General features: G+C 40.5%; 2 protein-coding genes across 4 annotated transcripts in view; one reads left to right on the forward strand and one right to left on the reverse strand.

Annotated features, from left to right (window-relative positions):
* The first annotated feature begins 15,338 nt into the window (after positions 1 to 15,338).
* znrf2b (zinc and ring finger 2b) lies at positions 15,339 to 58,754 on the forward strand. Of its 2 annotated transcripts, XM_039806230.1 has the most exons (5): positions 15,351 to 16,230; positions 40,505 to 40,600; positions 54,800 to 54,905; positions 55,108 to 55,180; positions 55,520 to 58,754. In XM_039806230.1, exons 1-4 carry the CDS (start codon positions 15,828 to 15,830, stop codon positions 55,163 to 55,165), a joined length of 663 nt encoding a protein of 220 aa, XP_039662164.1. In that variant the 5' UTR covers positions 15,351 to 15,827; the 3' UTR covers positions 55,166 to 55,180; positions 55,520 to 58,754. The 2 variants fall into 2 exon arrangements, with proteins under 2 accessions (XP_039662165.1, XP_039662164.1); XM_039806231.1 differs by lacking the exons at positions 54,800 to 54,905; positions 55,108 to 55,180; positions 55,520 to 58,754 and adding an exon at positions 41,498 to 42,180 and having other exon boundaries at positions 15,339 to 16,230.
* A 6,345-nt stretch (positions 58,755 to 65,099) lies between these two features.
* nod1 (nucleotide-binding oligomerization domain containing 1) overlaps positions 65,100 to 72,089 on the reverse strand; it is a 38,010-nt gene continuing 31,020 nt past the window's right edge. Inside the window, exon 14 of one of the 2 annotated variants that reach the window (XM_039805853.1) lies at positions 65,100 to 65,345. The gene's annotated coding sequence lies outside the window, so the exon portion shown is untranslated. Of the gene's footprint in view, positions 65,346 to 69,834; positions 69,969 to 72,089 lie in introns of those variants that run through there. The other variant, XM_039805850.1, reaches the window with a different exon arrangement.

Below are 72,089 nucleotides of genomic sequence, written 5' to 3' on the forward strand. Positions count from 1 at the left end.
GACGGAGGCTGCGTTCGCACAGTCCAACAAGTCCTCCACCGCTGGAAAACTTAAAAATAAAAAATGCTGTTTTGCATGGCTGCATGTAAACAGAAATATTAGAGGACTATTCACTTTCATTAGCCACGGAAACTAGCTTAGTCGGAATATTGTGTTTATTGGAATAAGGGCAAAAAATAGGATATGTTCATGTAAACAAAGTCACTGTTTCATTCACATTTGGGAAAGCAAATAGTCAAATAATAGCTGTGCCACAGGGGGTCCAGGTTTTTATTGCCACAGGGACACAGCCCCCTCCCCCAGCCGCCACATACTTGACTGCTGAAGCTTCACGTTAGCTTTAGTTGAACTTTAGAATGGATTCAGTGCATGAATGAGTGTACATATGGCATCTGAGTACTGTAGCTTGAAAACATCTTAACCTTTCTTTTAAGCGCTACATTTTTTTTTTCAGGGACATCCAAGTTATACAGAGTCAGCTGTTCCCTGACCTGCCTAAATACCATAATACATCTTTCTGGGCAATCAACATACAATATTCATACTTATTCGCGGTTATAGAATATTGCTGAAAAGATCTACGACCAAAGAAACAAGACTTATTTATTATTTAGACATTATGAACTATTTCCATGGTTGACTTGTGGCTACTGCATGAGTATGGATGCTCATGCAGTGCAGAGAAGGTCTAGAGATATTTTTTTATCCCAGTCACACAAAGGATGTTTCCACAGCCGAATAGGAGCAGGAGCAGAGAATGTGACGGGTTGCGTGTGGGTGGGGAAGGGGGGGACTGCTCTGATATCTGGCTCATTTGAAGTGTTGATAGGCGAACAGCCACAAAAAGCTGAGTTAATAAGCAATTTAGAGCTTTAGACCCAGTCCACGATGAAAGTTTAATGATATCAACACAAATTTGCTGTCACATAATCTCCCCTTTTAATCATTTCCCACTGTCAGCACAGGGCTTACAGAAAAACAAGCCTAATCCACCTGATTGACATCTCCCACTAAATTGGCTGGGAGAAGGACTGCAAAATATGTCAGGCAATTAATTAAGTGCTTTTTTTCTCTTCTTTTCAAGTTTTTGTCTGGAATGCAGAGTGGCGTAGCCGGAGTCAGAACACACAGAGGCAGTGTCGCTCTATTACTGAGGTCAGTCAGTGGTCACTCATGTAATCAGATAATATGTGCCTGTAAACTGCAGCTACACATCGGAATCAGGATTCACATCAACCCCTATGAGATGTACACACACACACACACACACACACACACACACACACACACACACACACACACACACACACACTCGTAACACTTAAGAGTATCTTGCCAGTCCATGGGGAGAACCTCACCAACCATGCACCACCATCACTCTAGCCTGAGCACATTCACTGGAGACATGGAACTGTTTAACAGTGATCAAAGTGTGGAAACATTGGCACAAAATTCCCCAAATATACCTGAAACACACAGGAACATAAAATGAGATTGTGGGTACGTCCCAAGTTCTTAAATTGCATCCACGTTTCCTCTACCAACACATTCTCACTGTCATCGCGTCAAAAAGCGACGATTGGTCAGGTGCGTTGGCGTTTGTTATTGACACAAAAAGTCTCCTTTAGAGTCATATTTAGAAGCGTTTGGTCGGGACTATTGGCGTCACTTTTTGACGCTCTGGGTCGGGACATATGTTTAACTGACATGCAGCACAAGAACGGGACATAGTTAGGTTTAGGAAACGATGGTGGGTGGGGTTACAAAATGTACGTTTCAGTGACACGCGGGACAAGAACGGCACATGAATCCCACCCACATGAAGTCCTGTGTTGTTGATATCTGCTTCATCCATCCATCTTCGTCCGCTTATCCGGTGTCGGGTCGCGGGGGGAGCAGCTCCAGCAGGGGACCCCAAACTTCCCTTTCCCGAGCCACATCAACCAGCTCCTACTGGGGGATCCCGAGGCGTTCCCAGGCCAGGTTGGAGATATAATCCCTCCACCTAGTCCTGGGTCTTCCCCGAGGCCTCCTCCCAGCTGGACGTGCCTGGAACACCTCCCTAGGGAGGCGCCCTGGGGGCATTCTTACCAGATGCCCGAACCACCTCAACTGTTGATATCTGCTTGTTAGCCTGAATTAGTTTAGCCACGGTACATCTGAAGAGCAGTTCACCACTCTAAGCTTCTCCGTGGTTTCATATTTCTCATTAAGCAAGCTGCCTCTGACCTGAACTGAACTCGTCAACATAAACACAAAGATTTCATATCTAGTGTCTATAGTATATTCAGTCTATATCCTCGACGTTCCACCTCCGGGATTGCTCTGGTGCCGCAGGAAATTCCGCCAGATGCATGTCGTTTCACTGATGTCCGTTTCTTTGTGTTGCCGTTCTAAACTCCGGTGGATTTCTGAGGACAATGGTTAACTGCTCCTCAGATCTCTGCAGGGTAAATCCAGACAGCTAGCTAGACTATCTGTCCAATCTGAGTTTTCTGTTGCACGACTAAAACAACTTTTGAACGTACACACGTTCCACCAAAACAAGTTCCTTCCCGAGGCTATTTTGCAGAGGCACCGTGGCTCTGTCCGGTGCTTAGCACCGCCCAAGACGAAATGCGAATAAACCAGAGCACATTTTTTTCTCCTATACTGGAATGCTGTGTGGACTAACCAGACCTTCCTCCGAAGCGGGTGGAGAATGGTCTGGCAAAGCGAGACTAATAAAAGAATAATCACATGGATTAATTGTGTGAAATAAATGAAACAATTTGCTAAATAATTTTTCTAAAGACATTTTTATGGGATATAATTTCTTTTTCAAAAATGTCCCCTTTTAAACGTTTTTATTTCCTAATGCCACTTCTCACGACAGTGGTGTTTTAAACCCATAATGTATGCTGTGCTGTGCTTAAGATAGCAAGTGCAACAACTGCTACCAAATGTAGCCAGTTAGCTGCAACAGAGCCAAAGTCATTCTGAATCAACCACCTGAGGCTGCTGCTGTAAATAAACCCAGAGACGGTAGCTATTGTTAAACCTCTTTAGTTTTTAAGCCTTCGCTTAACAAGGCTGCTAATGATACCTACCTTGCCGCTAGCTAGCTAGCTAGACCAAAGGGCTAGGCTGGCTTATGAGTTTAGATAATTAGCCTACGTAGCATCAAAGTGAAGAGCCAGTGTTAGTGGTGTTAGCTAGCTCCTGTCACAGAGTTGTGTGTGTTTCTCTGAGGAACATCTTTGGATTGAAAACACAGCAGCAGTAACTCTGAATTAAGGTAAACAACAAAGCTAACAACCTGGCAGCTAGGTAGGTAACTCCTATAAGACTCTCTAATGCATTATCAGGGCTCTCAAGCCTCACACATTCACCGTGAGACACGCATTTCAACCAGTTCACGCGCTCACACACCACACAACATATTTCTCACGCTGATGAAGTATTCACAAACGCACTGAAAGCGGTAATTGACGCGCCTGCATCAATCCCTCCTTTTTCACATCATTTTTTTAACGCCATCCCAATTATTATTGGGCTTTTTGAAGAAACTTCAGACACTCAGCTGCCATTACAGTTTGCAATACAGTATGTGCAAACCGCCACTGCGCAATTCACACAATTTGCGCGATTCACACAATTCACATGATTCGTAAAAAAACTAAAAATAAATAGAAGACGTTCACGCACCACTATGACGCTGCCCTCACGCCTGGTGTAGTCAGTAAACCTTGCAGACAGAAGAAAGCAGCAGCCACGGTGTACTTGTTAAAGGTAGTGGTCATTCATGGCTGTGCAAAGACTTATTCTATGTATCAATTGTCTGCCTATTTTGTGATAAATTTATGAATGAACTTAATCTTTCTCAGGCTTTTGAGACTGTTGACCAATGCATTTTACTCAACAAACTAGACTGGTTTTGATTATTTTATTAGTGACTGAACTTAGTATGTCAAAATAATAAGTATGTCAAAATAATGATTTGAAAGATAGTATCTCATTGAATTAGTATATTTTAAGAAATGTTCTCGTTTTGACATACTAACTTGTTATTTTGAGATACTAACTGTGTTTTCCCTTGTCTCACACACACACACACACACACACACAAATAGCTATTTATAAGTTGTGTGGGCACACAAGAAGCCTAATTCTCACAATAATTCACAACATTTACAATCAGGGAGGCAAACTCATTAGAATAATTAAGATCGGTGCATATGATGGAATAGTGGCATTAAAATGTGCCAGAGGCCACCAAATTTGGGCTTTTATGGCCAAAAGAAAATTCTCTGGGGGAGGCTGCAATCGAACTCCAGTGGCAAAATACTCAGAGATGAGTTCAGCTCCAGAGGTAGGCAGAGTGTTCACGTGGCCCCTCCGAGACAGGACATCTTGGCCAGTGGCCCTCAGGTAATCTAAGTTCATTGTCACAATCTGACACAACAACAAGATTCCCAAGAAGCACTATTGTCAAGGAGGGTGCAGATCATGCAAAACGTTTGTTGTGCTACATTATTAAAATAACATTTTAAAAGTATGAGATTAAAAGATGTATCGTCCATTCCGTATTCCATTTTTTGCCATTAATGTGTAGTTTGTGTATGTTGTAATTATGCATAAGCAGTGTTGGGGAGTAACGGAATACATGTAACGGCGTTACGTATTCAGAATACAAATTATGAGTAACTGTATTCCGTTACAGTTACAATTTAAATCGTTGGTATTTAGAATACAGTTACATTGTTGAAATCAATGGATTACATGACGATACTTCTCTGTTTCACGAGTTTATTCACTCTGACTAAATTAAGGCAACTCTATGCATTTTCCAGAAGCCCCGATATGAAATCGAAAAAAATAACTATTTGCGTGATCAGTCACAATGGAGTCGGAACCGGCACGACAGAGCCAGGGCAGGAATAAGTTTCTATCTTGGAAATTCAAACAGCATTTCACATTAAAGAACGAACAGGGAGAATGAAATATAACTGTGCAGTGCAGCCTCTGCTTGCCAGCAACCAACCTCCTTTCAGCGTCCAAATTACTCCACCTCCAACCTGAAGAAGCATCTTAAAGTAAGCTATTTTTTTAATTAGCCAGGTGTAGTCGTCTGCTGTAGTTTTACTGGTCACCTTGCTATTTTAACATTGACGTGCGACTTTACATTCTCCTACGTGCTGATTTACTAGCTCCAGAGCCGTTTAAAGACTGACTAGCCCCGTTTGACATGTTAGCTAACGTTAGCTAAAATTAGCTCGTGGTAGCAAGACTGCGGTTAGATTTTTGTAGTATGCAGTTCGGGACTACCAATACAATAATCTATCTGCTTGTTCAGGTACACATTCAGCTAGTTGGAATAAAAAGAACACACCATTAGGCCTGTTTAGTAAGCTGGATGTGATAGCCGCATTCCTACACTTATAAAACGCAATTCAATGTGGAAGTAATCCTGAAGTAATCCAAGTATTCAGAATACGTTACTCAGATTGAGTAACGTAACGGAATACGTTACAAATTACATTTGTGGGCATGTATTCTGTATTCTGTAACGAAATACGTTTTGAAAGTATCCTTCCCAACACTGTGCATAAGTCACATTGCTGAAAGTAGAATACTGTGCAGCTACTGTATTTGTATTGTATATGACTCACACTAAAGTACTCTTGATATCTATTCAGATTAATTTATTTGTCATAGTTCATTCACAGCAACACTATCAGCCAAATATCAATGCAACACAAAGGTTCATTCTTTGTTGGGTGTATTGAGTAACTGATAGAAGTTCTTTCTACGTCAGTGTTTAACACCTGACCACATGCTCTACTCACCTGCTGCTGCATTAAAAGGTAAATACAGACTCCCTACTCAGAAATGCTTGTAACCAGGCGTAGAAAAATGTGTTGCAACATTTTTATGACATGGACATAGCTGCTAATGTCTGGTATTGTTGGCAGTCTCTTTTTTTCCTGTAGGCCCTGAATTGGGTTTTTTTAGGCAACACTGCCACCAAGTGGTGTGTAGGAGTGAAACAGGCAGATTTGCTTTCAATGGGCTCATGAGATACTACAAGTACGTAGCCTTGGGGTCACTGGATGTCAATGTGATTATTGATGGCCACAGCTTCAAGAATGTTTGTCTCAGCTGTTTGCTTCATGTCTGAGACTTCATTCTCAGGCTGGATCTGTCTCTGAAAGAGAGACAGAGTAGGGACCCCCTACTACATATACTGTATACAATTGAGTTGCATATTAAACTGGGCCGAATGGATGAAAATAAATGGATATTATTTATACATATTTTACACATACATGTGGAAAGCACAGTAAATCCTTAAGCTTAACTGTATGGCTACCATAGTGGCTACCTTCCCCTAAGGCCTAATTTCCACTGGGAACAGGGGGGCCATTTACCCCCCACTTTTCAAAATCCCCCGTTTACATTACTTTGATCTTATTTTATTTATATGTCTATCTATCTTATTTTAATTGGATAATGATACACTGACACTTTCCTCTGAAGTTTAGAAGGGTTGGCAGTAAGAAGTACAGGATGTTTTCCTTCTTTTTTGTGTAGCCTGTGTAAAAGGCTTGTAGTGGTGTTCGAATTCTCCGCGGTTAATTTCATTCACTATATACCGGTAGTCTTCTATAAAATACCCACAATTTACAGCTGATCAGAGAATTTCTAATAAGGGGAGAAGTTCCACTCTCCTGATAGTTCCACTCTGTTTCCATATGAGGGCACTCACAGGTGAGTGCAGAATGAATGGAGGTCTATGGAGCTATATTATGGAAAAAAAACTTTTTCTGGGATTTGGGGTGTTATTTTGTGTCTCTGTTGCTTCCACACGCATACAAACTTGGGGAAAAAAACCCATCCATGCTGTTTTGAGTGAGATACGGTTTCTGAATGTATCCTGCCTTCAGTCTCCGGGTGAGCTGGTCAAAATCGGCAGGGCCGTCTACGTCATCGGCCAAAACATTTGGTGTGTGCTAACCACTTTAGCTAATACCACATCAACTAGCTGTTTCTCCAACTTCGGTCAGTTACAAGGCAGGATTAGCCAGGAGACTTCTTCTAAACGAGGGCGCACTTCCAACTTTGTGTTGAATAGCCTACCTGCAGACGAGGGACATGTAAGTAGTTCTTTACAATTTCTTTTGTAGATTAGGGTGAACTCGTGTGTGTTGTAGCAGTGTTTTGCCATTGAGAACGAGGTGGCTAACTGCTAGCAGCATTAGCTTCTAGCTAGTAGCTCAGTACCTAGCTACTGCACAGTACCTAGCTACTGCGCATGTGCTATTCCCAACAAAGATGGGATAGAAGTGTGATGTCTCACTCTGTAGCTAAAACAGAGAGCTCAACACAACCTGAAAAGAGGAGCTGCAGCAATGTGCAGTACAACAAAAATATGGTGTTTTTTGAAAATTAAACCATGTAAACCTATTCTGGTACAATCTCAAAATACGTAATCAGTCCTTCACTGACCAATCAGCATTCATTAGCAGAATGCTAGCGTGTTATGGGCAACAACGACTCAACCTGTAAGAAATCGAAATTCAACTTTCAACCTATAATCCATGTTGAACTTGCAAAAACTACAATCAAATCTGAGATTTCTCAACGACTATCGTGCGAAAGAGACACATTTAGCCGTCTAGCTCCATAGACTCCCATTCATTTTGCACTCGCCTGCGATCACCCCCAGTGGAACTCTGGTGGAACTGCAACCAAATTCGGTATGATGGGGCTAAATAGGGAGTGAAAAGGTTCTCCGTAGACCAGCTCTGATATGATGTAACCTACATTTTACTCCTGTCTCCCAGAATGCAATGCGGTCGTGTTTTCCTGGAGGAGGAGAAGAAGAAGCACCCGCGGAAACTGAAAAGGAAAAATTGAGCGGGCTTTAGTTTCTAAACTGTGGAAATGTAACATGCAACATATAAACAAACTTTTACTATCCTCCTGAGTGCTCGCTTTGTTTCAGGGACATATTAGAAGTATTGTAGTTTTGGTTTGTTTACATGATGCTGGGCGCTCCATCTACTGACGCAACCATGTTTTCAGTGTGTCCTTCCCTATATAGTTTACTAGGTGAAAAACACTATATAGGGACTAGTGAGTGAGAGAACAGTATCGAACACAGCTCATCTCAAGGGTAAGGCTGCTTGGATACCATTCCAATCAGTGTGAATCAGTGAACCCATGCACACCTGGGCCTTTTATGCCCGAGCATGGGCCACGTAGTGGTGTGTCTTCAAGTGATATCCGCCTGAACTGCCCTCAGTGGGTCAGTCCCCCAGTTCATACGGAATACATATCTCTCGATACGATACTCAAATGTAACTTTTAACCAAAACCAACCCTGTACTGGCTGTGAGGATCGAGAGAGAGAGGACCAGAACTGAATCTCCAGCCCTCTTTAAAGAACAAAGAGTCAATCAGGCAAATGTGAACCAGGTGTACCACACCTCTACTTACCTCTTACCCAGCTAACATGAGCCACCCACAGAGTGGGAGGGGTCATCATAGTTCTGTTATGATGCCTTTGGTTTATGCAAAGTGACAATTTGTTATAAAGGTGTTAACATTTAGTTTTGTTTGGTGATAGTCAGTTGCTAGAATAATTTCACTGTAGTCAGCATCGAAATACTTTTGTAATACTTAATGTAGCTTTCAACACAGACCACTCCTATTCCCTTCAAATAAACACATACATTATAACCTGTAATCTGCACCATGTAGTATACTGTACATTTATATTGTTAAGCACATTTCCTGGGGGAAAAAATCTATTTTACTTCAACCACAGGATCATTAGGGTTGGATAGATTGATACCCACTGTGATTAATACTTAATCCTTACTTAAAGTAATACCTAAAGTAGTATTAATTGTTTGTTTTTTTTGGACAGAGGAACAAGCTGTAAGCTGTGTGTGAGGCACTTGTTCTTTACTTGAGTCTTTTCTTTTCATGCCACTTTCTACTTCTACTCCGCTACATTTCAAATATTGCACTTTTTACTCCACTACATTCATCTGTTACAGCTTTAGTTACTTTAGGTAATTCAAGAACCACATTTTTAAAATGTGTGCAGATTAATTAGTTTGGTTTCCCAAATGTGTAAAGACACATTAAGATTTCTGCACACAAAACACATGTAGTTTATACAATCCAGCTGAGATGATTAGACCATTAAACACACAACTGTTTGGATCCTTTTCACTTTCTACAATGGGAGGAGAGTTCTGCTTTGTACTACATTGTATTTTTAATACTAATACATACTAACATTTTCCTGATGATACTTACTTTTACTTAAACAAACGTTTTCAATTCAAGACTTTTACTTGTAACGGAGTATTTTTACAGTGTGGTATTAAAAATGAGCTAATAATTATCCACTAAAGGATATGAATACTTTTTCCACCACTGGCACTCATTATAGCAGATATCTAGCATTTGGAAAAGTTGAAAGCATTTCATTTCATCCTTAATTCTGTGTTCTCTTCTTTCTTTTGTTGAAAGTTGGTTGGAGTTGGTTCAAGACACAACTAAAAACATATCAAATGCTTTGGATGTTATATGTCCAGTCGAGAATCAAAATATTATTCAAAGTGATTTCGTCATTTGTTTAGGAATTATTTAAATGTCATTACCTACTTCTGATCTCTGGGGGGTGCAACTACACACCCTAAAATCACCAAGAGGTAACAGGTCAGAGTTATTAGACGGATAATATCCGTGTGTCCTCTGATTATCTGTTATCCACCTGCAACATAATACAAAAATATGCTGTTTTATTGGTTAGGCCTGTAACAATTATTACATAATTGTCTAATTGTCAATTCTTTTACATACTCGCCATTTCTTTGTTTAACCACAATTAATTGCTAACATTAGCTAAGGTCTTAAGGGGTATGACTGTTGATGGTAATTGTTGATTTTGTTTAGATATGCCAAACTGTAATTATATAAGTGATTATTGGTCCAACTATATATTTTTATTATTATTTCAATTGTTAGTTGTTGGCACTTGACCCTATACAGGTTTTATGATAATAAAGAGGCGTGGTTTACTTCATAGGCTGTGTATTTGTGTTATTATATTATCTGGGTCACATGACAGTGATATAATCAAAAGATGTATCCTTTTAAAAAGTCATACATTAATACATATTTTTATATTTGACTAAAAGAGTTATAATATAAATTATTTCTGAGACAATTAATTGTCCAGCAAAACTTGGAATTGTTACAGCTCTTGGTACAACCAATTGTAATTAATCAGCATTTCTCAGGCGTTCAGCACACTTCAGTGAACAGTAACAGAGAAAACACCACGCCACCTGCTAACGCAACTTGCAGAAACGTGTGTGTGTGTGTGTTTGTGTGTGTGTGTGCGTGCGTGCGTGTGTGTGTGCGTGTGCATTTATATAGTGCTTTTGTAGTCTTAACGACTACTCAAAGCACTACACACTCACTACATGCACCATTTACACACATTCACACACATTTATACACACACATACACACACACATTAATTAATTCATTTATTTCATAAGCTGTGTACCTGTGTTATTACATTATCTGGGTCACATGACAGTGATGTAACCAAGAGATGTACCCTAGGATTCACTCAAAACTTTAATTTGTAAAAAAAAATATATATATATATATTTTTAAATTTGACTGACACTTAATTGTACAGCAACATGTAGAATTGTTACAGCTCTATTATTACTTCTGATGATTGATTGGATTTGTTTTATTACACATTTATTGCAGGTTGAGTTTGCTCTGAATACCATTTTGGGAATCCTGTGTTTTAGTAGAGACTTTTGGTTTGTGTAAATGCTGTTCCAGAAGCTTGAATACACCCCTGATACCCAGAACAGACCAAGTCTACACTGATTCCAGCCCTCCAATACCACCAACACATAAATAATGCTACCACGGCGTGGTCAGTCGAACAAACACAAGCCATTAACGTTAATGTGATTGTGGTTTTGCATCTGAGCTGCTCCGTCCTTCCTGTCGCTATGCAGGTGGGGATGGTTGTTGTGGCCATCCATTGACAGATAACCCGGGCTATTTCCAGACAGAGGAGATTAGAGGGATTAACGCAGTGGGGGAGTTAAATAAAACACTCACCTTCATACTGGCTCTGTGAACTCTGCTGTCCAAATAATGGCCCTGCTGGTGTTGACAGAAAGTCAGTCAAAGCTATTGGAAACCCTCAGGGAGTCATCACTGAACCTTTCTGCAGACTTAGGCCACATTTACATTGTTACCTTTTGGTTTTAGTTTTCAGTCAAAAGTGTTTTTATCTCCAGTAGAAGACCTAATCTCCGTTTAAACTAACACACCCAAACCTCATATCGCATCAATACTGGGCATAAACAGGAGGCAGCGTGGCGACTCCTCCTGCTGCTGGTAGTTGCCATGGTGACGTTAGAAGCTTTAGTCTCAGAGAGCGAGACGTCGTGACCAGTGAGACCCAATCAGGAGGAGAAACGTTGGCGTCAGTGTCGCCGTTGCCAAAGGTCTCCGTTTGCGGCCGTTGAGACTGCAACACAACCCAGCAGAGTCCAAACCAAAAACGGGTCAGAAGAGTTTCAAATGTCTCCGGTTTAGGGGCTCGGAAACGCCAGAGCAGGGGGAATGAGAGGGGGAAACACCAGAGCAGGGGGAATGATTATGAGAGGGGAAACACCAGAGCAGGGGGAATGAGAGGGGGAATACACCAGAGCAGGGGGAATGAGGGGGGAAACACCAGAGCAGGGGGAATGAGAGGGAAAACACCAGAGCAGGGGGAATGAGAGGGAGAAACGCCATAGCGGGGAATGAGAGGGAAAGCGCCGGAGCAGGGGAATGAGGGGGGGAACGCCATAGCAGGGGGAATGAGAGGGGAAATGCCAGAGCGAGGGGGGGAACGCCAGAGCGGGGGGAATGAGAGGGAAAAGCCACTGCAGCAGGGGAATGAGAGGGGAAATGCCAGAGCAGGGGAAATGAGGGGGGGACGCCAGAGCAGGGGGAATGAGAGGGGGAACGCCAGAGCCGGGGGAATGGGAGAGGGGGAAACACCAGAGCAGGGGGAATGAGGGGGAGAAACACCAGAGCAGGGGGAATGAGAGGGGAAAACACCAGAGCAGGGGGAATGAGAGGGGGGGAACGCCAGAGCCGGGGGAATGAGAGGGGGAAACACCAGAGCAGGGGGAAAGAGAGGGGGAAACGTAGCAGAAGATAGTTCTTTTTAAACCAAAATGTAGCAATGTAAATGTACTTACCACAATGAAGTTACACAGGTTTTACAAGTATGTAAGCCTATTCATGATTGTAAAATTATAAATACATCATTTTACAATCATGTGTTCGGTTGCTTACGAGAAATATTTACAGCATTTCTTTGCTTCCATAGCGACATCTAATCTGGAGTCTTCAGATATACCATAACATCTGGAGCCACTTAATCAGTTCCCTACAGCAGGGGTCTTTAACGTGTTTGAGGCCAAGGACGCCTCAGCTGAAAGAGGACCACCTACTACTATGGTATGTAATATGGAGTTGCATATTAAACTGGGTCTACAATAACATGTGGGCGGGACTAAAGCCTTTACACAGAAGCTATTAAAATAATAATGGTTGACATATTTATATATATTTAAACATGTTAATCATGTTTTAATGTTAAACGTACACGTGAATCCTTAAGCTGAACTGTATCTGTGGATGGCTACCTTGGTGACTACCTTACTTCAGGAGTGATTCTAGGATCAAACCTTTAGGGGGGCTCAGCCCCTAATGAGAATACCCCCCCTAATTGAGCCCCCCTAAAAAGGGTCTAAAATTGCCAATGCCTTGCTTAAAGGCCAGTAAGCCTATCAATGTTTTTTTTTAAAAAAAAGAAATCACAGATTTATCTTTGCTATTAATATGTTGGAATCATGTTAACGTATATTTTAATTTTGAAAAAAAAAACAAATCTATAATTTGGTGGTCCCCCTGCAGTAATTCTGAGGGACCCCCTTTTATAGATCTGTGCCGTACAGTATAGCATTCATTTCAATTCAAATTCTACTTGATTCCAACTAAAGGGAGCAAAATTAAAAGGACCAAAAAAGGTCCTGGAGTGAAGGCAATAACTGGTGACATTATGTATTTGTAATTTCACAAACAAGATGGTAGCAAAACAATTGTATAATTGCACTACACAATGCCAGTAAAACACAACTTGCATGCTGCATGTTGTTTGTTACTTAATTAACCCATTAGAATGAGGAGTTGAGGAGGAAGACCATGCATGTATTTTTTTTTTTTGTTATTATTATTATTTGTTTTGGAAGACCATGCATGTAGCGGGAGACCCTTTGGTGTTATTGACGCTGCTGCGCTGCTGCGCTGCTGCGCTGCTGCTGACGTCAAGGTCCAAGCTATCTAAATTTCCATATATACACACCAGACAGAAAATAATCCCTTTCCATTTCACAATAAGAGCATGACTTGCGTTCCTTAAATTGGGATGCATGGAATAACCATCAAGTGGCCTATTCAGTGGAATTGTTACATAAAATATGACTTGTGATGAAAATTGCAAAATGTTCTTCCACAACACAGACCTTATCCAGATGTACAATAGGGAAGATGTCCCGCTCCTTGACAAGTGGTTAAAACATAAATGAGTGTCCAGTCTTCAGAAAAGTGTGCCATGAAGTTGTTATGCAATGCAAGATGCAGTGGAAATGAATTCATCTTGTACACGGTTACATGTCTAACACTGTGAATAAAACAAACAAAGCAGCAGATTCAGAAAATAAAATGTGGCATTAAAAAAAGTTCTACTGAAAAACTAACAAAGGCATTAATAATGATAAAAATGATTTCATTTTATATATATATATTTTGATATATTCTGATGTTTTTCAATTACAATCTTCTGATTTTCTTCTGTTTTAATGCTGACAGACGGAGATACACTGGTAAGAGCCAATGAGCAAAAGCCAATTTAACCATGTATCAGCTAATTTAAATAGATCACGTTACTGTATTATGTCAACAGTTAACTTCATTTAATATTGTATGTGGCAGGGTTCTACCAAAACGAGTTCCTTCCTGAGACTATTTAGCAGAGCCACCATTGCTGCATCTGGAGCTTAGCACCGCCCAAGACCATTGTGATTGGTTTACAGAAATGCAAACAACACAGAGTGTTTTTTTTCTCCTATCCCAGAATGCATCCGTGGTGTAGCCAGACTTACTCCACAGCGCTGTGGAGATAGAGCTGGCAAAGCGAGAGGAAAGTTAATTTAACTTAATTGACTAAAGTTAACTTAATTATGTCAGCTATCGTAGCTAACATAAGGCTCTAGAGTTTATGTGAAAAACAATGGCTGAGGGAAACAGACTTAGGCCTACTTGTGGTTTGGGAGTTAAACTTGTGTAAGCTGTTGCCATAGATGGACAGTAAAGCCAGAGCAGTCTGTGCAGGTACGGTAACAGTGCCTGGAGCAGCCAAAAAGGACAAAGAAAGACTCAGTAATCACTTCTCACATGTTATATACCAAATAAAAACAACATTATATTACACATCATGTAATAATAATATATAAATAAGGTTCATCAGTCATTACCAAAGAAGTCCCAATATGATAAAACCATTTGCAGAGAAGCGCAAAGGATTTCTGCTCAAAATGTTCCTTTGACCATATAAAGTAGTTTACTGTGCATTACTGTTAGGCCTACTTGAAAGTCACATGAAATGATATTTGGATAATTTCTCTATATTTCATATTTGAACATTAATAAAAATGTCATGACTCTACATATCTTCAGTGGATTAAAATAGAGCCAGGAATCGTACGCTAAGCTGTTTCTGGCTCGGAGTGGGCTGTGTGTGGGACTAGAAGATTGACATTCTCTCCTCCATGCCAAAACGATGACAGAAAGTTGAAACTGAAAAAAAGTGTAAAAACAATTGACAATGAAAAAAGAGTGACATATGAAGAACAAATATGGAGATGGTCATTGAAAAAAACCATCAGATTGCCCATGCAAATGTCTATGACTGGAGTAGGCTACTGGGTTGTTTGAGGGAGTACAGCGTCCAAAATGACATCAATTATCAACACTTCTGTCAAATTGAAAACTACAAAAAGGTCAGTTTTATTGGAGCAGGGCTGTCTTTAATTAGGTGCACCTAAGAAAGTACTCGGAAACTGAATGCTCGCTGTAAAACACCGCAACGACTTTTACTTTGAAACGTCTTAGCGGAAATACTTATGAGCTCAGCTAGCTTGACAGATAGCCTGCGCACCTGAGTCTCCTCGCTGCCGCTGATTAAACGGTTTTGTGCGGGGCTTTTTCCTCCCATCGCTTCCTTCCTTTGAGCAATGCGTTGTCAGGCAGGGAGGTGTGAGGAGCCCGGCTCTTCACTCCTTCGTGCTGCACAGGAGCCATGGCGGAGCGGGCACTGAGGAGGAGCCAACGGCCGGAGCTCAGCGGGGTCCACAGCGGCGGATCAAACCAGGAAGGATTCACGTTAACGTTAACGTTACCTGCCGGATACAATGGTGGCGGCTTCTAAAGTTTTACAATCATCTTCAGCTTTTGTCACAGCTGACCGGTTCAACTTTTCAATAACTGGCATTCCCCTAATGTCGACGGGAACATAGCGACACCGAGTTTGTTTTGCTTTTCTTTTCTTCCAGTAACGTTACGTGTTTGCCCTGTAAAGCCATCTGCCTCGGGCGTAAATCTGGCGCACTGTTCCGCAGTGGCTCATAGAGCGCCTCTTTAATATTGCAAAGCCGAGTCACTGGAGGTTACCATGGGGGCAAAGCAGAGCAGCCCCGCTGCTAATCCAGCTGCTAACGGACGGACCAGAGCCTACTCCGGCTCGGACCTGCCCTCCAGCACGTCCAGCAGCAACGGCAGCAATGTTAGCAGGACTACCGCCGGAGGTGTGAGGTACCACGCGTACAGTAGTGCGTCTGGAGCCTCGTCTAGCACCAGCCAGCACCTTGGAGCCAGGGCCAGGTCTGTGGGGGGCTCCGGGACCAGACCTCAGTCCGGTATCACCATTCCGAACAGCAGCGGAGCCTACAGCTCCCAGGAGTCAGGCGGCAGTAGCCCGGAGGAAGCGGACAGGGAGCGCTCGGGCGGAGGGCACGAAGGTCCCCGGCTGTTGATAGGGTCACTACCAGCACAACTCTCGCCTCATCTGTTCGGAGGTAAGAGGGCAAAATCCGCCGGCTTGTGTTGACACAGCTCGGTTGTTCACTGAACTGTAGTGACACTGACTCATGATGTTTACAGCTGGGCTTGGCAGATGGTTTAGGATGCAGTCAATGAATACCAAAATGTTAAGTGCACATATTGAAATGTATTGAACATTTTCTCGTTCAGGATTTAAAATCCTCTATTCCAGACTCAGACACTGTGTACAACAAAAAATGATATAAACGAATTTGAAAGCACACTTATTCATTTCATAAATCACATTAATTTCATTAATAAAAAAAATACTTACATTTCATAAATACAATTACATAAATTAGAAACCAGCTTTATAATTGTGCATGACTTCTTTTGACAAACAAAATCCAACTTATTCTTTAAATAATTAACTGAAGGGTTTAACAACTTCAATAGTGTTTCTTTTGCAAAACCCCTGTACTAAACACTTTATGCAGTCGTTTCATATAGTTCATACTGTATATGATATACACCTGATTTCACAGCAGCAGATTGATCACTGGGTTAAGAAACAGCCCTGGAACAGAACAAGGTCTGTTTTTCACAACTGAATGAAGTGTTACTCAAATGAATGTACAGACTAATAAAATGATCAGAAGATGGGTCATTGTAACAGGCCACATCTGAAAACACATGTGAGCAGTGAATGGGCAAAAAAATTCTTACAAGAGCAAAGCAGGGCCATACAGTAGCTGAGGTCCTGACCCCCCAGCCCAACTAAGAACATTTTCATCAGACAAAACTAAAACCTAGATCATTTATAAAATGTTTAACTTATTGTATATTTGAATTTCTGTATTTATCCTTTTTAGTAAACGGTCTAATTATATTTTACAAAAGTTTGTTTTCAAATCTATCTACGTATTGGTCAAAAGTCGAGTTCTGGCCTGGGAAAACGGAAGTCTTACGTTATTTATTGTCCTAAAAATAGTCAAATCAAAATGTATTCAGCCTAAAAATAGTGGAATCGGGCCAATAACCCTGAAATGTTCAGGAACATTTCCTGCGCTGGGGTCATGTGTGAATGGAAGCAGGGATATTCAGGGAATTTGTACACCTAACTCAAGATCTAGGCTGTGTTCGGAATAGCACACTAACGTACTGCCTAGTAGGGCTGGGAGGATATGCTTTTGTCCCGATTCCATTCTTTCGCGATACATGGTGATTGTAGAAGTATTGTGATTTGATAGTATTGAGATTTAAAAATGAAAAATATTGATTCTAGGGGGGGAAAAAAATCTAATTTTAAAAACGATTTTTTAAATAGATTTTTTTCCCCCCATCCCTACTACATACTCAATCAGTAGTACTGCATGCTGCCTACTTCATGCATAATTAAGTATGCCATTACCAGCAGACTGTTCACACTGAAGTATACTCGGACACAGTTCAGAAATGTTACCGAGCTTTTGGTATGCCCAAGCAAGACAGTCATGTGACTGCATCACATGACTGTAACCAGTGTGTGTGATCTCTGCGTTGTGATCTGGTGTGTGTGTGTGTGTGTGTGTGTGTGTGTGTGTGTGTGTGTGTGTGTGTGTGTGTGTGTGTGTGTGTGTGTGTGTGTGTGTGTGTGTGTGTGTGTGTGTGTGTGTGTGCGCGCTATATTCATATGTTTTAAGCACTTAAAGTAATGCAATAAAGAACTTATTTGACATAGTAAAACTGAATATACTGGTCCTTTTAAACAGGTCAGTTCAACCCTTCAAAAGTCAATATGAAATGTATATAAAATCCATATATTATTTCATAAAAAAATGGTCTCTAAAATGGTTAGCTGGCCCACTGTAACCTTAAAACTAAGGTATTACGTTTTCTTCTAGTCTTTTACAACACTATACATAGTTTTATAACGGTTGGTTGGACAAAACGAGCAACTTAAAGACATCACTTTTAGGGCTGCACAATATATCGTGTTTTTAATGTCATCGTGATATCAACTGGCGCAATAAATACGTCGCGAAAAGCTGCAACATATCGTGAAAGACACTCAGTGATTATTTGAGTTAGTTGAAAGAAAATATCAGCCGAAAACTGCACTTTTAAAATGTAACTGTCATTCGCTTTTGGCGCTGCCTTTTATGTTCAATTCGATATTCGATTAGTTCAGTGAAAGAAAGTTGGAAATGATTTTCCTTTCAGTTGTTTTTAAATTCAACAAGCACTTTGTTATATTTTAGCAGAATGTTGAAAGCAGCAGAAATGCAGTACACTAAAAGAACTGTTAAATTATCGCAAGAAATATCGTTATGGCGATATTCAACAACGTTATCCCAAATCGCAAATTTTCCTCATGTCTTGCAGAGGAATCACTTTGGAACTTGTGTGGTGGATTGTTTAAACTTTGTGTGTGTGTGTGTGTGTGTGTGTGTGTGTGTGTGTGTGTGTGTGTGTGTGTGTGTGTGTGTGTGTGTGTGTGTGTGTGTGTGTGTGTGTGTGTGTGTGTGTGTGTGTGTGTGTGTGTGTCGTACATAGTCGAGCGAGAGAGAGACAGTCCAGTATTCCAGTGGTAGTACATGTTCAGTGTGACTGCGAAGTGAGCCTCAGCCCTGGAGGCAAAACAGAGTCTCCCCTGTTCCTCCAGACCACAAAGTCTCCAAACCGGTTAATATTACACTAACAACACAGGCTGTAATGTTTCCCTGTTGCATATTTATTTCTGAAAACGCAATCAAGCTTCCTTCTACATTTTATTAACTGCCTCGAACCATGTTTTGGTGACATTAGGTCAGGCGGTTTTTCGAACAAGCTATTTCAAAGAAGTCCATGCACCTGCTGGTTTAATGGCATCCATGTGTGAGGATGATGACTCGCATGTGCAAGTTGAGCCAAACGTTGTGAAAATAAACAGCGTGAGCCTCCTTGCGAGTGTCTTCCTGTTGAGTTTATTGCCCAACCATGACCAACAAAACAACCGTAAGCTGTGTAGGGAATTCAAGGATTTTGCGTCAAGTACTCCCAGGGCTGGGTAAAGTAAAAAAAGAAAAGAAAAAAGTCCAGACAGGTACCGATACCAATACTGTGACTTTCATACCGGTTCCTAAATGCTACTTTTTTAATATACCAATTTTATAAAACAAACATTCCAGCACAAATCTTTTTCTATATTTGTCAGCTCCGACTACGTGTAACGTAGAGTTCTTCCTGCGTGTCTCTACGACGTGTAACGCTAGACAACCAATCGCAGACATCATTAGATCTTGGTAGAATAAATGCTGCATGCTGATTGGCTCACTGATGCTGATGAGATTTACTCCTTAGGGATTGAAATTGGGTATTGAATGACGAGGCATTTTTCGATACTCGATACTTTCAGAGGCAATTTGGTCGATGCCTAAAATGTATCGAATTTGGTGCCCAGATTTAGTTTTGGTTGGCACTAAAAAAAAAAAGTTCCACTGAAAAATAAAACGCAGGCATTAAATAATTATTGATTTCTTTTGTCATGTCAGGTTTTTTTTTTTTTTTTTTTTTTTTTCCATGTTCTTTTTCAATAACACATTTTCCTGTGGTGTGACAGACTCAGAACATTGATTTTTGCTTTACCAGGACTGCGGTCAGTGTACAAGTGAGTCTAAAAAAACCCACAGCACACGCATATAAAGCAAGTCGTGTACACAGATTGTTAATCCAAGCGTGAGTCAGCAGACGGGAGCCTAATAATTCACTCATCGCATTAGGGTTCCTTCCTCTAAAATGGCATAAGTGGATCAGTAGTGAACACACACACACACACACCGAGCTGTGGCTCAGGTGGTAGAGGGGTTGTCTCGGTCGGTAGTTCGATCCCTGGCCCCTGCAGTCTAAGGCATGGATACCCGACCCGAGTCGGCCGGGCCCTGTTCGGACAGATATTTAGAAATTATGGTCTGGTTCGGGTCGGGCATTTGTTGTAAAATGGTGCTGCGGCTCCTTTTAGTGTGTGTGTGTGTGTGTGTGTGTGTGTGTGTGTGTGTGTGTGTGTGTGTGTGTGTGTGTGTGTGTGTGTGTGTGTGTGTGTGTGTGTGTGTGTGTGTGTGTGTGTGTGTGTGTGTGTGTGTGTGTGTGTGTGTGTGTGTGTGTGTGTGTGTGTGGAAAGTGGTCAGAAGAGAGAAAGAGGAAGCAGACGTGTTGTATGCAAACGGAGCAGAGTTGGTGCAATAAGTTGAAGTTTTGTAGCTACACAGTGTGTGCGGTGTCCGAAATAATTGACTGTAAGCCAAGTTCAGTCATTGTCTCACCAGAAACGGGATATTAACCCAGACGATATTCATGTTATAACGTCGGCCCTGGAGGTAACAGGTCTCCCCTGGTTTTCTGACCACAGTCGGAAAAGAAGCAAGCAGGAAAGGTGAACGTGTTACATTGAACATTTTAACAGCTTATTAACGTGCGCTTGTTGCCCCGTGTGAGCTGATGACCTCATCTGTTGACATTTCCGAATGCCTTCCTACAGTTGCTTAATAAAAGCTTTCCACACAAAAATGTAGCCTACATGTGTCATTAGTAGCCTATGAGAAAAAAATTTGATTTTAACTGTGTCTAACTGTGACAGAAAAATTCGGCCCGATCCGGACTCTACTGCAGTCGACATGGAAGTGTCCTTTGGCAAGACGCTGAACTTTGGAACTTGTGTGGTGGATTGTTTTAACTTTGTGTGTGTGTGTGTGTGTGTGTGTGTGTGTGTGTGTGTGTGTGTGTGTAGTGCTTTGAGTAGTCATTAAGACTACAAAAGCACAATATAAATGCAGTCCATTACACACACCTACACACTTGTGTGTCTGCAACATAGACTGTATATTAACAGTCTATCGTCTGCAAGTTGCGTTAGCAGTTGGCGTGGTGTTTTCTCGGTTACTGTTCAATGAAGTGTGCTGAACCCCTGAGAAATGCAGATTAAGGTTAAACTGTACCTAGAGCTGTAACAATTCCAAGTTTTGCTGGACAATTAATTGTCTCAGAAATAATTTATATTCTAACTCTTTTAGTCACATAGCCTATAAAAAGATGTAGTAATGTATTACTTTTTTAGGCAGCACGGTGGCTCAGTGGTTAGCACTTCTGCCTCACAGCAAGAAGGTTCCAGCCCTTTGTGTGTGGAGTTTGCATGTTCTCCCCGTGCTTGCGTGGGTTTCCTCCGGGTGCTCCGGTTTCTTCCCACCATAAAGACATGCATGCGACTAGGACTACAGATGAAAATTAGCCGACTGGCTAACACTAGCGCATTTACAGAAATGTTGATTAATGTGCATTGTCCTAATCAAAATAAATAAATAAATTCAGCAACTGCACGGCCTATTTCTCACTTAAAATCTTTTCAGAAACACGTTTCAGTGAACTGTTTTAGTACAATATGAGATCATATTCTGAACGGCCGCCATGACAGTCTGGCTTTGAATTTCCGGAGAAAACAAACCCATGTGACGCGTTCGTCCAATCAGCTGCCGGTTTTCATTTCTTGGGCAACAATACAGATTAGAGCCGCCTGCTGTTATAGAGATGTATTACGTCTCGTCTCGTCTTTTTGGTGTGTTCTGTGGCACTTTTTGGACCAACACGGGGAGGCTTGTTCAGAATACGATCTCATATTGTACTAAAATAGTTCACCGAAACATGTTTCTGAAAACATTTTAAGCGAGAAATAGGCCGTGCAGTTGCTGAATCTGTATTCATTTCAGCTCGACAAAGGTCAGTTTAAACTATTTTTGTCAGATTTTGAGAGACTCTAGTCACGCTTATTCCGCTCGCCATTTCCGGGTGAGTCCCGACTGCCCTGCCCTGCCCTCTGACTGAACATGTCAGGTCGGCCAAAATAAAGGCCGACGGCCCCTCTGACGGACGACGGCACGGAACACGCTGAAACGGACTCGAGTCACCGACCTCGCCAGACTGTCCAACAGCCGATTATCGGGTTAGTGTGTCAGCGCCCTTAGACTCTTCGGCTCTGTTTTCCTGAACACTAGGAGCACCAGGGAGAGGCGCAGGAATGCGATTATTTCACAGATGATCTGATTCATGTACTACTGTCAGGAGCAGTAACACATATGACATACAGCTATTTTTCTATGAAAGGTACCGACTGTAGCTTTAACAGGAACATTCTAGTACTCTGGGTATGCCAAAGACCGTGTTGTCAACAGTTTCCATTGGAACTACTTACTACAGATGAGAGAGTCCCTGTGTAAAGCCCAGTTCAGACCAAAGATTTGCAACAAGAGAAAACCATTTTAGAACGTCGCAGAGAAAAGTTTCAGCGGTCTGAACCGGCCCGTCTCAGCTCGACTTCAACAGCTGACTGTGTGGCTGCGGCTCAGCTGGAGACTGACGCGTTGCAAGTTTCAACTTGTCTCATCACATATCTTTGGTATGAACTGGGCTTAAACTGTTGACATTGTGTTCTGTGAATTAACAGGGACAATAAAAAATAACATATACAGTAAAGAAAATACAGCAGTTTATATATCACCTGTTGCTGAGCTGAGTTAAACAAATATGCTAATTTACATGAATTTGACCGCTGGGTTATTTTTGCATTCTGTTTATTTACCCCACTTGCACAAATATACAGATGTTAGCAAAAGCTAGCTAACCAGCAAGTTATGCATACAAAACATCCGCGTTTTGACAGCTCAGCCTCGCACACTGAATAATCCAGAGGTCTTAAAGGTGCTCTAAGTGATGTGATGCATTTTTTAGGCTACATTTTTTGTCACATACATACAGTATAGCTGCCTGCCCCCTGAACACACTGTAAAAAAAACGCGGTCTCTGTAGACAGCCCAGGCTCCACAAACAACAACAAAAACAAACTGCGCCAACCTGCACCACGAACCATAACAAACAGTGTTTCAGCCAATAACCGACAAGAAGGAGTTGGCTGAGTCATGAATACACATTGTGGAAGTAGCCTACGTGCTAACGCTGCTGCAGTGATGGCTCAACCAGCTCCTTCTTGTCGGTTATTGGCTGGAACACTGTTTGTTATGTTTGGTGGTGCAGGTTGGCGCAGTTTGTTTTTGTTACCATTTGTGGATCCTGGGCTGTCTTCAGCGACCACGTTTTTTTACAGTGTGTTCAGGGGACAGGCAGCTAGGGGATGGTGAGGAGGTGTTTGCTGTATGTGACTAAAAAATGTTTTGCCTAAAAAACGCGTCACATCACATAGAGCACCTTTTAAGGAAGTCAAGCTCTTTTTTTGTTGTCTTCCTCTGGACCGCAACCACGAGTTAAACCTAAGATTGGAGAACTACTGGAGCCTTTCTTTATTCAGTTTAAAAGTAGTCAGATTCAAGTATATAGAGACTAAAAATTATACAATCAGCCTATGAAATACCCAAATTGTAGAATGTAAACTCCCCACAGGTTGGCAAAAGTCCCAAACTCTCTGGGAGAAACACAGAGGACTTGAGCTCAGGCAAGAAGTAGGTCTAAAGAAAAACTATTCTGGATCGGGATTCCAGAAGCCACATATGCGTCAGTGTTTGATACGCTTTGCCACCGCACACATTCATGCTTTGATTTTATGCATCACTCGTAGTGAATGACAGTATGCAGATCTCAAAGGTTTCAGGTCTTTCAACTCATTGTTTTGGTTGTCTTGCACGCAACTTGAAGACTGTTTTGGTTGAGTCTTTCCGCTCTCATCAACCTCGTTTCCAGATTCAGATTAAGTTTTCATTTAAAAACTTGTTAGCAACAATGGTTAGCTGACTAGCATTTAGTAGCTAAGGCTACATTTTGGTTTTAGTTTTGAGCCAAAAGTGATCTCTCAACATTCTGGTATACTGGGCATAAACAGGAGGCAGTGTGGAGACTCTGCCCGCTGCTGGTAGTTGCCATGGTAATGTTAGTAGCTAGTCTCAGAGACTGAGACGTCATGACCCAAAAGGAAGTCAAAAGAAAGAGCAGGGGGAATGAGAGGGGGGAAACGCCAGAGCAGGGGGAATGAGAGGGGGGAAACGCCAGAGCAGGGGGAATGCTGGATGTAAACGTAGCAAAAGATAGATTCTGTTACAGAACAGGGTTTCCCGCAGCACTTTCCAGTTTAGGCGGCCCGCCTTAACAACACGCGCCTGCCGCCTTAATTAAGTCTTCAAACATTTTTTTAAATATCCGCCGTGTTACTCTGTCCTGTTTGAGTGGCTGTAATGTACAAGTCACATCAACACAGTCACAGGAAAACAAGGTAACGGCGAGTTGTCAAGATACCACCAATCGCAACGGAAAGAGCATTTGCTGCGAGTGAGTGTAACTGTCGTTCATTCACATTTAAAGGCCATTTCACCGTCGCGTGCACGTTGGAGTTTGTCAACAAATGTGCGGGCAGCCGGGGCATGCCCGGGCAGAGATGGGGTGATGGACTTACGGAGCGTTGGCATATGGCAGGCAGAGAGCATTTCTATATGTATCTCTGTCCTGTTCTTCACATCAGTGAGTCTTCTCTTGTTTCAACGAAGTGAATACGTGACGAAGTGACTGGAACTATCCATCACCTCTCGCTCGTGGATTCTCAACGTCCTGGCTGTTGCCCGGTCTTTGAGACACAGCTGTTGTCTGTTATTATTTTTTTTTTAATCACTTCACACGGTTCACAGCACACGGTTAGTTAGCGTAGTTAACACTACACACAGTGAAATTACGTGTCCTGTTTTTATTTCACGCATACTATCTGCTTTGAGTGAGTGAATCTATGGGCTGAGTTATTATCACAGAGCGGTTTGTTTTTTGAAAAGCTGGTTATTTATTAATTATAAATTATTATTGAAATGTTATACTTAGTATATTAGTGTAGTGTGTAGTTTTTTGATAAACAAACTAATGTTGTTTATTCAATATTTCTGTTTTTTAGCAGACACTGTCGGTACACGATCCGTTCTGCCTGCACGATCCGTTCTGCACATGCGCAAGATAATGACGTTAAGTCAAACTTAAAGTGATGGTTCGGAGTAATTCACCCTAGGGTCCTTTGCACCATGACCTCGAGCCAAACACCCCCCCAGAAGCTTTTTTCACCTGGGTCTAACATTGGGCAAGTTAGCGTAGAGTAGCGTTAGCCGCTGAATAGCTTAGCACGGGGCTAATGGACCCACGTTTGTATCTCTTAAATGACCCCACTAATAATGCCCGAAATGATACCAAACGTCTACAGTAGTACATATAGGTTATGCACTCATAAAACGATGGATTGGAAAGTTTGTAAGTACACCAGAAGTTTATGTAAATAACACTTGCCTGCTGGCTTCTGCTCTCTGCTGTTGTTGCTGCTGTGAGACGAGTGCTTAGGGACATCTACAAATTACAACACTGAAAAGAGATGCAACAAAAATATTTTTTAATTTAACTTATTTTTTAAAGTAAGTGCTGTAATATAACTAGCAGGAGACAAGTAATAATTGAGGTAAGTTTGGAGACATTACCTTATTTAATCATTAAATTAATACATATTTTTGTTGTATCTCTTTTCGGTGTAGTAATTTATAGACGGCCCTAAGCACTCATCTAACTGCAGGTAGCAGCAGCAACAGCAACAGAGAGCAGAAGAGAGCAGGCAAGTGTTCGTAAACTTCTGGTGTACTTACAAACTTTCCAATCCATCGTTTTATGAGAGCATAACCTATATATACTAGTGTAGACCTTTTGTATCATTTCGGGCATTATTAGTGGGGTCATTTAAGAGTACAAACGGTAGATTACCAGCCCCGCCGCTTACTTAGCGGCTAACGCTACTCGCTAACCCGCCCAGTGTTAGCTAACCAGTAAAAGGTGTTGGTGGTTCGAAGTCATGGTCTAAAGGACCAGCGTAAATTACTCCGAACCATCACTTTAATGGGAGAAGCAGGCTACAGCTACATTAAGACTTTACAGTAATAACAATAAAGGCAAATATTGAGTGATTGTATTTTAAATGAGCGCAAGTAGAACTGACGTAACAGCTGTTATATATGTTAACGTTTATTTTCAAGTTTTATTTTGAGGGTCTTTTAAAGTTATTACATGCTGTCTCAGCTAGCGGTTAGCCGAATTAGCTGTTAGCTAAACTAACGTTAGCTTGGCTGTCGACCGGAAGCGTGGAACAGATCGTGCAGTGTCATAAATGCTCCTACAACAGCGCATGCGCGAACATTGCGCATGTGCAGAACGGATCGTGCAGGCAGAACGGATCGTGTACCGACAGACACCATTGTCCAGGTTTTTATCTTTTATAAAAATATTCTTTGTAAATCTTTAAAATCATTTTCTGAGAGAACCTAGCAGGCCTTAGCCTGGGTAAACCCTGACGAACTTCCGGCAAAATATGAGATTTGCTCTGCAAGTCCGTCTGGCCAAGAGCCCATTCAAGCCCATTTCCAATTTTTCCAAATCGAGGCACCAATCACAACCGTTGAGGCGTGCTTTACACGATGACTGTAGCGCAGCAACAGCAAGCGCCGTTTTGTTTACATTCAACATGACGGCCACCGAAGCGCAGCAACCCATTGATGCTGCTGTCGCTGCTACGTCACCCAGATCTTTGGTCTGATTGGTTGAAGGACTATCCAATCCAGAGGCATCTGAGCGGCGTCCGTTGGTGACACCTCTTTGGAAATGGGCTGTGAATAAAACTTGCCCAGAGCCACTCTCTGTTACAACTGAGAAGGGTCTGGTGTCAACCAGGCTAAGCAGGCCTGCCTTATTGTATGTTTAAAATGGTCTTTAAAACATGCCATTTTCAGCATGTATATTGATAGCAGAGGTTGTTGTTTCCTGTAAGGATGATTTTTAGAACGTAACACACACCGAGCACAAGGGGAGGGGAAAAGACTGACTTTGGGGTTAGGTGGTGCTAAGGGGTGCTATAACAAACTTAGAATGCGTTATTAAACATTCAAAACATGCAGATATTCCACAAGTTGGTAATAAATGTTCAGAAATACAGCATTCAAATTCATTTTTACAGAGAAAATTGAAAGATTGAAACCTTCCATCTGCCCACAGGCCCACATCTCCGGTGTAATACACTCCCATCATTGATACTACTACACACTGAAATGGAAGACACTCTATAAATTCATCAGTCTGTTGTGTAGCAAAAGTTTGGCACTCTAGTTCAGTAAAGACATGGCAGTAAGACAACTGAAAAGACAGACATTGCAAGCCCTATATAGAAGAGCTGTGCCTTCCAGATAATGGCTGCAACTATGCACAAAAGAAATATCTCTGGGAAGCACACTGTGCCCTCAGGCTGCCATAAACGTGTCTGGGTTGAACTCTGGATGTCTTCAAATCCTTGAATCAAACCCAATCATAGAATTTTAAAATCCTGGGAAAGGTTATGCACCGGCTATGAACCTTATTTCCTGCAGCAGACCGTGTGTACAGGGAGAGGATGTAATAGTCCAAAGTGAGTCTAGCTTCCTATCAGCAATCTGGTTTTACCAAATGGATCCAGATCTAAATTGTAGCCAACTTTTGATTTCATGGATGTTGTCATAGTGCTCGGCCCAGACTGAGAAAATAGATTTAATGACCTTTTGAGATACATTCTACTTGGGCATCTGTAACTCATCTATTCAGTTGCTGTTTCCTGTAAAACGTAATGATAGTTGGGTCAAAGTTTTGATAAATCAGTGTTTAAATTAGGTATAGAGATTCTCTAGAGCGTTTTCTGAACATGTCTCTCCATAACATTAGCAACTCCGGCTTTAATAGGTGTCTCTAATATGCATTGTATTTGCTTGTTACCCATTCCACACAGTACCGCCTATACATTTGTATGACCGCCAAGAGCCATGGAGGAAGCACAATGCGACAGTTACACCTCTGCAGTGTTGCTATCCTGCTCTGATTATTCAGTTTTTCTGAAGGTGTGAAGGCGACAACACAACATTTTAGTCCGCTTTCCAAACCTAACGCTCCCATTATCCCCATTGTCTATTTTTTGATGAGCATATTCATGTTCGCGTGGGGATAGACCGATACACCCTTTTCAATTTTAAGACCTGAAGCTACGTGATGCCCCACTACCCTTACCCTAATTTTGCACCAGGCGTGTCTGCACTGCATTCCGGGGGCGCCGCGGGCCCCTTGAGCAGTCGCGGCCTTTCAAGTCAATGCTTGATATTGCACCAGCTGCGCCACAGAAGCGTGCATGAAGCGGCTCCCGGCTCCGCTCCGCTAAAGATATGCGCCAGGTCTATTTTGACACGAGCCACGGGGCGTTTCGGAAACAGCGGCAGCATCCAGTCAATTTCACAAAAGACGTAGCTCGAAACCTCGATGAAACCATGGACAACGAGAGATTCATCTTGGAGGTAGAAAAACATAAAATGACATCACAGATTATTTTTTTATCAGGACAACGCCAAAAAAGAAAAGGCATGGAGTTTAATTACAGGAGTGGTTGGAGTGGAAGGTATATACTAGCTGAATAAACCCGTGACTGTTCTGTTAAGTACTTGTAGAGAAAATAAAATCTGCGAGTCGGGCAGCAATACGCTCCGCTTCTGAGACGCTCCCGGTGTGGTATGGTGCGTGACGGAGGACGGAACAAAACTGGAACACAGCACAGAAGTGCCCAGTGGAAAATAGGGTTATGTGTTAGTGTTTCCCCTATATTTCTACAGGAACCCCTGCCAGGCCAGAAAAAGCTTTTTTTTAATGCCAAAAATAACGCCAAATATTCAAATATGCCGTGGCGAACCCATAAACGAGTGAACTGTCCGTGGCTAGTTCACATCTGTAACAGCAGGACAATCGAGTGTGTTATCTGAACTGCTGAAGTCCGTTGAACAGGTGAAGCGAAGATAACCTTGTAACAAGCTTGCTAATGACGAATTCGACGAAACATGTTTTTAGCTGAGCTGGACAGGAGAATTTTTGGTTAAACCGTTATATGATGCTGTTTTACCCTCATTGTTCTCCGTGAAGTTTGCTGAAAGTGTTCTAATGTAGCGTTTTATGTGGAGTGAGCTCTGCGTCGGACTATTAAATGCTAACGGGCAAACCAGCTTTGAAAGTGACGTATTTTCTTGTTAAATACTGTAAGTGCTGTGCAGTGGATCCAATTCCTGCCGATGTGAAGAGTGGTGGATGTGGATTAGAAACTATAAAGAGTTAAATTGAGAACGGATTTTGTTGTGGTGTTGACCACGATGCCCATGAGCTGTGACCGCTGTATGCCATACCTGGACGATGGGTGATGGGAGACTGTTCAAAGAAGCTGGCTGATGTAGAGAATGGGTTTGTTGCTCATCTGTTTCTTGCAAAGAGGCTCTGAGGAGAAGGAGCACTGTCTGACCATTTTGTTTACTGTTGCTATCATTATTCATTAACGCGGTATAGGATTGGGCATCTAGAACCGAGTCCTACTTGGAATCGTTTAAAAAAATTACGATTCCAGTGGAATCGTAACTTTATTGGAATCGTTTGGAGGATTTGGTTTCAAATCGGATCATGCGTTCCAAATGTAACACACGCAAATTTTGGTTTCCGAAGTGGCCATGTGCTTGTTGTGTTGCAGCCTTGGAGCACAGTAAGCGGCGCTCTAGTGTGGCTTAATTTTACGTTGGAAAAAGCCCAGTAAAACTGCACCCCACCATTATTCAAATGGTGGGGTGCAGTTTTACCGAAGAAAGAAGTTTTAAGAAGAAAGTTTTATTTTGATTCACAAAATAAAACTTTCTTCTTATTTGTGAAATAAGCATGTGACCCGTTTCAACTCCACCCCTCAAAGAATTGGAATCGAGAATCGATAAGAACCGGAATCGAAAGGAAGAATCGGAATTGGAATCAGAACTGTTAAAATCCAAATGATGCCCAACCCTAACGCAGTAGTAGAGAGCCTGCACGCTCTATAATAAGAAGAACATCAATGTTAACGTTACTGGAGAAATGTCCACAGGTCCGTGTGAGGTCTCAGGAGATCATGTACCACAGATCTGAGCCATGGTGGCGTTTGTGGCTGAGTCCGTCCAAGGATAGCTCAAATCTGTCTTGATGAGATAAGCCAGTGGCTACCTAACCTTGCTCTCTTAATCGCTGCTGCTGAGTCCCTTCATTTGAATACCACAGCAGATGTGTGCTTGTGTCTCACTGCGTGGACGCAGCATCCGTGACTCCCCTGTAGATTTCTAGAGAGGTTTTGAAAGTTTGCTGCTTGCTTCCTACTTTGTAAGTTGGGGCATACTTTCTCACAACCTGGCCCCATCGCTGAGTAAAGCGGGCTTGAATTTCTGATTGTCGGTTTTGGAAAGTAAAAAAATATGGTCAGACCAATATTGTCGTCGCAAAGGTATGGGGGTAGATGGTTTTAGAAACTGTTTGACAATCTGGCACTTTGTCTGAAGCATGCTGGCGTCTAGTATGGTACTCAGAGAGCACAGACCTCCGACCAAGTCATGCCCCATTTCACAATGTTAATGCAGCACAAATGACTTATCTCGCAAAGTTATAGAAAGTAAAAAATAGTTTGTGTATTCACCTTGTGATTCAGATCCACTCTCTTGGCCCATGCTATTCACCAAGCTTCCGCCAAGCTACTATGAAAATCCGGCCGGAAGGCGTTCTGTACCAATACCAGTGGAAAGTGAAAATGAGATTGCTTATCAGAGGTGGTTCTGTGAGAAAGTATGATTTATAATCCACATGACTCATACTTTTCAATTATCATAGAGTCAGCTGCTTTGAATTACGTCATTGTGTTCCAGTACAGACACTGTCAGCACAGCTGATAAGACCAGACCTATCTCACACACACAGACACACACACACACACACAGACACACACACACACACACACACACACACACACACACACACAGACACGCACACACACACACACACCCACCCACCCACACCCCGTCAAAGTGAAAACACTGAGCATAGTGTGTTTTCCAGACTAACTAGGCTAGATTTACTGTGTGTGAGTGTATTCAGTGCCTGTTGTGGCAACAATACAGCCACGCCCCATCCACATGTACAGGATACAGAGCCAGTTAGCAGTCACTTAAAGCCTGCGGTGTGTTTGCCAGCCGTCTGGGTTTTTTTAACCACCCCTTACTGTTTTACCTAAGTGTTGGCCATCTGCTCAGTCTAACATGGCAGATGATTAACGGCACACACCACCTGGTGGAACCTTAACTGTCACTTTTACTGACCACAATGGTGGATGTGGAGACAGGGGAAACCCTGTACAACAAGATTGCAGAAACAGATTGCAGATTAGAAAGTCCATGTGTTGCTTTTAGCAACTGTTTGGAAACATTTAACTGGGGATGCTGGCGTCAGACATTTTAAAATTCTACACATATGGCTTTCAAATATGTGAGTTGTAGGTTTGTGTACTTTTTCTTTTGCTTATTTGCTTTTTTTTTGTGTAACTTAGCATAAAGACTGGCATCTGGAAGCTGTCGTCTGTTTTCCCAAACAAAATCAAAAATTAGAATTTAATCTTTTAATAGATTTTTTTTTTTTTTTTTTTTTTTTTTTTTTTTTTTTTTTTTTTTTTTTTTTTTTTTTTTTTTTTTTATTTTTTTTTTTTGTTTTTCCTTTATTTTAGATATGTTTGACAGTTGATAATCTGGTAAAAGGGGGAGAGAAGGGGCCCAAAAAATTTTTTTTGGGAAAAAGCTTTTTTTTTTTTTTTTTTTTTTTTTTTTTTTTTTTTTTTTTTTTTCAAAATTTAAATTGCATGTGTTGCTGAGACGAGATGGGACCATCTTTACCGCTCTCATGTCTGTGTGTTTATGCTGCATTTACGCAATATCGGCAGGAGACAAAGACAGGAAAACCTTTTGGCATCATAACTTGGGAGCGTTGGGATGCTTAATTCAACTCTGGTTGCCCCACTGCTAATGTTGTCGTCAACCCAGATAACAATCCTAAATGAGCTACACTTGCTGTGATCCAAACAAAGAGTGTATAGCTCCTTTTTAAATGAGCTGAATTGATTCTGTTAGTGTGTAGTTTAGCATAAAGACTGGCGTCTGGAAACTGACTAACGACTGTTTACACAAACAGAAATGTAAAAACTACAATTTGAAAACCGTAAATCTAGCCATCCATCACTTCTGGGAAGCATCTCCTACTGGAGCGCGGGACATCGCCAGACATCAGTTTTAGTAAATGTCTCCGTACAGGCCAGTACCGGCAACAACACTAGATGACACCACGGGTAACTGTGCACAGTCACTGCACCTAGATGTTTTGTCTGACATAATATTAAAAGATTAAGTAAAAAGATTTGTGACGTAATGTTGTAATTTATAAAATTGGTATTGAAAAAAGTTGTTCAGGAACCGGCATCAAAACTTTTTGTATAGGTATTGGTATTGAACATTTTTTAACGCTATCCAGCCCTAATTAACAGCATTTAACCTCCTAGAAAACAAATTGTTGTTTTTTCGTATGTGTACAGGTTAGATAAATGAGATCCAGTAGGTTTATTAGTGAGCTTTAGGGAGGTGTATTTTATTTTTTTTTCACTTTGAACAGAGCCAGGCCACCTGTTAGCTGTACTCATCGCACAGAAATCGGACTTCAGGGTCAATCTTCTCTCAGTCTGAGAAAGAAATAAAAAATCATATTTACCAAAATGTTGACAGTTGCTTAAAATCCATTACTTTTATATTATTGTTGTTGTTGTTGTTGTTTTGGTCATTTTTGAGGCGACAGTGTTTTCCACTGAAAGGTGTTATTGGATCACCTTGCTCAGGCCTGAGTGGGATATTTTGGTCTTTTCAGCGCGGCCGCCTGGGGATTTGTGTTTGTGTGTGGTGCTAATATTTACTGTGGGAGAGATAGAGACACAGACTGACGTAGGTAGAAGGCAGGAGGCAGGCCTGTCGTCATTAACCCATTTTTTCAGCAACTAAAAGCACATTTATTTATACTCCTTTTATGTCGCTTGCCTCCCGGCTTTCTGTCTGGTTCTCTGACACCGACCTAAGGATGGGGATCTATACTACATGCTCCAATCTGGACCCAGTATGAAATCCACTTATTGACTCCAAATCATTTAGAATCCCTTATCAAATCTATTTCAAGACTCAGCTTTTGACATTTCTGTCAATACACTTAGGGCTGGACAATATATCGATATTATATTGACATCGATATATGAGACTAGATATCCTCTTAGATATCCATCTATCTATCTTATATATATATTATATATATAATATATATTATATATCTATCTTTTGGATATCATGATATGACACAAGTGTTGGATTTTCCTGGTTTTAAAGGCTGCATTACAGTAAAGTGGTGTCATTTTATGAACGTACCAGACTTGTTGTCAACTATGCAACGGTAGGAAAATTTAACCTCACGGTTATAGTGACCCAAATCATCACGGTTTTCCGTATTATTATTATTATTATTATTGCGGTATTTAAATTTTTTTTCAGAAAGCACTGATAGGCCTGCCCAAGCTGAAATAGTTTCAAAAAGTGTAACAGCGTTTATTATATTACAAAAATATAGGCAGTAGGCTTGTAAAAACTATTGAAAACTGGCTACTAAAACTCTGGCCCGCTGTAGGGTGTCAGGTAAGAACTTGAACCAGAGATGTCTGACTTTGAAGAAGATTTATTTACAACTCGAACATGAAGTTAACATGAATTTGAATTTGACGTAACATGTGAAGTTGGATGTAGTTCTGAAATATAAGCAATTAATAATGCACATTAATAAGCATCTGACTTACTATGAACATTATTTACCAAAACTAAATGTTATAGCCACCAGCATATAACAAGAAACAATACTAAGAATTACATTTATTTCACTGTAATAAACATAAATGTAACATATTGAAGAAATAAACAATGGACAAAGAGTCTTTAAAAGCTTCAGACGTAAAGTTATTCGCTGTCAAAGTGACGCCAAAATGAATGGGAGTCAATGAGATGCTAACGGAAGGTGATGGCTTGTTAGCCCAGAATCTCCCCATAGGAGGTACGCTTTCCGAATGCTCGCTTACCCCCTTGTCACTGAGTCAAAAAGGCTGCTCGGCTCCTGAGGGCAAGATGGCTAAAGTATGAGGGTGGAGCATGGCTGTCATCAAGATGTCTTGTATTGTAAACAAGTGACAAGTCTGTAAGTTAAGCTAAAGCTGCATTTTGTAAACGGCAACGTTATGCAACTTATGTTATTGTGGAATGTGGGTAATCATAAAGTCATAGTATTGTGTTTGCAAGTGCCTTAGCTTGCTAACACATAAATAACACTAGCTTACTAACAGCTAACTTGTCCTCTCTGGTAGACAAGGGTGCAAAAATAATCATTTGACATGCTTAAATTTCGTGTTTTTAGCTACCGGCACTTTGTGGAGTTGTTTTGCCGTCGGTGGGGGCGGGACTTAAATGTACTCTCTCTCTATGGCAGGATTGAAGTGGGCCATAGTAGATATTGGTTGGCCAGTGTTTGTATGAAAGACACACAAGTGGGCCAATCATGTGATCTTCTTTCTCTCTATGGGCCAATCCCCCCCAAAAAAAGTCTGCAGCCCATTCAGCCCACACAAATAGACCAGCCCTAACTACACTTATAAATCCATTAATGGTTTTAATCATTAATGCTAAGTATAACATTTGCTCTTGTTGATTAAATCACCAAAGTGGCAGCTGAGTGATGGTTCTGAGACATCAGACAATTTCCACCAAATTTCCAACAACTCCTTTGATTAAACCTCCCACCTGTTTGTGCCTCTCTTCCAACAAAATATCACAGACTTGCACATTTCTGCAAGTTTCAAAGTCTGGAAAGTACCAAGCGGTCGGAGCGCTGCTTGTGCTGGTCTTTGCCCTGCCAATAAAATGGGGTTCCACGTGTTAATTACCTACTGTTGATATAACCTACTGGTGATCAATGGTTTAATTTCAACCAAACAAACTGAATGCAGCGTTTCCGCTAGGGTAATACAACGTCTCCTGTAGCGGGGAATCAAAGGCAGAGGGACCGCAGGGTTCGCTGACGATAGCTTCTTGTCTCATTTGGGGTCTGATAAACAGTTCATTCATCAAATTCAGTGCCCATAACGCTGTATTACCCAATATCCTGTAGCTATCATATTTCACAGGGGTTTTCATGTTGAGCTTTCGTGGCTGTTGTCACTCTGCCTGAAGAGACTCGCGCTGTTGTTTATTTGGTGGCCATGACTTCCCAAGTGATGACGTCCTGTCACTGTTCCACTTGCTCATCTTCAAAGGGGAGAGCGGATGACTGTTCGTTTGAGTTCAGTAGAGCAGACGGCTCTGCAGAGTCGTGTAATTACAACATTGTGACATTTCATAAACCGCTGAAGCAGCAGCGGTAACAATCTTTTAGCGGCGGACCGCCGCTCAGAAATGTGTATAGCGGAAACACTGTGACTGTCAAGAATCATTCTACCTGATGTCTTGTTCATTATCGGAATCCAAGCAAAGGCTTCATTTATAGGAAACCTTAGCCACAATAAAAACCTCACAAATCAAAATCAGGATCTGAAAACCAAAAGAAAAATTCATTCAACTACCTAAAAATGTTCATGGGGTTACATTTTTTTGTCCTACCTTGTGACTCTGTTATTCCTGGACAAGAACCTCAGTTTCCTCTTTAGTGAAGAGTCTGAATGCTGCCTTCAGTGCTTTCCCAAATGGTCAGCACCCATGGCAGAGACGAGCACTGCAGAAAGAGAGAGGCTGATTTGGTGCTGATTGATGTCTGTCCTATGAACGACCTACCCTACTCCTTCTCTCAGGCAATTGTCAACTTGAGAATTTGCCTGCCTTTGTAAAAAAAAAAAACTTAGTGGAAATAAAAGTGATGCTAATGCCGGTGTTGTGTGGCAGGGTGCAGCCAGGCTTGTTGATGATCAGTGAACTGATCGATAAAATGATGATTCATAAATCTCATTTAATAGCACGGCGTCCAGGATGTGCTGATTCAGGTGGAGGAGAGCTGAGGTAAGGGCAGTCGATAATGAACGTGCAACCCTGGGATGCTCTCCAAAAAGCAGATTAGATGGGGAGCAGTCAGAACTGTGGGCAATTCTGGTGAACAGCGTGTGGCTGTTGGCTTGCTTGCAGCTCTTTCAGGAGATCAGGTCACATTGGTCTTTGTCAGCACAGAGAATACGATGCAGGACAAAAGAATTGATTTTAGGTCCACTCCAGTGACTGTCATAAAAAATATGTTATTGTTCTAGTAAGGCATGTTGTTAGGATTTCAAGCTGTGCTCGTGTCATTTCCAGGTGTTGCATCAAAATGATTAGCATCTCGTTTTCCAGATCGCAGTGATTTCTCCTTGTGTGAGGAAGCTACGTAACATCCGGCTGTTAATTCCTTTGCGAAGGATGGGGGGGGGGAAGGTAAAATAATTTAACTTAAGACGTCAATGCCGTCTACCGTCTTTTTGCCAGCATTGTTAATCAGAGTGTCAGTGGCTACAGTACATGAAAACTTGAGCTGCAGATATGACACAAATCACAACACTAACTGTCCCAGGGCCACTACATTTAGACATTTTAGTACCCAGACAATGTCCCACACTGCAGCTTAGCATGATCAGATTCCCCTCCAGGAACAATTCTGTTTTCTATGTTGGATTTGTTGGACTTCCACCAGTTTACGTCTTGTTGAAACCAGACACATCTTCCCGAATGTTTTTACTTGCTTAACTAAATCAATGAAGCAATGACTACATTATTTGTACAACCAATCACTATGGAGCACTACAAATTTGGCTATTACACTGCAGACGATGGATTTATCCCTTCAGTATGTGTGTGGTGAGGCTTGATGTGAGGTGCAAATCTTACATACTGTTTAATAGAGATAACTTGCTCACTTAGTTCTCTCCGTCCCCTGTGACAAATAAGGTCACTGTAAGCTCCTTCCATTGATCCTTATCATTGGCAAGATGTTGAGCCTCAACCCAACTTAACTTCATCTTGGCTAGCTTGTCCCGTCATTGTTCTCTGCCAGGTCATTTCTGGCCCTCCCCCAGTTTTCTTTTCGCTGAAGGAGCCTAAGGAGAGCAGGCCCATCACTCATCACTTGATATCCACAGCCAGTCCACGGACAGTCATGATCCCTAGCATACCAGGGGGGTATTTGGTCATCTCGCTGAGAACTTGTTTTGCCTCCAAAGTCTCATAAATCTGTATGCGACTCAAATATGGTTTTTGGTCCAAGTAGATTCTTATTTGCTGAGCCAGAAGGCAAAGCTCTCGATCTACCGGTCAGTTTTCGTTCCTACCCTCACCTATGGTCATGAAGGCTGGGTCATGACCGAAAGAACGAGATCCAGGGTGCAAGCGGCCGAAATGGGTTTCCTCAGGAGGGTGGCTGGCGTCTCCCTTAGAGATAGGGTGAGAAGCTCAGTCATCCGTGAGGAGCTCGGAGTAGAGACACATGCTCCTTGCGTCGAAAGGAGCCAGTTGAGGTGGTTCGGGCATCTGGTGAGGATGCCCCGGGGGCCTCCCTAGGGAGGTGTTCCAGGCACGTCCAGCTGGGAGGAGGCCTCGGGGAAGACCCAGGACTAGGTGGAGGGATTATATCTCCAACCTGGCCTGGGAACGCCTCGGGATCCCCCAGTCGGAGTTGGTTAATGTTGCTCGGGAAAGGGAAGTTTGGGGTCCCCTGCTGGAGCTGCTCCCCCCGCGACCCGACACCGGATAAGCGGACGAAGATGGATGGAGATTCTTATTTGCATCCCTGGCTTCCATCAGGCTTTCAGGCTAGGGTTGGGGATACATTTACTTGAGAGTTATCTTAAATAATTAGAATCTATTAAAGGCCCAATGTTTGGTAGGCACCTCTTTTCAGTTTCTGTAACTGAATTTTTCATGCCCAATTGCCAATGCCCAATTGCCCATTGCATGGTTCTTAGTCTATAGCCTTGATGTTCCACTTCCAGGATTGCTCCGTAGCCGCCGGAAAATTAGCCGAATTTTACTAATTTAGGCCGCATATCCGTTGCCGTGGGCTTCCTTTGTGTTGGCATTTTAAACTCCGGTGGATTTATGAGGACTATGGGCTATGCTCCTCAAATCTCTCCAGGGTAAATCCAGACAGCTAGCTAGACTATCTGTCCAATCTGAGTTTTCTGTTGCACAACTAAAACAACTTTTGAACGTACACGTTCTACCAAAACAAGTTTCTTCCGAGCATATTTTGCAGTGACACCGCGATTGATTTAAAGACATGCCAATAAACCAGAGCACGTTTTCGTCCCATCCCCGAATGCTATGTGGACTAGCCAGACTCTCATCCAGCGCGCTTTGGAGGAGGGTCTGGCAAAGCGAGACTACGTGGTTCTAGACCGGTCTTCGCAATCTTGCATGCACACCAGCATGTTTTGTGACTGACTTAAATAGGTCAGACAAGCAGTGGATCGCCTGCTTCTGGCTGCACTAATCTATTTATCCCATCATCAGTATCACAGCTTGTGGATGGATTTGACCATTGTAGAAAGCTCCACATTAGGGCTGCACAATATGAGGCAAATATGCGATAACGTTGTTGAATATCACGATAACGATATTACTTGAAATAAACAGATATCAACGTGCACTCAGTTTCCTTAGGTTCAGCATTTCTGCTGCTTTCTGCAAAAATACACCAAACTGCTTGTTGAATTTATAACAAATGTAAAGAAATCAACATTCTTTTTATTAAAGAAATTGAACATAAAGGCACCACTAAAAAAGAATGACCGTTACATTATAAAGTGCAGTTTTCAACTGATATTTTCTAACACAAATAATCTCTGTCTATCGCGTTATTTTACAACCTTCCGCGATATGTATATTACACCACATTGCTATGACAATAAAAACACGACCTATTGTGCAGCCCTACTCCACATCATCATCTGTCACCTGTCAGAGCTGTGACATTCAGCCCCCCGCTGCACAGCTGTACGCTAACCGCTGATGGATGAGGGTTGCTATGGCGCTAGTCTTTGACAACGGGCACGGTGATGTCAGTGGAAACTGCAGGGTTTGCTGTCGTGTCGGAGATTGTGCACCATAATTGTGATGGAAATTGAAACCAAAAGGATAATTACAACCAGCACTGTAACTGGAAATATTTAGGGAGCGTAATGTTTGAACTATCATTTAAATAATATCGGTGACCTTTCACATGAATACTGTACTATGCACTATCACTGATTGATGCAGTAAAATGTGAAAGAACCTAAAGCCAGAAAGCAACATCTGTTCAGCTCTGAACACTGGTGTCATTCATATTCGATGTCCATGCTCTCTCTGGTAGTTCATATGAAAAGCTTCTTTAATATGAACAAAAAAAGGGTTTTTCTGGCTTGTTATGACACTTCAGGTGGGTTTAAATTGTTTGAGCTACCTTTTTACCAATACGTCAACAAATCAAGGTAATCGCCAAGCTGGTGAAAACGGTTCCAAGGTTAGAATCCTTAAAGCACCACTATGATGTTTTTTTAAAGGTCCCATGACATGGTGCTCTTTGGATGCTTTTATATAGACCTTAGTGGTCCCCTAATACTGTATCTGAAGTCTCTTTTCTATAGACCTCAGTGGTACCCTAATACTGTATCTGAAGTCTCTTTTTATATAGGGCTTAGTGGTCCCCTAATACTGTATCTGAAGTCTCTTTTATATAGACCTTAGTGGTCCCCTAATACTGTATCTGAAGTCTCTTTTCTATAGACCTTAGTGGTACCCTAATACTGTATCTGAAGTCTCTTTTTATATAGGCCTTAGTGGTCCCCTAATACTGTATCTGAAGTCTGTTTCCCGAAATTCAACCTTGGTGTAGAATTACAGCCACTAGAGCCAGTCCCACAATGAGCTTTCCACAACAGAGCATACGCCAATCGTACTCAGAAGCGCTGCCGGGTAAGAATGAGGTATAAAAACAGGATTGAGTCGGTTCATTCTCCCGGTAAACCAACTATTAGGGCTGCGCAATATAGAGAAAATCAAATATCACAATATTTTTGACCAAATACCTCGATGTCAATATTGTATGGTTGACTATTTGGTGCTTTAACAAAATGTTATTTACACAATGAGATTTTTGATAAATTATCACCAGAAATGATTTAATGACTTAGTGGGTAAAGGTAAATAATAGAACAACTAGAACAGTCTGGTAAGTTCAGAAAATGACATCACTTAACATATTACGATATCCAAAATCTAAGACGATATCTAGTCTCATATCGCGATATCTCTATAACATTGATATATTGCCCAGCCCTACCAACTATAGGTGTGAAAACGCCCTTATTCATTGTATGTGTGTTTCCTTTCTTTCTTCCAGGCTTCAAGTGCCCTGTGTGCTCCAAGTTTGTGTCCTCCGATGAGATGGATCTTCACCTGGTCTTGTGCTTAACCAAACCCAGAGTGACCTATAATGGTAGGACTCTTTGTTTCTTTTTAACTGTACAAATATAAAGAAGGCCAGGACAGCCTGGTCAGGAAACTGACTTGAGAAAATGAAACTATATGTCAAAAAAAACAACTATAATTATATACAATATTTTACTGTTTGATGTTGGTGTGCAAAACAAACCAATAAAAAGGAGTAGAAATATATGTCAAGAAATAATACATGCAGGGTGTGTAATTATGACACCTCCCCCCCCCCTCGAACAGGCTTATAATTATCTTAGAGATGACCATCACTGTTCAAATGACTAAATAACTTCCTAATGAAAGTATAGACACAGCTTTCTGGTTATGTACCTTGATCCTCTGTTTGCAGGCTGCTTCCCTGTGAGATTCTTTATTTATCAATGATCTGTTGTACTCCTATGTATTTAATGACGTCACAACCATGGTCATTGTGCTCAGTGGGTTTCCTTTACCAAACCCCTGTACCCTTTGCTCTGCAGAGCCAACAACCTGAACATGGGCTGGTGTATCAGTTACAGGCTGCGTGATACAATCTGTGTTTTTTGCCGATAGAATGAATTCCAGTCAGACATGTGAAATGATCAAAGTATATATGGCCCCTTGGTCCGCCTCTGCTTTTGTACAGCAGCATTTACGTGACACATCTGAGCCTGTGATATTTATTTTTTTTAGTCTAAAAGCAAATCAAACATTTTTGCTACAGATCCCTTAAATATGGTTAGTGAAGTACTGTGAGTTTGTACTAAGTGGGACCTTACACAGTTGAAACATAAACCTGTCGCTGCTCTCTGGTGAACAGCAATGAAATGGTGGCTGTTTCCAAATGATCTCAAACGTATCTTGAGGCGCTAGCATTATTGCAGACCTCTGAATTTCTGCCTACGTTTCTGACTTTCAGCATTTCAAATAGTTCCCTCCCCAGTTGGACCAACAACGGAGCCAATCAAAGACAGGCGTGGATGAGATCAGTGCAGTTTTACAGGGTTACCGTAAGTTGACTTACAGAAAAAGCAACTCACCAATCGCTATATTCCTTTGATTGACAGGAAAAAACATAAAGTTAGCTGTTCCAAACAACCACTTTTACAGCTTCCCTGTCAACTGAAAATCGCGTTTGCAGGACAGAGAAGTGGCTTGCTACTAATTGTTAGGGTAAAATAAACGGGGTAACTGCAACCATGAACTTGATTTCAGACTGAATAATGTAAGTAAAACATGTTTGTCATCCCTGCACTAAAGAAAACCTTGCTAGTTATTGACCAACATTTTGATACAGATACATCATTTTTTATTCATATATCATATATCATGTACAGGTAATCTTATTGAGACACATACTCAAGAGAGACCTGTTTGGGACAATACACACCATCAGTTACAGACAAGCAAACACATTACAATAGTATATGCTAGGGCTGGGCGATAAATCAGTTTGATCGATTAACTCTAATGTGTCGTTAACGTCGATTTGTTTAAATGAAAATCAGTTTTCTCCTTAACATCCGCCGACGCTCCCCTCTGGGCTACCGTAGCTCCGAATGGGCTCAGCCCTCCCCCCGGTGTGTGTGTGTGTGTGTGTGTGTGTGTGTGTGTGTGTGTGTGTGTGTGTGTGTGTGTGTGTGTGTGTGTGTGTGTGTGTGTGTGTGTGTGTGTGTGTGTGTGTGTGTGTGTGTGTGTGTGTGTGTGTGTGTGTGTGTGTGTGTGTGTGTGTGTGTGTGTGTGTGGTGTGTGTGTGTGTGTGTGTGTGTGTGTGTGTGTGTGTGTGTGTGTGTGTGTGTGTGTGTGTGTGTGTGTGTGTGTGTGTGTGTGTGTGTGTGTGTGTGTGTGTGTGTGTGTGTGTGTCAAAATAAAGTTAAAACTTTTCATCTTGTCATTACTTTTTGAGGCCATATCACCCAGCCCTAGTAAATGCAAGATTTACCAAATAGTATACAATATTTAAATGAAAGTACCAAGTAGACTTAAAATACTAAGAACAAGATTCAATACTCTAATCTGATTCAATGTTTTGATGCTTTTTCCAGCATTTCTTTCAATGTTATTGTTGCTTTATTCTACCTTTTTTGTCACTTTTTTCCTTAAAGGCCAAGTTACTTTTCCAGGCTTTATGTTGACCAAACTAAGTGAGAAAGCTATATGAGACAGTAAAAGATGTTTGACTTTTTCAATGAAATAAAAGCATGTGAATAAACTAAACGTGTGGCCCTTGATGTGATTCTTATTTCCCAGTGTGGACCTTAGTGAAATTGAGTTTGACGCCCCTGAGCTAGATTGTGGTAAAGTCAAGTCTTTTTCACTATAAAGCGGGGGGGAATTCCACTGACGTTAGACATCAAAGTCGGCTTACAGGCGTGGAGGGGAGTACTACTGCTAATGTGCAAAAAAGCTTCACAGGGGCCATCTGAAGTCTGATAAATGTCCTCAGGTGATGTCTATTGAGTCAGCGTCGCTTCGGTGGTCTGAAGACGACAAGCTTGAAAATGAAAAGAATGTCAGGGGTGGAGTTAGAAAGAAGCCCCCCGCTTCATCTCTGCTGCAGGCTACATTAGTGGTTCTGCTCTATTGATTTAGATTTTTCAAACTGTCCATCATGAGTCTGGCAGTGCAATGCTGAGTCAGCATAATTAATTACAGCCTATGCAGAACACGTTTGTGCGCGTCCACAGAAATCGGAACTGTGCAAGATGCAATTCAGGGTTTCCCCGTCCGTTATAGGGGTTTAGGTGCAGCACCCGAGCCGTTTTGGGCAGCACCTAAAAAAAATCAATGTAACTAAAAGACTTTTCTCAGATCTAATGCATGTAGTTGGTCACAAGTGGACTTCTTTAGCAAGTTCTGTCTTTAAGCTTTTCAAGTGTTTATTTGTTTATCTGCTCTAGCTTTTCCATCGATAATATATCTATATAACAAATGATGTGAAAGACGCAAAAATTCCACAAAGGGACCCAAACCTAATACAAAGAGACGCCACAAGAGTCACAGAGACGACCACAGAGACCTGAAACAACCCCAAAGGAAACTAAAATGACTGAAAAGACAGACGCAAAAATCCACAGAGAGACAAAATCCCACAAGGTGACACAAAATAACACAAAGTAACTTTTTTTATTTTAATAAAAACACCTAAACCCCCCACCAAATATGCGCACCTAAGTCTTCCACAAAGCTAACCCTGCAATTCAGAAAATGAACAGTGGTGGCAGTGCTGCAGACTCTGAACAAATGACGGGAACAACGTAAAAGTTCTGTGGAGACACTAACTATGACTTCTACTGTCTAGTAGTCTAACACGCTTGTCAAAACTGGACTCACAGCACGTATCTCCACATAATTATGTACAATAATTACATGGTGCAATAATTCATTAGTTACATGTGCAATATCTGTTATTTACTTATTTACTGACTGCTTATATTCACACTCTACTTATTTATGTTCGTACTGTGTTGAGTGTACTACAATCTTTTTAACCTAATTTTACTTTTTAATCTAATCTGACTTTACTTTGGAATTCTTTGCACTATATTTCTACAATATGTACAAAAAGAAAATTCACACAAGTAAATGAAATAGTGCAGAAGTTAAAATATAGGTATAAATTAAAGCTGCAAGGAGAGGATGTGTCGCAAACTTTGGATCACTTCCTGTGTCCGCTATTTGACATTAGACAATTACTAAACATGCATTATATTGCTCTATATTAAATGTAGACCACACAATGTGAGTTTCATGTTAATCGGATGATGTTTGTAATATTCAATTCAATTTTATTTATAGTATCAATTCATAACAAGAGTTATCTCATGACACTTTACAGATAGTGTGGTCTAGACCTACTACTATCATTTACAAAGACCCAACAATTCCAGTAATTCCCCCAAGAGCAAGCAAGGCGGACTTCCTGTTGCCTGTAGGTGGCGCTATGACTGACTCAAATTTGGAGCCGATTGGGCAATGAACATTGTAGTTACGAACCACTTCCTTTTTCATGGCCTAACAATGAAATTCAGCACCTTCCTAAGCTGTTCGACGACCGCTCGAAAACATAACTTATATCAATATTATTTTGGATGGATGGATGGATGGATGGATGGATGGATGCATGGATGCAACTACAGTAGGTAGTAGGGGTGCACGATTCAGAAAATGTCAGGATTCGATATCGATTTTTAGGCTCAAGATTCAATTCAAAATTGATTTTTGATTAAAAAAAAAAAAGATTCTCGGTTTAAAAAAACAACAAAAAACAATTCACAGTATGTAAATGTAGTTACTTTTCCCATGTGATTGCAGTAGACCTACAATTAAAAACATTTATTTTTTTTATTAAAAAATATGAATTGGTTTTGGAATTCTATGACTTTATTTAGAATCGGTAGAGCTTGAATCGCGATACGAATGTGAATCGATTTTATTTATTTATTTATTTTTAATTTTTTTTGCACACCCCTAGTAGGTAGTGACAATGACTAAAGTAGTATCTGATACAACTTCCTGTCTAATTGTAGTATTCCTGTGTCTGAATTGACACATTTGTCTTGACTGAAACCCGTCGAGGAGAATGAGCACAGTACAGCAGACAACTAGCCTGACAAGCCAGTCCCACATCCAGATGTTGGTCTGGGAACTCACCATTGGCAGGGCTTCTGTGCCGTTCTTTTCTCAAAGAAAAGCTGAACTCCAAGTCTTCCAGAAGACAGCAGCAGCCATAAGCCCGCCCACCGACTCTATACACAATGTGATTGGCCTGACCAGAGTTTGGTTTTTCCAGCTCACAAGTCAACGGAGAGTGCATAGACCCCCCTGGCTGCAAATTTGCTGCCACTAGGGTGTGTCTAGATTTCTAGGCTAGCAGACAACTGCATCTCTGGTGTGTCCATGTCATATCTGTGTTTGAGAAAATGTGCTCTGAACATACATACACACACATGTCTAACAACATGTCACTTCCACACACTCTCCTCCATATTTCCCTTTCAGCTTCTTAGATTGTCTCATTGATTTGAAATCTTGTGTCTGTGTTCACAAACCCTGCTAGTTTTTAAGAGTTGGTGTACAGTATGTGCAGTGGTGGAATGTAACTAAGTACAACTACTGTACAAATGTTGAGGTACTTGTACTTTACTTGAGTCTTTTCTCTTCATGCCACTTTCTATTTCTACTCCGCTACATTTCAGAGAGAAATATTGTACTTTTTACTCCACTACATTCATCTGTTACAGCTTTAGTTACTAGTTACTTTACACATTAAGATTTCTGCACACAAAACACATGCAGTTTATAAAATGAATATAAAATAAAAACTTTGATTCTAAACTAGCCAACAATATAACGGCCTACAAGTCCAGCTGAAATGATCAGACCATTAAACACACAACTATTTCCACCCTTTTTTTTTTTTGACGCTTTAAACACTCTTTTTGATGCTTTTGAAGCTTTTTTTTTTTTTCTTTTTACCCTTAACGCGTTTTCTAAAATATGAGGATTTTTCTGCATTGATTAAAATCTTTTAATACTCTAACTACATTTTCCTGATGATGCTTACATACTTGTACTTAAGTAACATTTTCAATCCAGGACTATTACTTACTTTATTACTTAGTTTTACAGTGTGGTATTAGTACTTTTACTAATACCACAGTAAAGGATCTGAAGACTTCTTCTTCCACCGCTGTGTGTGTGTGTGTGTGTGTGTGTGTGTGTGTGTGTGTGTGTGTGTGTGTGTGTGTGTGTGTGTGTGTGTGTGTGTGTGTGTGTGTGTGTGTGTGTGTGTGTGTGTGTGTGTGTGTGTGTGTGTGTGTGTTGCTGTTTCGGTCAGGCATATGTCCGTAGTGAACTCTCTTGCCCTCAGCTGCCACATAGGAACTCCTTTTTCTGACATCCAGGTTGGAAAAATAAATTGACATCTTTGCCAAACTCCAACTCTCTAACCCTCTCTTTATCATTAGCAAAACCTTCAGCTAGCAGCTTCTCGGTTTTAGCCGACCCTGACCGTCACTTTCACCGGGTAATATCTGCGGCAGGTGATATCATCTATCAATATTAACTCCTTGAGTAACTTGATGACACATGAAAACCAAAATTTTTGTGTCCAACATGTCTCTTGCCATTGCTATGGACATGTCCCCTGATGAGACTATTAGTCCTTTCAACTGTCATTGAATCGGGAGGTTTGGTGTAAAGATAAGCAACACACTTCATGTTAACTTAGTGGTGTTTGTGGCCATTCTAATAAGATAATCAGACACACACACATACACACACACACACACACACATACTCAGCAGCTTGTGCAATATATCAACTGTCAAGTCTTTCTCTTTTTGCCATTAACATCACACTGATCAATGTTGGTTTCTTCTAGTCTAATCTTCTAGTGCTACCTCCACTCCAAATTCCGTTCTCAATTTACATACCGTAAAACTTCAAATAATAGCCGAGTCCCAAATAGACTCCTGTCTCTTTTAAACGCCTGGTGTGACAACAGATTTGGGTAAATAAAGGCCGGTCTCAAATAGAGGCCTGGTCTGTTTTTTGTTTTTTTTCGTGTCGGGTTGTATTTGATCTTTTAAAACCCGTCAGATCGTTAGTTCTATGTTTTGATTTGATTTCACGTGACAGACACAACCGTTCATAAACGACTCATCACTATGGCAACATAACAGGTTAACGAACTTTCTTTTAGTCTTCAGTTTTTCTTAATTCTCTCAATACCACCATGGAGACAAAAAGAAAAAAGTATGATTTAACATTTAAGCTGACAGTTGTCAAATTTGCCCAACAAAATTCGGGAGAAGCAGCGGCAAGACATTTCTCGATTGATCCTAAGAGAGTGCGAGAATGGCGTAAACATAGAGCAGAACTGCAACGTCTGTCCGAGGAAGATGACAAAAGGGCCAGACTGCGAGGTGGAGGGAGGAAGAAGGTCAGTATAATGTGGTAACATCCTATTGTCAATTAAAGGCCTGTCTCTTATAGACGCCTGTCTCAAATACAAGCCGGTGCATTTCGGCGATTTGGGTAAATAGAAGCCCAGGCTATTATTTGAAGTTTTACGGTACATTTCGAAATCCACATGAACCTCTCTTCCATTTGGCATGAATTGGATCCACCGCATAGCTATTATTTAAAAAGAAAACGCGTCACTTTTAAAGCTGGTTCACATGCTACTCCTCTTCTGTTCCTTACAAGCAATGTAGCATTTACAGTAAAAGGCTATTTTTAAAACGGGAGTCTGGCGCAGTGCTCACTCCACATAAAACGCTACATTACAACACAGAGAGCAATTAGGGCAAAACAGCATCATCCAACTGTTTTAAATGAATATTCTATGGTCCAGCTCAGCTAAAAGCACGTTAGCGTGTTGTTACAGACGTGAACTAGCCACAGGCAGCTGCCTTGTTCATGGACTCACGACCGTACGTCGCTATAGTTCATGACATTGCGTGCTGTAGAATGAATATAGAAGATAGAACGATGGATAATTGCCGTTATTTTTTGGGCAATTATCCATCAGCAGGGGTTCCCGGGTCCCGGGAAAGACTGGAGTAACGTGTCTTTCTGCCACCCAAGCCTTCTGACTTGTCATTGACACAATTCGATGATGATTGACACTACAGCAGAGCAGAAACCGGGGAGCGACACAGGTGAAAACTCCCCACAGCTCAAGTCAATACCACTCGTGGTTTGGCCTTGAAATGCTGTTTATTTTCACACACAAACCTCCTGTCCCTGAATTAATCCACCGCGGGTTCATCACACCGACACAAACAGCAGCTGTCATGTGTACATAACCGCACAGCTCTATGTGTGTTTCCATAGAACTGCACTCTAGAGGCCGAGATGGGTCCTGACCCCGTTTCAGATTTATAACCTGCTGTGAAACGGACTGATGATACTGTCCCAGCCTAACCTGCAGCAGTAAACGCTGCTCTTTGCTGATCCCTGATCCTTCCTGCCGGGGTCTTTACAGAGGTCAGGTTTTCAACTGTCGTCTGGCTATTTATTAGGGTTGCCAAAATGTTTTTCATAAAGGAAGCGGCATCAATATTTTCAGCCTGAATGCACAGATTTATGATTTCCATTCATGATAGTAACTAGGGGTGGTACGGTTCACAAAACCCACGGTTCGGTTCGTATCACGGTTTTAGGGTCACGGTTTTCGGTTCTGTACGGTTCTTGTTATTTTTTCTTTTAATCTTTAACACTCCAGAATATACTTCAGCATATGATATATAGCTAAAATTAGCATATTGAATGCATGTTGCACAATACATGCACACAGTGGCAGTTGTATATATTGTTTTATTTCATCATAGGTAACGTGAAATCCAAAATGTTCCCACACACCAGACTATAAACGACGCTGGCGCATCCTCCAGCTCCGGGCAGCCTCTCTCCCACTTGACATTTCTGCATGTGACGTGACGTGACCTGCAGCGGCGCCCCACTCCACTTGAGGAGCGGTCGGCTCGGTGCCTTTGTCTATCTGAAATGAAGACAGATTCAGCAACTGCATGGCCTATTTCTCGCTTAAAATGTTTTCAGAAACACGTTTCGTTGAAGTAATTTCGTAAAATACGAGATTGTATTCTGAACATTAAAGTCTGTTTTGAAATTCGGGAGCAGCAAGACCCACGTGACGCGATGGTCCAATCAGCTGCCATGGGTTGCGTTCGTCAAACTCATCCTGCTCGTCATTTCCAGTGAGTGTTTTAACATAGGTGTTGAAAGTGGGCACTACGGCAGTAAGTGGTTAGTGCATATTAACGGTGTACTGACTAACCGTGCGGCACACACGTTCCGAACCGAGACTAGCGAACCGAGACTAGCGAACCGAGACTAGCGAACCGAGCGGTTCGGATGTTTTTTCATGAACCGTACCACCCCTAATAGTAACTCTTAAAGGCTACATCTGCACTACTACATTTTTCATTTTCAAGCGGCCTTTTGAGACCAAAACCATCTCCATGCACACAAGAGTTTTATCTCCAGTAGCAGTACTAATTCTCATACACTGGGCATGTGCGTGCCGGTGTAAACAGGAAGCAGATTGTCTGACTCGGAGGGTTATTTCACAAAACCAAGATAAGGGATTAAGCCGGGATTTCCCAGTTATCCTGGCTCAATTTAGCCTCGACTCGGTTTCACAAAACCAGATGCACCTAAGTTACCATGGAGATTTATTCTGTACAGCTAGCCTGCTCCTGACCAGGCTAACAGCCTGGATTTATTAATCTTGGAGCCTTTTCTGATCACCCTGCAGTGGTTTTACCCTATTGTTATCAGCCTGCAATTAAAAATGTGCATATTGCATTTAAGTACTATTATTTAAAGTTGTGACCATTATTTTTTGTCATTGTTACAGTTATATTGCTATATGAAGACTGGTGTTCATATTGTTGTTAGAAGTTTGATGAATATATTATGGTAGTTGTTGAGATAATTAGAAAAGGCTGATAAAGTTGCCAAATGTGTTTTTTAAATGAAGTCTATTACTAAGGGCAATATATAAAATGCTGTACGTGTGTGTTTCTATAGTGGACCAGTGCACCTTCAATTATTTTTGTTGATTAAATTTTTTGTATTCTTTAACAATAAAGTATTCAATAAATTGGCATTCTTAGCAGACAATGTGTGTCCAGTAAAGTGGGACTATAATTTGGGAGGATTGTACAATTATAAAACCTAAATTCTCTAATTGTAAAATCCTCCTTAATTCTAGTCCTAGTTCACTGAACCAATAACTATATAGTGTAGACTACTGTACATTCATGTGAACAACAGGTAGAGGACACCCCGATGGTTTTTTTACCTTATATTTTGCTGGGGGGGGGGGGGAATAACTAATGAACATTCATGTTTACAGTGTGCATTATATTTATCACGTAATTATCTTTATAGTTTCTAGATTTTAGAGTCCAATTTCTTCAGTGTCTTTATTTTCTATGTCCATATATACCAGGGAGCAAAGCATATAATATGTAGTGAATGAAGCTCGTCCTCTATTAAAAAAAAAAAAAACTTACAAAATATTGTGACAGATAATAGCAGACCAAATGAATGATAGCTAGTCTAAAAATATACATTTACGAACTACTGCTCTTAACTGAAACCATTAAATGAGTCACTTGTTATTTTTAAAAATGAAAAGTTGTACACTTTGCATTAAAAGCGAGCAGTGGTAGTTAATATGACTTAGGTCATTTATATTTTAGCCCATGAGAGAGAGAGAGAGGGAGGAACAGAGTGAAAGATATTTCTGCATCATATTCTAGCGTTGTAGAAAATTGATCTTCATGGTAAATTTCCTGAGTAACATTATCTTCTGCTCACTTTTAAGGCAGAGTACAACAGTGAATTTGTGCAAATGATAAGTAGCCTAATCCTTGATCCTTGTATGATTATGACGGTTTCAATTCAGAGCAGTAGTCAGTAAATGTATATGTTTAGGCTACTTACGCATTCAGTCGATCCGCAATCGTCTGCCAGGCTTTCTCTCGCCGTTTCGTTACAGCAGCCGTGTTTCTATTTTACAAATAATGTGTTTCACGTCATCATACTTCCACAAGAAGCTGCTGCTCACTCTGTATAAAGTATGAACAATGCGTATTCTCTATTTTAGCATCAGTAAATCTGTTATCGACCTCACGGTCTGTTAAGTAAAGCCGTGAACGCGCATCTATCCAAATTACTTCAGCCCGGCTCGACCTATAGCCGCTCCTCCCGAGCCTGGCTCGGCCTTCTGAAATGCACTAAACCAGGCTGCACAGATTAGACTAGGTCAAGTCTCGCTTTATCGGTTATCCTGGATTTATAAATTCTGCTTTTGTGACCTGGGGTTGAAAATCCTGGATGTAGAAGTTGAAAATCCAGAAAGAACAACAATGGTGAGAAGTGAGAGCAGGGATTTATTAGCTTGTAGCAACGACGTGGTGGAACTGTTCCTGAAAGGTATGTAAGCCTGCCTAACCGATAAGACTGACTGACGTGTGTCGTCGTTTCCAAAGTTTCCGTTTGTGCCCGTCCAGACTACAAAGCAACCCTGGAGTTTTCAAACCAAAACGGGGCCATCAGTGTTTCCAGATGTCTCGGTTTTAGGGACTCTGTAATGTCGGGGTAGCGTGGACGCGATGCGTAGACGTAGCAGAAGATTTTTGTTCTTAAACCAAACCGTAGCAGAGTAGATCTAGCCTCAGGCAGGGAGGGAAGGGGAACTCTGTTGTATATTAAGCTCTTTATAAAAAGTGAAACAATCAAATGACAAAATAGAATGCCAAGTAAATCCAACGTCATTGACCGAAGCTGTAGATACTGACCCTCTACCCAACGAATACAAAAAGCTAAAAAATAAAACATAGCTTGAAATAACAAACAAGGCCACATCTCTCACGGCCATTTCAGTTCAGTCACTTTATTATCCCAGATGGGAAACTTGATCTGCAGTCAGGAGTGCAAGATAAAAAAAAAAAAAAAACACGTCAAACAAACGAAAAGACAACAACACAGTAAAAACAGGGTTTTTGCATACAATTTACAGAAAACAATTTTACACCATACTACAGCAGCAGTCTCTAAAATAAAATCTAAATTAAGCCTTATTGCACAGGGAACAAAGGAGTTTTTTTAATCTCTGATTCAGTACTCTGAATCTGTGGCCTGAGGGGAGAGTTTCAAACTCAAAGTGAAGAGGGGAGGGGGCGGGATTTGTACAGTCTAATCTAGAACGGGCCTCATGGAGTACTCGCTGGTCAAAGATAGCCGTCAAGGGGGTCCGGGGGAAACTCATCACCTTACCAGCCCCCTGCACAATGATTTCTATCACATTCATGAGCATGGAATTACCTAAACGTTATGACTCAGAAGCTGGTTGCTCAAGTTACAGTGTGGACAAAACTACATGACAATATGTGTATTTGCTTTCTTTCTGCGAGTGAGATGGTATTACTGTCAATCTCAGGAAGGGATTCGCCTAGTTTAGCATAAGGACTGGAAACAGGAGGAGACAGATAGCATGGCTCTGTCCCAAGTTAATAAACACACCTGTCATCACCTCCCCTGGCCTCCAGTCTTCATGCTAAGCTAGGCTAACTACATCCTAACTCCCAAACATTGGAACATTTGCTACAGGGCCGCAAGGAAACAATATGATATATATATTTATTTATTTATTTATTTTATTTTTTTGCATTCTGCACTCAACCCATTCCGCCTTTTTTATTATGCTAAACAGCGATGTTGTATATATTTCTTTCTTTTTCTGTATTTGTTTACTTCTTATTAATGTTAAATGTTTGTGTATGTATGCACCATTCACGCAAATTCCACGTAGGTGTAACTTACTGTGGTAATAAACCCTTTTCTGATTTCTGATGATAGGTGGAAAAAGCACATTACAGGATGGCACCCATTCATTCCAATGAAAGTTGTTCACAGGCAGAACCGGTTGATTCTGCTTCCGAGCGGACTCCCTGCACACATAAATGGCATAATAAAATAACATACGGCTCCTCTAGACTTGCCACATTTTATTGGACCAAATGGTTCAAATTCTGACAATACACAGAGTCATTTTGGAGTGTTTGTGACGCTCAGACAAATGTCTTCACAGTGTTCCTTTTGCAATAATTGTGAATTAGAAAAAAGTGTTTTTGTGCCAGTGTGCATCACGTGAACCCACACAATAATGCTTGGCAACGAAACCCAACCTTCCATAGCACGTCAGCGTTACTGTCGTGTCTCTTTCCGTCTGTCTCTGACGGTGTGACCGGCGCTGTCGGTACATTAAAGATGTTTTCCCCTCAGCTGAGCTGCATGCCATGTGCTGCAGCCCATAATAACTAGCTTTTCCAGGCCTATGTGGGTTAATCCACTGTTACATAAGGCCAGTTCTAATGACTGTGTGCTTTGCAGGTGATGGCTTTAATGGTGCATACGCTGACTTCCACTTTAGAGCCGGACTAGTGCAAAAAACACACACACTCACTATATTTATGGAGAGATAAAAAAATAAATCTCAGAGGGGCTTAATCTGGGCACTCTACAATGCATAACCCAATTAAAATAGAAATAAACTAAAATACTGAAAAGAAAAGAGAGGAAGAAAAACCAAAAACTAAAATAAACGGTTTGGATTGACCTCGTGGGTTTTCCTCAACCTCCGTTCTGCCCTCGAGGCAGATATGATATTTAAAGAAGAGCAGGAAAGTAGAACCAGCTCGATGCTGGATTTTTGAGTAACAATTTCACAAGTAATAAGAATCTGATAATTGATAAAAAAAATTTCAAATAAATCAAAGAACAAAGATCCCTAAAGGTTTTGATTATATAAAAAAAGTGTGATAAAAACATTGCTAGTCTTATACAAACCATAAAGTGCACTACCAAAGATGACAGCAGTAGATAACAGTGTAACACTGACTTTTAAAGCAATATACCTCTATACATTTATTTAAAAAATAATCAATAGAAACCCAAACAAATCAGCAGGATGTTAAAGTTGAATGAAGACAAGTGAGGGTCAAATGTACATAAACATGTAGCATATATACCACGTTTCTTTCTATGTAACCTAATTGGACTTTGTAAGAAGATCTCATGTTATTTTAGGTAAGAATAAATGGTGGAATGGCAGAAGTGTTTGGTTTAGAGCCCGACCGATAGAGGAGTTTTAAGGCCGATATCGATACCAATATTTTGGTATATATATATATAAATAAATATATATATATATATATATATTTATTTATTTATTTATTTATTTTATTTTTTATTCCGAAACGTGTAACAAAATAGATTTCCGTAACATTATTTATTTATGAGTCCTCAAAAAATAATATAATGCAGTTGTCACAACAGAACAAATGATCAAAATTAAAGTTCTGATAAATAAAATGTATGAAAATACAAACTTAAGATATGAAACTTAAAGGGTTAAACACGAGTGCAGCCAACAGGGAGATTGTAGAGCGCCCTCTGGTGGACAAACTATACAACGCCAACACTCAGAACATGGTTGAAGGGGGTTTCATCCGTTTTTATTTTATTTTTTAAATATTCATTTATCAGCCATTATAAATGCCGATACCGATAGTTTGGAACATGCCTAATATCCGCCCGCCGATATATCAGTCGGGCTCTAGTTTGGTTATAATATAATCTTTACTGATGCCGGTGGTGTGATGTGTCTGCTGTCTCACAGAGGACGTCCTGACCAAGAATGCAGGGGAATGTGCAATCTGCCTGGAGGAGCTGGTCCAGGGAGACACCATCGCTCGCCTGCCCTGCCTCTGCATCTACCACAAAGGGTAGGAACCATCTTATTTCTACGGGTAGGAAGCTGTGTGCTCAGCACAGAAAGAAATAAAGAGGGCAACTTGTGCTAAAAAGATTAACACATCCACATGATTTATATATATATATATAAGGAATATGTATAGCTATATCAAATACTGTATGTGTTATGAAAACACATTTACGTGATTCATCTCTTCTTCTTTGCTTCCCCAGCTGTATCGATGAGTGGTTTGAAGTGAACAGATCATGTCCGGAGCATCCATCAGATTAATTGCTTTTTGCACAGGTAAAGTGTTTCCAGACAGGGCGGAGCTTGGGGGGGGGGGGGGGGTTTGGCGCTCCAGCCCCAAATGTTTTTCTCAAAGACCTGAATCTTTTAAGGTTTTAAATTCCCCCCATCGGTCTCTCTGACTGGACGGGCAAATCAGGATGTCGGCCATACAGGATGATTGTTTCCCTTGGCAACTATCATGATTTTCCCAAATGATGTACAGAGGTTGTTGGGCGTTTCTATTATGGTCTAGCTCCGCCACGGTTTCCAAACATCCCAGAGAAAGTTTTAGTGTTTTCTTGCTGGTCATTGTGGGATTGTTTTTAATATTCTGTGTTTGTTGTTTGATGCCAGGTACTCCATTTCAGAGATCCGTGACATTGTGAAGTGTGGATCCAGAAGACTGCTGGACACTGTGATCAGTTTATCTCTCTCCCCCACCACCCACCAATAATGTAGTACCATTGTGTGCCAAATCTCATTTAAGCAATCTTCAGGGATACAGACTTTTAGTGTTAATGTTTGGGTTGCACATCCACGCTCAGTCTCAGGCCCGACGGACTGATCTCCAACCTCACATCCTCTCGCCGCCCCCACAGGACACGATGGCAGGCGGGGGCTCTTCTTCCTGAGTGGCCGTGGGACGGCAGATATCAGCTGGATTGTACACCAGGACACTGGAGGAGGTGGTGGACGTGGTCCGTCCCTCCCTTCCTCCCGCAGCATCAGTCTACCAGTGCCTTGTTGTTTCGACGCCCCCCCCCAGCCACGGCAGGACAGGACTGTAGCAGAGCCAGCTGGATCAACTTGGGGGGACCATCTCATCTCAACTGCCATCCTACAGTTAGAGATGTTCCGATACCATTTTTTTCCTTCCCGCGTATCGGCCAATACCGAGTACCGATCCGACACCAGCGTGTTAAAAATACTTCTATTTTATTATGTTTTAACAGCTGTGTACTACTAACGCCGAATGGATGTGATATGATTGCTATGGTTGTGAAACGTAACGGAAAAAGAACATAAATAAACTACTTTTAAAGTAGGTCTTCTTCGGGGCTAAGTTACGTGGTACTGGATCGGTGCGTAAACTCCAGTCCTTGCCGATAGCGATACCAGTGTTTTAGGCGGCATTGGAGGCTTTTCTGACACTGGTATCGGAACATCTCTTTCTACAGTCCAGGAGAGACAAGCCAGAGACAGGAGAGCAGCAGAAATCTCTGTCTGCATCAGCAGCTCGGACATTTTCAGAACTGAAGCTGCTGCAAACATGGTGCCAATCAACTGTGAATAATGTCAAACACACACACACACACAATCACACAATCATTAGTGCTTTTTAATCATATACCATGGAGTAGAGGTCTTCAGGTACAGAAACCTGCACCCCGCTTCCTAAAAAAGGATCCCTGACTCACCAACCTCAGCCGACAGCATTGAGAGTATTGCTGCCATCACGAAAACAAATATTTGCTCAGTTTATTTGCTCGTTATAACGAGAACTTTTTCTTGTTTCCACTAGATCCTTTTTCGCATTATAACAACATATTTTTCTTGTTATGATGACATAGCTATGGAGGGAAGTTTCTACTTAGAACAACTTATCATGTAATAAGAAGAAACCATTCTTGTTTCAAAGAGAATCGTTTTTGTGGAATAACTAACGTTTTGTGATATAACAAGAGAAACGTTTGTTCTTAAAACGGAATTAGTCTGTGTGTAGTTTCAACGAAATGTATATAACATGAAAGATATAATTTTATAACATGAATGGGATCTCATAACAAGAACCGTTTTCACATGAACGAGCAAGTGAGAATTAGTTTCTTCTTCTTTTTGTATAGTGCTGCTCCATGGAAGATTTGATTGTTTTCATAAAGTCTGTGATGTAGTCTGTAATGTAGGCTGTGTAGTAATTCTAGCATTTGATCATACTTCAAATGTTACCAATATGATGAAACTGGTTCCCATTCAGAGTAAAAAAAAAAAAAAAAAAATGTTGAAGTTCACATTTGTCATCTTTTTATTCTTGTGTGATGCAGAAGAGAAACCAGCACAAAGATTTTACTGATAATCTCCTTTAAACAGGTGAGCAGTGCCAGGTGCACAGAACTACAACAACTCTAACACTGTCATAGAAATGGAGCACATAGAGCAGATTGGGGTAAAATAGATTTAAAAATAATTGAATTTAAAAAAGCTAACGAAACCTAAAGCTTGATGGATAGGGTATTATGTGTGCAGCAAACATGATCCTCTTTTAAATCCACATTTCAGTTCTTTGTTTTTCCATAATCCCTAATTTAAAGGTTCCCTGTTAGTTTTTGTCCTTTAGTAACGCTGTGGAGCACGGCACGCACAGTCCTGCCGCTGAGGTCCCGCTCCTCCACTGATCTACAGGTGACCGTAGCACGCCAAGATACTCTGCAATGCAAAGATACTCGGCAAAGGCACCACACACAAATGTAAACAATGCAGACTTTGCATTCATGAAAAGAGCTTTTTTTAGAGCTCAAGAATGCACACAATGTTGGTGAATGTAAACTCCACAGGACATCTTTAAAGGATCGCGAAGATCCAGGACTTAGCCAAAACATTTGAACATCGACAACTTCTCAGTCCCTCCCCCCTTTCCGCTTAAGCCCAAAACGGCCTCCTAAGCCCCTCCCCCCACAAGGGAGAATGAATGCGTGCGCATGAGCAGTGATTGACACGCAGTTAGACGTTTGATTCTGCGTACCTGACGCTGCTACTGTACCTGTTTAAAGGAGCCTGCATACTGAGGAAGGCATCAGCTGCAATGTTTGTCCATAACAGATATCACAGATAATGCAAATGTGAATTTCAAACACTATTTTTGAAAGTGTTTGTGGGGTTGGGGGGCGGGGAGATCTTCAGTCGGATGCTATAACACCTCAGCCAGCAGGGCTCCCCACGAGATGATGTATCTACTCCGACTGAACCAGTTTACTGTCAGTTGGAGCTGCAGGTTTTGCTGGTTTAAACCACAGATTTGTATCTAAAGACAGACGATGCGTCTCCACTTCCTCCCGCTGTACAAAAGTAAAGTCAAAATCTCCCAGGTACGGGCGCTGCCATCTTTCAATTTGGAGCCGGAGTAAGCTCAGTAGTGAATCGGGCGCTGGAGTCGCGGTATTATTTAGTTTGGCCGATGTCTCATCCACTAACATGGAGGGGGCGGGGCTTATGGCTTATACTGCAGCCAGCCACCAGCGTGTGATCCAGATGTTTTGGCTTCACTTATACAGCCTATGCATCAACCCCTGGTTGAAAACGCAAAAAGTGACCTTTACTATAACTGAAAATACGGGTGCACGATGGCGCTACCCATGTACCAGTAACTGACTGGTTAGTAGTGAATCCGAGTCCGCTGAAGGGGGTCCGATAAGAACCAGACTTCTTAATTCTTCTTAATTATCCTTTATTGCCTCACAATCACCACACGCTCATTTCTCCAACAGTATGTGGATGTGGATGTGGTTCTGAAATGATATAAGTACAAAGTAAATAATGTGTATGATCCTATAACTAAGTTACAAATAAACCATTAACTTAAATCCCAAATCAACAGCGAGTTGTTGTGTTGTTTTTGTCACAAAATACTACAAGTCGGAGAAAAGATGGATTTTTGTTAACATTTAGGATTCTATTCACCCAGTTATTGACATATTACACAAATATATTTCACAGTTTGATACATGAAAATTACGTTTTGATTAACGTTAACGTTAGGCTACTGCTCTGCTTTCTGCTCAAGACTCGGCTTAAAGCCGTTGTTGTCATATAGCAACCGAGCGTCTCTAGCCAATTTCAGCTGCACAAGCTACAAAATAACTAATCAGGCGGTATTTAACTCCTAATGTAGCGACATGCCTAATAGGTAGCAGTATACAGTGCTATGTGTACGACGTCTTCATTTGGTTACAACAAAGACAAAAAGTGCTTAAAATTGTAGAAAACCACAATGTTTACTACGTGTGATGCACGACGTAGCCATCTTTGAAAGTGAACTCGGGGTCCTCTGAGTTCAGATGACTTGACGAGTCGTATATACGACCTCGGGGGCGTTCTTTTTGCAACTTCCGGTTCGTAACTCCGGAAAACGACTCGTAGATAGACTTCGGTGGACAAAAAGAACGCACCATAACTAAAACTCGGTTGAGAACAGGATGTGGGAGAAATGAATGGTTGTCGTTGTGTTGGAAGTCATTGACTTGCTTGGCTGGTGATTGGTTGACTAAACTATGGCAGACTGGTCCTGGGTCTTGGCAGCTTCAATCAGGTGCTTGCATTTATTTACAGACCCAGCAGCAAGTAAAGTTGGCCAAGGACTGAGGGACACTGGAATGACTGGACCTGGACCTGATTCAGTCTGTGGGCCCAGGTCTGCCTGAAGACCTCTACCATGGATGAACTAGGTTGCACAGACTCTTAATCCAGTACAAAGCTGACAGTTGATTTAAACTCATCATCCACCAGAGAACATAAACTCATCAGTGAAAACACCCAAAGCTCCACTGGAATTCGTCATCCTTTTCCTCCCCAACTTCCTTGTTTCCATTACTCAGAGCCCACCATCTGAAGACTATTTTTATACTGGAAAAACCAATCAGCTGCTTCACTTTAGCATTAATAGTAACTTTCAAAGCAACCCTGTGTAATCCCAGCTGCATGTGGAGGTTCCTAATGAGGGCATGAGTAAATGAGAGATGAAGAGTAACGTAGATGGATCCTTGCCCCTTCGTCGCTCTATCGGTCTTTAAAGTTGCCTCCAGGTAGGAGCACATGGTAGTGGAGGGAAGGGAAGAAAAAATAAAGCTCGAGGATTATTTTTGAAAGGATAAAAATGATCACGACCATTTTTGTAGTACTCCAATTCTAAAAGTGTTTTGAGGCATCAAATCATGCATGAGCTATACACATGCAGTATTAGAAGTCTGAATATGAGTCAATTCAGGAATTTTTGGTATAGAGTATACAGTATACAGTATATATCAGTGGTATCCAACCATCCATATGCATGTTGATGAGTGTGTGATGGTTTATTTCCAACCAATCAACAGGGCAGCTGCTTCTCCATGTCAATGCCCCTTGAACCAGAGAGGAGAGAGTCAGCCGCTGAATCCCAAATCCCCTTCTGTCTTCCATTCCCTCTCCACCCTGTGGAGATATATACAGTATCTCACAAAAGTGAGTACATCCCTCACATTTTAGTAAATATTTCATTATATCTTTTAATGGGACAACAGAAGAAATTACACGTTGCTACAATGTAAAGTATTAAGTGTACAGCTTGTATAACAGTGTAAATGTGCTGTCCCCTCAAAATAATTCAACACACAGCCATTAATGTCTAAACCGCTGGCAACTAAAGTCACTACACCCCTATGTTAAATTCCCATAGAGGCAGGCAGATGTTTATTATAAAGGCCAGTTATTTCATGGATCCAGGATACTATGCATCCTGATAAAGTTCCCTTGGCCTTTGGAATTAAAATACCCACATCATCACATACCCTTCACCATACCTAGAGATTGGCATGGTTTTATGTCGGTTAGCCTAATAGCTGGTTTGATTTGCATTGAGAGATGATTTTATGGAAAGTACCCCATGCCAATCTTTAGACATTAATGGCTGTGTGTTGAGTTATTTTGAGGGGACAGCACATTTACACTGTTATACAAGCTGTACACTTAATACTTTACATTGTAGCAACGTGTAATTTCTTCATTAAAAGATATAATGAAATATTTAATAAAATGTGAGGGGTGTACTCACTTTTGTGAGATACTGTGTGTGTGTGTGTGTATATATATATATATATATATATATATATATATATATATACAGTACGTGATGTCTATGGTCTCTCCTGTCAGACACTAACCTGCTGGGTTCATGACTCACTCTGCACTGTACACGTAACATCAAACTCCATGCTACGTGTAGAACATTACTCCTAAACTATGAAAGTGGAAGCTATCCGATAATTGGTCATTTGTTCCTCTATCCTAAAAAACACACATCTACCACTTGACAAGTGGACGTTACTTGAATGAATGAATTGAACAATGACATTTTCATAATTTTATTTCAAACTCTTCCAAATAAGAAATAAAAATCAGAATGAGTGGTTTTCGTGTTTAGTTTGTACGTGTCAAACCCAGTTGGGTTTGACACGCTGGCTTGTTACTCTTTTTGTCAGGATAAAGTTCAACATGAGAGATGTTAGCTTTAAAGGGGCACTCCACCGTTTTTACACGTCAAAGAGTTCCTTTGAGGCTCTGGAAGAGCTTTGTCACTCAAGACGTCATTTGAATTTAGAAACAACTCATTTTTAACGCAACGTCTGCATCCCGAACTGGGGGCGTAATTATCTGTTTCTCACGTCCACCACTCCAATATATATCTCATGTGCTACCAAATCACACATTAGTCAAAGTTTACTGCTCAAACTAACTGTAGGCACGGCTTATGGCTACAGATACACAACTCTGAAATCATGTAACCACTGAGTTGTCACATTATGCAACATTGTGAATGCTGTCGTGATGTAAACATAAGAATCTTTCTTATCTTTACTTTCCATCCCACATAACATGAACGTGGTGAAAGATGCTATCAAGTTGTATTGGGGACTGTCTAAGAAGAGCGGGAACAAGTCTTATATTTGATTTCATAAAAAAGCAAGACCCTCAGTGTTATTTAAATGTAATATGTTATCTACTGGAGCAGGCAAAGGGCTGATTTTCACCCCACTTCCAATTCCAAAGAATCTAACTATATAAGAATTAGTTTAGCTCTTTTGATCTCACAAGGGAATACTAAAATAAAATATAAATCTTTAAAAGTGTAATGGGAGGTTAACAATAAATAACGTGACAATACTTTCCACAGTTTTTATGTGATGTCATTCTCTGGTTGGGATAAGGATGAGGCGTCATTGGAGGAAAAGTGAGTAATCTTTGAAATTTTGGGATCCACCCGCACACACTCACATAATACTATATATTATGTGAAGCTGACAGCCACACACTGTCATACACTGTCCCTCCACACATCGGCGCTACAATCATGCAGCTGTGTGGAGGCAGAGCAGCGAGGACTCCTCGTCATGTTCTCTGTAGTCTGACTGAGCTTATACTCCATCTCTCACTTCAATCTGACTTCTGCAACTCGTTGTGTGAATGCTGATTTAGCAGCATTCACACATATATACCATATTATTCCATATGGTTTTCGGTGGCCTATTACTTATGCATAATTTAAGCTACAAAACCCATGTTTTAGCTTTTTAATTTTGTCCTCTTTTGTATAAGGGGAGGACGCTGAATAAGCCTTTTTTTGACTTTTCTCGACATAATATACTATGACTTTTTTGGACATGCTATATTAAGACTTTTTATGACTTTTTTTGGACATGCTATATTAAGACTTTTTATGACTTTTTTTGGACATGCTATACTATGACTTTTTCTAATCACTTTTTTCTCACATACAATACTATGACTTTTTTTGCGACATACTATACTATGACTTTTGTTGGCTTTTTTCAACATGCTATAATATTACTTCTTTTGCGACATACTATACCATGACGTTTAATGACTTTTTTCGACATACTATTCTATGACGTTATTCAGACATAATATACTATTTTTTTCAACTTTACATACAATACTATGACTTTTGACATATTCTATGACTTTTTTTGCGACATACTATACTATGTCTTTTTATGACTTTTTCAACATACTATACTATGACTTTATGACTTTTTTTCGACATGCTATACTATGACTTTTTATGACTTTTTTCGACATGCTATACTATGTCTTTTGATGACTATTTTCTACATACTATATAATATCACCTTTTTCAACATACTATACTATCACTTTTTCAGATTTTTTTCGACATATTATAGTATGACTTTTTCCGACATACTAGACCATGGCTTTTTGACATACTATACTATGACTTTTTTCAACATGCTAATATGACTTTCTATGACTTTTTTCGACATACTATACTATGGCTTTTTTTGACATACGATACTATGTGTGGTGTGTGTATGGCGGAAGAAAGAGGACCCAAATGTAGAGGGAGGAAGGCAGGCAGGAGATGGTTGAACTCAGGGATTTAATATAACAAAAAACGGCAGCACAAAGAATGGAAAACTCACGAAACGACAAACTGACGGGCAAAACACAGGCAGGAGCAAACTACGCAGAAACAGACACAAGGCACAGGGAAGAACACAAGACAATCTAACAAGAGACAAAGGGAACACAGAGGCTAAATCCATGAGGTGATGAGTAAATCAGGAACAGGTGAGACAACAGGTGAAACACATCAGGCCGGGGCAGGGCAATCAACAAAGGAGGGAAAACACAGGAAGTAAATGGACAAGACAAGAGAGAAAACAGACTATCAAAATAAAACAGGAAACAGAACATAAACAGAGAAGTCACAACAGGGAACACAACAAAATATATATAGACCACAATACACAACACAGGATACATTTACAAGACAGGAACAGAAAACTACAAACACAGGAAACATACAGAAACCAATAATACAGGCAACAGAAATGAACAAACAGGTAACAGAAATGTCCATAGCCATGACTTTTTTCAACATGCTATATATGACTTTTTATGACTTTTTTCGACATACTATACTATGACTTTTTATGACTTTTTTCAACATGCTATATATGACTTTTTATGACTTTTTCGACATACTATACTATGACTTTTTATGACTTTTTTCGACATACTATACTATGACTTTTATCGACATAGTCACATCATAGACATAGTCACTTTTTTTCGACATACTATAAGTATGACTTTTGATGGCTTTTTTCAACATGCTATACTATTACTTCTTTTGCGACATACTATACTATGACTTTTTTATCACTTTTTTTCGACATACTATACTATGACTTAATATGACTTTTTTCGACATTCGATACTACAACTTTTTATGCAGTTTTTGACATACTATACTATTACTTTTTATGGCTTTTTTCGACATAATATACTTTGACTTTTTATTACTTTTTTCGACATACTATTCTATGACGTTCTTCAGACATACTATACTATTAGCTTTCTATGACTTTTTTTGACACAATATACTAAGACTTTTTATTACTTTTTTCGACATACTATACTATGACATTATTCAGTCATACTATATATGACTTTATGACTTTTTTCGACATACTATACTAAGACTTTCTATGACTATTTTCGACTTACTATACTATGACTTTTTTGACATACTATACTATGACTTTTTATGGCTTTTTTGACATGCTATATTACTTCTTTTGCGACATACTATACTATGACTTTTTTGACATACTATACTATGACTTTCTATGTCTTTTTTCAACTTACTGTACTATGACTTTTTTGACATACTATACTATGACTTCTTGACTTTATTCAACATGCTATATATGACTTTTTATGGCTTTTTTCGACATTATATACTATGACTTTCTATGACTTATTTTGACATACTATACTATGACTTCTTATGACTTTTTTCGAAATACAATACTATGACTTTTATCGACATACTATACTATGACTTTTTATGCCATTTTTGCGATATACTATAGTATGACTTTTTATGGTTTTTTTGACATACTATACTTTGACTTTTGAATTTGAATTTCGACTTTTGATAGTATAGCATGTTTTTTCAGCATGCAATACTATTACTTCTTTTGCGACATACTATAACTTTTTATGGCTTTTTTCAACATGCGACATACTATACTATGAATTTTGATGACTTTTTTCGACATACTATTCTATGACGTTATTCAGACATACTGTTACGAGGGGGAACAGAACAGACTCAAGTGCAGAGCTCACAACAAAAGATTTATTTAGGATTTGGGGGAAAAGGGGGAGTGGGGAGGCAGACGCCAGGAATGGGGAACGGCTAAGGGAAGGGTAGAGAAACTGGAGGGCAGAGACACTCAGGGGAGCTGCGACTGGGGAGCCGCGGGAGAGACACTGGGACTGGAGAGCAGATGAAGCGAGGAGAGGCTGGAGCAGGGTGCCGAGGGAGGGGTCCGTGAGGTGAAGCCAGCTGACTGGAGATGACGGTCGGATATGGAGATGGTGACTGAGGAGAAAAGACACAAAAGGTAAGTGAGGGTAGGCAACAGATAGGAAAACAAGAGGATTCAAAGAGTGTTAGCTTTGAGTTCCACCAGGGTGACTGGAGCAACGATCAAGCGGAGATGGTCTGTTGAGCCGGGGTAGAGATACAGGTCTTGATTGCAGAGGAGAGGCAGATGTGCGCAGCGGGAGACGGTGATGACGGGATGGTAACCAGGTGCGCTCAATCAGCTGGCAGCAGCAGTGGGAGGGGGAGAGCAGAGTAGGCACAGAGAGAGAGACAGGCCAACAGAAAAACACAGAGGAGAGAAAACCAACCGAGAAACGAAATAGAGAATAGTAAACCAAAATAGAGAATAGTAAACAAAACAGGAAACTCACAGCCATGCTATTACTTTTTTTGACTTTCTATACTATGACTTTTTATGACTTTTTCGACATGCTATACTATGACTTTTTATGATTTTTTTCGACATGCTATACTATGACTTTTTATGACTTCTTTTGGATATACTATACTATGACTTTTAATGGCTTTTTTCAACATGCTATATTATGACGTTATTTAGTCAAACTATACTATTACCTTTCTATGACTTTTTTCAGCTTACTTTGACTTTTTTGACATACGATACTATGACTATTTATGACTTTTTTGACATGCTATACTATGACTTTTTATGACATGCTATACTATGACTTTTTATAACTTCTTTTGGACATGCTATACTATGACTTTTTTATCACTTTTTTCTGACATACAATACTATGACTTTTATCAACATACTATACTATGACTTTTTATGGCTAAACAGACTGGTGAAGAGGGCTAGCTCTGTTCTGGTCTGCCCTCTGGACACCATAGAGGAGGTGGGGGGAGAGGAGGATGTTAGCCAGGCTGGCATCAATAATGGGCAACACTTCTCACCCCCTACATGAGTCTGGGAGCTCCCTGATCAGCTCCTTCAGCAGCAGACTGCTGCAGCCTCAGTGTAAGAAGGGCGCGTACCGCAGGGGTCCTTCCATTCCAGCAGCAGTCAGACTCTTTAATGCAACGTCATAAAGTAGCACTGCTAGCTGTTTCTGCAATATGAGCCATCACTGGACAATATTCCGGCCGCGCATAGTTACTTATTTATCAGTCTTTAGTCTAATATGTCATTTCTATTGATCTGTATATCTGTGTTTATATACTGTCTGTTTATATGAGGGTGTTTATTGTATAAATGTTTTTTTTAATTACTATAAATATAACTAATTCTATTTTTTTCTACTTCTTATACTTCATGTATATTTTTTCACCTGTCTACTTAATGTGTATTTGTGTTATTCTGATGTGTGTAAAAAAAAATATGAGGAGCTGTAGCACAGGAATTTCTTATCTTCTTATCTTATCTTATAGGACTTTTTTGCAAGATACTATACTATGACTTTTTATGGATATTTTCAACATGCTATACTATTACTTCTTTTTCAACATACTATTCTATGACGTTATTCAGACATACTATACTATTACTTATGACTTTTTTCGACATAAGATAATGACTTTTTATCACTTTTCCTTCAACATACTGTACTATGACCTTTTTTGGATATACTATACTATTTCTAAAAAGAACCTTGAAATGTTCCACTTTTGGTGAATCAAAATTATCATTCAACATTTTAATGAAATTTATACTAATTAAAACCATTCCCACTTTTCCAACTATTCTCCCTTCTACTGCAATTATGCCAGCGATTCAGTTTAGCTATAGCAATTTAGCTTTTCAGCATTCACAAGCATTTTCTGCAGGAAATGCATGTTCTAGTCATCATCCTTTTTATGACTGATTAACAAAGGTTTGAAACTGATTAGGGATTACTTTTCTGAAGAAGAGTGCAACAGATCTGGCCTTAATAGATTTTGGTAGGTAAGTTTTGATTGTTGTTTTCTAACAGCTGCCTGCAATAGCCCAATCATCTTCCACCTACTGTACCAAAAGACAAAACCTTTTAATTTATGATAAAAAATGATGTCTGAGGAAAAGGCTGGTGTTAAGTTAAACCATATCCAGGGAGGTGGAATTTTAGAAAAGCTTCAATTCAGGGGTGTGAGAATACAATTCCTCGTCCACTCACTTATCTCTGAAGCTTTCCAAAGCTTTTAGGATGGAGGACAACTAAACCATCTCCATGACAACTGAGCAACTCAACCCACTGAGGAAGCTAGAAACACACTAATCAGTTGGGGTAGAAGAAAATGTGATTTCTACTATCTGTCCTTGGTGTAAAACTAGTTTATTGTTCTTGTGCTGGCCTCTCCAGGTTGGGTGAGACGCTTTCACTGGACAGCGTCAGATTCTTCTGTTCTACACTGTGTGTTGACACAAACTTTTTATTTTGCGAACTACCTTTACATCTGGTTGGGGGTTCCTCTTTTTGCACATGCAGTGAGAAATCCTGTGCATACAGTTTGAAAGAACCACAGTGATGTATCGGCTCAGGTTTGGGATGGACTAGGAGAGTTGTCGGTTTAGTCTTTGAATTAAACTGGGAGGATACAGTCCTAATATTAACCCTATGAGCCCTATGGACAAAAAAATAATAACAAACACACAATACGTTAAAATATTTATTTTCTGTAAAACTGCATACAAAAATAAAACCTTTGGAGACCAATCATTCTCATGTATTTATAGCATTATTATGCCTTGTTATTTTTGTGCGGTCTAATCAGCCTGAAGTGTTTTATTCCAATTCAAATACAAATGTGTCAAACATGGAGCTTAGTGAAGGTTCAGGGAAGAGGTTTACGTTTGGCCACTTTATTGCTGGTGGTCCAATTCAACAGTTGAATTAAAGAGGCACTTCATGGATTACCATGTAAAGGTCTTTAGAAATATGGGCATTTACCAGGCAGGGAGGTTCTAATGCATTGATGTAGTATCCAGTGTCTTTGGGGCATGACCCATACTAAGAACTATAAATCAGTATATCCCACAATATCCTACTTCAATTTTAACCATTATTTATTGCATGTGTCTCTCGCAAGTCCCCTTACTGTATGGAAGTGTAATGATGTCCCTTTAAAAAGGCATTAGGATTAGTGATCTGCTCCTGTATGAGAGGGATACAGGTGTGTGAGTTTCAGTAGATTATTGGAACACTTCAATGGAACAGAGCCATAATTCATTTTATAAGTTCTACCTGCACTTTTCCTGCTAGTTAAGTTAAATTGCCTGCTGTGAAAAAGGGTCTATAGAGGGAAACAGATCAGAGAGAATAAAACCAATTCTTGATTTAACTAAGCTCCATGTTTTGTTCTCATTCACCAGAGTCCATCAGGAGAAATAATTTCGCTGATGTCATGCAACAGAACACATTCTGATTGGATCCAGTAGCCAAAGGGTATCTGTATACCTCTTCACAAAGAGCCATCGCACAAACAGTAAACATGATTCACTCTCTTCACACTGAAGTACACCGCAACACATCCCATCAGCTAACGGCACCGTCAAGTCGTAACAGTCAAATAATAAATATAATAAAGTTATTGTTCATATATGCACCCAAAGTCACACAGGTTACTGAGGAAGACACTCTTTTCCTTATTTTCCATCAGTGTTATCACTGCCCTTTACGTAACAGTCATGGTTGTCAAATATCAAATATTTGGTCGAGATTTCATCAACAATGATCGAAGTGATCAATACACAGTATTTTCCTTTACATTATAGTCAGGCTCTGTGCCCACAGCCAAACAGCTGCAGCCAGGTGAAATTGAAATAATACACCACACTGTTCATGCATACATAACATAACATAACATAACATGCCTGCACGATATTGAAAAAAAAAAAAATGACATTGCGATATTTTTTTCCCATGCAATATATGCGAGGTTGGAAGTGGACTGATGGAAATAAACATGCATCACTTTTTTCCAAACGGTGAGGAAAGCTCTGGAGATAACTAATTTCAATTACATTACATTATTTATATATATATATATATATATATATATATATATACACATACAGGGCTCCACACTAACTTTTTGCCTTGGTTGCACTGGTGCGCCTAACTTTTTTTATTTAGGTGCACCAGCACAAAATTTAGGTGCACCCAAATTTTTCCTCGCATCGCCGTAACGCTGAATGGCGATACACGATATATAGCTCTGTATTTTTTTACAAAGTGGGCTAAATGTTCAGTTTTAAGTCAAAGCCACTTTTCACAAGCTCTTTTATTAAAACAGATTGTGATTAAAATAAAATGCAAAGACAGGGTTTTCTTTACCGTTTGAAAATATACAGCTGCAACACATGTAAATGAAAGTTATCTAAAATAAATAGCCTGAGAAAGCTCCTTCATAAGCTTTCAACAACAATAACAGACTGATTAAAAGAGAGAGAGGACGCCCGGATAGCTCAGTTGGTAAATATAGAGGTTTGACTCCGACCTGCAGCCCTTTCCTATATGACAGGCATGAAAACGGGTCAGGGGTGAAAAAGGTGAGAAGGATATTACCCCTCTAGGGGGGTCCGGGGGCATGCCCCCCCGGAAGAGCAGGGTGCCGAGGGAGGGGTCCGTGAGGTGAAGCCAGCTGACTGGAGATGACGGTCGGATATGGAGATGGTGACTGAGGAGAAAAGACACAAAAGGTAAGTGAGGGTAGGCAACAGATAGGAAAACAAGAGGATTCAAAGAGTGTTAGCTTTGAGTTCCACCAGGGTGACTGGAGCAACGATCAAGCGGAGATGGTCTGTTGAGCCGGGGTAGAGATACAGGTCTTGATTGCAGAGGAGAGGCAGATGTGCGCAGCGGGAGACGGTGATGACGGGATGGTAACCAGGTGCGCTCAATCAGCTGGCAGCAGCAGTGGGAGGGGGAGAGCAGAGTAGGCACAGAGAGAGAGACAGGCCAACAGAAAAACACAGAGGAGAGAAAACCAACCGAGAAACGAAATAGAGAATAGTAAACCAAAATAGAGAATAGTAAACAAAACAGGAAACTCACAGCCATGCTATTACTTTTTTTGACTTTCTATACTATGACTTTTTATGACTTTTTCGACATGCTATACTATGACTTTTTATGATTTTTTTCGACATGCTATACTATGGCTTTTTATGACATGCTATACTATGACTTTTTATGACTTCTTTTGGATATACTATACTATGACTTTTAATGGCTTTTTTCAACATGCTATATTATGACGTTATTTAGTCAAACTATACTATTACCTTTCTATGACTTTTTTCAGCTTACTTTGACTTTTTTGACATACGATACTATGACTATTTATGACTTTTTTGACATGCTATACTATGACTTTTTATGACATGCTATACTATGACTTTTTATAACTTCTTTTGGACATGCTATACTATGACTTTTTTATCACTTTTTTCTGACATACAATACTATGACTTTTATCAACATACTATACTATGACTTTTTATGGCTAAACAGACTGGTGAAGAGGGCTAGCTCTGTTCTGGTCTGCCCTCTGGACACCATAGAGGAGGTGGGGGGAGAGGAGGATGTTAGCCAGGCTGGCATCAATAATGGGCAACACTTCTCACCCCCTACATGAGTCTGGGAGCTCCCTGATCAGCTCCTTCAGCAGCAGACTGCTGCAGCCTCAGTGTAAGAAGGAGCGCTACCGCAGGTCCTTCATTCCAGCAGCAGTCAGACTCTTTAATGCAACGTCATAAAGTAGCACTGCTAGCTGTTTCTGCAATATGAGCCATCACTGGACAATATTCTGCACTACGCATAGTTACTTATTTATCAGTCTTTAGTCTAATATGTCATTTCTATTGATCTGTATATCTGTGTTTATATACTGTCTGTTTATATGAGGGTGTTTATTGTATAAATGTTTTTTTTAATTACTATAAATATAACTAATTCTATTTTTTTCTACTTCTTATACTTCATGTATATTTTTTCACCTGTCTACTTAATGTGTATTTGTGTTATTCTGATGTGTGTAAAAAAAAATATGAGGAGCTGTAGCACAGGAATTTCTTATCTTCTTATCTTATCTTATAGACTTTTTTGCAAGATACTATACTATGACTTTTTTATGGATATTTTCAACATGCTATACTATTACTTCTTTTTCAACATACTATTCTATGACGTTATTCAGACATACTATACTATTACTTATGACTTTTTTGACATACCGATAATGACTTTTTACACTTTTCCTTCAACATACTGTACTATGACCTTTTTGGTGATATACTATACTATTTCTAAAAAGAACCTTGAAATGTTCCACTTTTTGGTGAATCAAAATTATCATTCAACATTTTAATGAAATTTATACTAATTAAAACCATTCCCACTTTTCCAACTATTCTCCCTTCTACTGCAATTATGCCAGCGATTCAGTTTAGCTATAGCAATTTAGCTTTTCAGCATTCACAAGCATTTTCTGCAGGAAATGCATGTTCTAGTCATCATCCTTTTTATGACTGATTAACAAAGGTTTGAAACTGATTAGGGATTACTTTTCTGAAGAAGAGTGCAACAGATCTGGCCTTAATAGATTTTGGTAGGTAAGTTTTGATTGTTGTTTTCTAACAGCTGCCTGCAATAGCCCAATCATCTTCCACCTACTGTACCAAAAGACAAAACCTTTTAATTTATGATAAAAAATGATGTCTGAGGAAAAGGCTGGTGTTAAGTTAAACCATATCCAGGGAGGTGGAATTTTAGAAAAGCTTCAATTCAGGGGTGTGAG

This window comes from Perca fluviatilis, chromosome 7 (assembly GCF_010015445.1).
Source record: "Perca fluviatilis chromosome 7, GENO_Pfluv_1.0, whole genome shotgun sequence".
NCBI classification, from domain to species: domain Eukaryota; kingdom Metazoa; phylum Chordata; class Actinopteri; order Perciformes; family Percidae; genus Perca; species Perca fluviatilis.

Excerpts from the sequence above, each read along its gene's own strand:
- znrf2b (XM_039806230.1), top strand. The coding sequence starts at position 15,828 with ATGGGGGCAAAGCAGAGCAGCCCCGCTGCTAATCCAGCTGCTAACGGA. Across the intron at positions 40,601-54,799 it reads ACCCAGAGTGACCTATAATG|AGGACGTCCTGACCAAGAAT; the intron begins GTAGGACTCTTT and ends GCTGTCTCACAG. Across the intron at positions 54,906-55,107 it reads CTCTGCATCTACCACAAAGG|CTGTATCGATGAGTGGTTTG; the intron begins GTAGGAACCATC and ends TTGCTTCCCCAG.